The sequence below is a fragment of the Athene noctua genome, chromosome Z (assembly GCF_965140245.1).
Source record: "Athene noctua chromosome Z, bAthNoc1.hap1.1, whole genome shotgun sequence".
Lineage (NCBI taxonomy): Eukaryota > Metazoa > Chordata > Aves > Strigiformes > Strigidae > Athene > Athene noctua.
The window spans coordinates 44,977,264-45,048,621 of NC_134077.1; the positions used below are offsets into that span (position 1 = coordinate 44,977,264).

Genomic DNA, 71,358 nt, shown 5'->3' on the forward strand with positions numbered 1-71,358 from the left:
CCTCAATTTTGCTTAGTCTTCAGCCCTTATAAATTTTGGGGGAAGGGAAAGTGAGGAGGTCAGTCAAAAGATTGTTAGATCATGCCGAATCCTAAATCCACTTCACATTTTTAAAGGAATCTCACCAGCTGTTTATGTAGTATAAGAGGAGATATTGTTTGCTAATAGATTGTCACAAATAAGGTGGAGAGTTCTATTCCAAGATACTCTGTTTTTAAAAATGAAGGTTAAAAGATATTTTCTTCAGAAAGCTAAATATTTGCACAGGCATATTTTCTATACATCTTGGTAAATAAAAGTATGAAGAATGGAAGTATTTCTCATCTCGTCTCTAAAATATTTCTGATTAGTCATTTTTAGTCTCTTGTTTCCTTGGAGAGCTGGTTTCTAAACCTTACAAGTCTGGTTTTATGTTTTACATTTTCATGTACACAATCACTTCCTCAACATTGCGGACACAAGCAAGCATGTACATCCTCCTTATCTTATCTTGGAGTTAAAGCAATTGAGTCCTATTTGTTTACAAAGTTAATTCTGGACTGTTGCATTCTTTAGCTGATAAGTATTTACAAAAGCTGAATCTGGGAATCAAATCTGTACTGTATGCTTTAATTCTTAAAATGAGCTAATTCTGTAGGTCTTAACATAGAGGACTTTGCGTAAGTGAAAAATCTTCTCAGTACTTTTATGTCTGAAGATTGATGGGACTGAAATTGAAAGAAAAAATTATGAGCAGTCTGTATGCACATGAGTATGTAGCCTTATCCTAGCCACTTGAAATGAGCTAACAATGAGGAAGGATTCCAGTAGTGTGAAGCATCACTGAAAGCTACATTTTTTCATCAATGAATGTCAACATTTGATTTTAATAATAGTTAAATAATTATTTTGGTAAAATTTCCAATTGGCGTTTCAATTTGCAGATTAGTTTATTTAAATTACCCATTTGTTCCCCTTAGAATTATTCAGAGTTCACACTGGAATATATATTATTTCAGTGGTTTGCTGTTAGCTTTTGCATATGCACGCCCACTGCAATTCTGAGGTGAATGATTTCCTGGGTTAGTAACAGCTAAACAGCTGTTTCATGATTATAGATCTGCTAATAAAGCTTGTTTACCTTGTTTTCTCTTTGGTAGCTGGTGGTTTTTTGCTTTCTGATTTAGAGTTAATGAGTAGTCTCTGGATATACATCCAAAAGTCCTTGGTCACTTTTTTCTCTCCCTCCATTTAAGGCATAAAAAAGCAAGGTTGTTTTATTTTCTGACAGTTTGCTCAGCACTTAGAAATGAAATTAACTGTATGCTTAGAGGAACACTTGGGGTTTTTAATTCATGCAAATGGATGAATCTTTTAACATTCTTTCTCAAAAGATCTAAGTGCTTATCGTTTCATTTTAATGTGTGAAAAGGAATTATAAGATTACTGTCTTCTGTGGAAGACTTCGCAGTGTCCGAAGTGTGTGTGGCCCTCTGCAGGAATAGTGCATAGGCTTTGATATTTCCTTGTTTAACACATCGACTTGGCACTGTGTTCCTATGGGATGTCATTCTGATCAAACTGAAATTCACCTGTGAACTTCCACTGGTGTAAACATATTTATAGGTGCAGCTTATGTTGGCCCTTCTACAGAAAACAACAGGTGCAGAACAAGGTCAGTTTGGTAGAATAAATTATTTTTAAAATTTGAATAGGCCAAGAAGATTCAGAAAGTACAGGGTGGCAGCTGTATCTTAATTCTTCACATCTGCTCCAAGTCTGGCACGATGTTTAAAATGGATAACTGAGGGAGAATTGCATGCTTTGTTTGATAAGATTGAAGAAAGGTAAACATTGTTTTTAAAAAAGGCCTGACTCATAATAAAGTATTCAATGCTACTTTGATCAAAATCTCCCCTACCAAATAACATGTATCATCCTCTTGACACCATTCTAAATGAGGTAACTGTTAAATTCAGTTTGTAAGTAGGAAAGTAGAGACAGGGACTAAGTGATTTCCTATAGGTAGCAGAGTGATACAGGAATAAGCAGCAAAATTATTAGAATTACGCCTTCATAAGAATGTGTGATAAATATTGACTGGTTACTGCTAATAACAACACCCTTGTCAAGTATGTAAATAATATTTCATAGATAGGAAGTTATTAGAAAAAAAATTACTGTAAATATAACATGGCCACTTGCTACCGTTGCTTACTTTCTCCAAGAATTTATTATTTAGAGGTGTATTTCAGTCTTCTGCCAGTGACTGTGTTCTTTTGTTATGACACAGGTATCTATTTCCAAAGTTTACTCTCTGTTGGACTGAGTTTGTAGAACTCAAAGTACACGTGCCCTGTGAATCACTTCAGTATGTTGAAGCCAACTATGGTCCAGGCTGGAAGGTTCCTGTGAAGATCTGGGACTGGAAGAGCTCACCATCCAATGTGCAATACAATGGTGTCTGGCCTGTTGATGAATGGGATGATGTTATTCAAATCTACTGACCACCTGACTACTAATAGAGTGTGCCTGCTATCCTTAAAACTGTCAGTTTGTGATTTCCTATTTTCCAAAGGCATCAAGATCTGTACCTTTTGTTAACTTCTGTTTAGTAAGGAGACGTTTATTTTTTTTTGCTTAACAGGTATTTTGTCATGCATTTTCCACGGAGTTAAAGGAAAAGATTAAAGGCAGTTGAAGAGAAAGGAAGCTGAAAGAAAAGCTGCACAAAGGGAAGAGAGAAGAAATGTTGCAGTAAACTTATGGGCAGTTGACTATTTAAATGCAAACAGGGGCCAGGTAGCTTAGGCTTTCCTGGGATCATCAAAACTTTAGGACTGTTCACTTCTCAGGCTTAACAGAGGTATCGGATGGAAGAATCCCAGAGAAGTTCCTCTTTTTTCAGGAGATCCTGTGAATAACTTTTAAACACCAGTTATGAGTACCTCAAAGGTGCCTGATTTGAGACTGATATATCCCTACAAGATGCAACAGGTTGCTCCTGGGAGTGGAATGTTTCTATTACACAGAACGCATGCAACCCACATGTAGCTTCTATTACACAGCACACATGCTATACATGTAGGAGGTATTGGATAGCGGTGTAATGTGGAATGAATGGAAGGAGAAACTATCTACATCGTACATCTCCCAATAACAGTTGGGGGTTTTTGTGAACCAACCACTGCAGGCAGTTACGACAGGGAATGTTACTTGGGTTTTTTTGTTTTCCTTCCTTTTCCTTTTAAAGAACATGAAGGTGTATGCCACAGGGATGTCTTTCCCATGAAAAAATAAATATTCTGGTTTTGATGTCTCAATGTGTTCTCCATGTAAAAGTTTTGACTAGATCTTAGAAAAATAGAACTATCCCTGCTTTCTTATAAGTGAATAGAAAAGGGGGTATTGGTAGTTTTCTGTTTAACATGGGCTCACAGAACAGAGATCTCAGAATCATAGATCTTTTCTCTAAGTGTAAGCAGAAGTGTGTACAAATACTAACATTCCATCAGATTCGCAGTAGCATGATTGTAAGTGAAGTGTTAGTGTAACATTAGGCTTTGGCTGGGGAGACAGTGGAAGACTCGCAACTCTCCTCCTGCTTTTGTTGGTGCTTTTGATCAATGAAGTAAGCTTTCTTCTTCAGTATTTTGGAGAGGGATAATAGCTTTCGTATAAGCATGTGTGTCCGAATTTGATCCAGTGTTGCTGTGCAAGGAAGACAAGGGCACTAGAGCTGCTAGTGAATTATGACTGTAATACATGTTACAGACAGGAGTCCTTGTGAACCAGTGTCAAGTTACTGAATGAAGCTCATGTTTTACTTGCAACAAACCTGTATCCATTCTTTCCTTGCTAATGCAGAAAGGCTATCTACAGGTCGCAGCTTTTCCACCTTTCACTGGGTAGAGGTAAATTAACTCTGTGGTTTGCATTCTGTTGATTGGTGGTTTTCAGCTGTGTATTCAAGTGTGTACAGTTCTGGAGAGATGAAGTAGCTACTGCTTTGTGGTGGTTTTACTACTGCATTATTTCAGGTGCACTCTGGGGCTTCTCTGCTGTTTTCATCCTGGGATGCACTGTATGCTTTTTCCTGCCAGTCCTCTTAGTTCCAGTGGTGTCTTGCCACTGAAGTAAATTACTCAGCTTCTGGCAACAACTTGTCACACTGGCTCTTCAGTTGGTATGGTAACTTTGTTAGCTTTGCCTAATTAAGGAGAGATGTAAAATCCTGCTAATGCCATTACATTACATCATAAACATTACATCATAAGGGAGAATTTCTCAGGTAGAATTATTTGTATTTTTTCCTTCTAGCTGACTGGTTTTCAAATGTGAGAGGTGTTTAAGAGTGAAAGAAAAGACTCTCAGAATATCACCCTGTCAAATTTTTGACTTTGTAGATGCAAAGACTAATGAATGGGAGGATGTCTTTAGTTGATTATACCTTTAAGTTATTCTTCAGGTGAAAATATTTTCTCTTCAGAAGATACAAGTGTATATTTAACACTGATTAAAAGAAGAAGAGTAATTTGCAACTCAGGATGTTGTTTCATCCTTTGTTTTGTCATCTTGGGCAGTATTTAACACACTTCATTGTAGTTACCATAACACATAGAGAAAAATTTTGAACTGTTTCTTACACTGCTTATTGACTGTCTCGCTTGAGCTTTTATTTTTTAGTAAAGATACTTGGACACAACAAAGATACTTGGAATGGAGCGCTGCCGATGTGTAGAAAAAAGGATCCTTCAATTGAACAAACACATCACAATTCGACATGTCTCCTGTCATGCTTTGTGCAGTGCCCTGACTGCAGATTTCCTGCTTGTAGGATTGTGTCCCAAGGAGCAGTGTAAACATTGTAGAACTAGTGCTCCTCAAAGGTACACGGCAAGACTGAAGCCTTACTGTTCCCCACAGAAACACACAGATGTAGGCATTTGTTTCCTGTTAGGTTGTCCTGAATTGCTTCATCTGAAATGGATTCTTAATTCTGAGTTACCTCCCTAACTTACTAACTACTTTCACTTTGAAAGTGCTCTGGAGAGGAAAACAATTTCTACAGTCTCTTAATGACACACATTTAAGGTCTTAAGCAACAATATGCAAAGTAACTTGACTCTCATGTAGCAAACAAAACATGTTACATGTGTGTAACCATTAAAGATAGCAGAGCCTACTCAAGGAATGCCCATGAGCTGAGAAGAAGGTAGCAAGATGTTCAGAGCTCCGTTTTCAAAAGCTGTAAAATATGGTTACAAAAAGGAATGTATGTGCTACCTTTCAATGATTGTTAGGAAATAGAAGTGAATGGGAAGAATGTCTGAGTGGAATACTGGAGTATTTTACATGTGGAAATGTGTGAAGCCTTTGACTTTGAGGGTCTCTGAGAACACATCAGACAAATGTCAGCCAAGACTGTAGTTAAGCGTTAACTGTAGTTAATCCTGTCGTCCGGTTGGAAGCTGTTCCTATTTTCCAGTATTCTGTAGAAGTTTTCAATAACTTTCTGCTTTTACAAAATGCAAAATGGAATAATCATTTGTATATGAGCTTAAGAAAGGTTTTATTTCTAGAATCAGACACTAGAGCTCATACTGGGAGTGATGGTGAATCACTTCCACTGTGGAAATGATAAGAAACCACAGCGTCTTGAGTGCTTGAAAAATGTGATGGTTCACAAGAGTGCAACGCAGCTCTTCCGAAGGATCTGTCTGAGCCAGACTCAGACTGTAGAACAATCTTGTAAGTCCTGCATAGAACGGGCGATGCTTGACTGCACAGAGCAGTGAGCATCTGAGGGAGATGCCAGTGTTTTTGATCTGTCCGGAAGGAATCTTCTGATAGAAGGAGGGCCTGTCTGTGTTCCACCCCACTCTCTTTTAAAGTCAGAAATAGGAGTGTAATGATACAGATAGGAGAGAGTCATGAAAATATGGTTGACACTTTCTCTGCTATCCAGATGAAGAAGTAGCTGTTTTTGTTATGCCCTTTCCCTTGAAACAGAGTCTGGGAGCTGCTGGTTTCTGGTGTTAAACAATTTGCATCCTTTGCTCCTTTAGAATTCTCTCCCCTCATCATAAGCCTTAAAGTGTGTCAACTCAAGAGAAAAACCATCTCTGCTTTCAACTGTCAGTTGGAATTATTTGCTTTGCACATATGAATGTTAAAAAAGTAACATCTGTGTAGTAATGTGTAGCAATACAGATACTTCATTCCAAGGACTGGCTTGTCATAGTGCAGTAACTTTCAGGAACTCTGTCCATTATTATTTATTGGAGACGTTCTCTGAGTTCACATAAGTAGTTCATGAAATTCAGGGACAGCGACTTCTCTTTTTCTTCATGCATTCTATTTATGTATTGCAGAACAAAATGTGAGAAGTTGGGAAACTGCATGCAAGCACATAAAAGACTTATCTAGCACTTGTATTTCATGATCTGCATTCTCTGTTTTCATAAATAGGCATCGTCAGCTGATTTACATCAGCTGATAATCTTGCTTAATAGCATTAGATTGCTTCATGGTGAGTTCTCTACTGAGGCTAGTTTTATAGGTGTCCTACTGACTGAGACTGCAGCAAAGCACATGAGTTATGAGCTGAATAAGTCTTACCAAATTCAAGTCACTGCTGTAGTTAAAGGGCATGTGTGAGAGCTTTCACCTTGAAAGAAGGGACAATGAAAGTTGTTCTTAAAGAAGGGAAACTAACACAGTTTTGGTTGTGCCTCTTTTTCTAAAATAAATCTTTCCTGCAGCTTAAAAAGAGAAGTCACATATTTTGTCCAGAATTTACCAGGTGAAATGTCATGCCAGGTGCTTTGCAGATCATACTGAATTCTCATAACATTCCTCTTCCAGCCCTAGAACTTCTGAATACTTACTTAATCATCAGTCAGCTCTAATGCTAGTGGGTACAATGTACCTGTATTTCAGACTGCATAGAACATTGGTATCACTCAAGGCAGTAATGTCTGACACAGTACTACACTGTGCAAAGATACTCAGGTTAGTTCTGAAACAAAGCAATTTAGAGCTGTGGCTGATAACAAGATGAATCCGTAGTAACATAGGGTGATGTGACCAAAGAAAATCAAGTGGGATGTAGAAGAGGTGCTAGCATCTGCAGGAACAGTGAATGAAACTTCACTTACTATGTTCAGCCCTTGAGCTAGTGTATAGAGTTCAGTGCAGGCCCTCACCTGCTAAGGTGGTGGACCAGTTGGTGACTGTTGAGAAGAAAGTAGTAGGCTATAGGAAACCACCTACAAGGAAATATTGAAAGAACTGCAGTTGTTTAGGCTGGGAAGGGTGTGGAAGGTACTCCATCCTGTTTACTTTGTTGATAATGCAAGAATGAGGAAGCCTAAATTTTACCAAGGAAGATCAGACTGGACTGTAGGAAAAGTTTTTGGAATTTAAGGAGAGGGTAATAGTTTGGGGAAGGGTGTAATATCTCTACCCCTGGCTGCCTTCAGGAATGTGATTGGTTGATAAGTGTCTGGAAGGAACAATGTGACTGCATGTCTTCTTGCCATTACCTGGAAGAGGGCCAACTGAGTTTAGGATATTCTTATTTTTTGTTTTCTTTTGATTTCTTTCTTACTTTTTGGTGGTCTTTTGTGGCATCTAAACAATATTTGACCTGCACAATTCAGCTTTCTGAAAGACCTGGTGGAACTTCTTTATCTCATGAGATATGGGTAGTCTTAGCAGGCTAGGGGTGCTATTCTCAGAAGTTTAGTTTGCTGTCCTGAGTGATTAATAGTGCTTATTTTAAGAAGTCCAGGTTTGCCAGGTAGCACTGAGGTAAAAGGTTATATATAGGTATGGATGTCTTAACTTGAGACAATATCCCAGAGTCACAGAGTGGTGTAGGTTGGATGGGACCTATGGATATCATCTAGTCCACCCCTGACATGTAGCTGGTTGTGCCAGACTGTGTCCAGATGCCTTTTGAATATTTCCTAGGATGGAGACTCCATAGCTTCTCTGGGATACCTGTCTCAATGCTCTTGTCACCCTCACAATGAAAAAGTGTTTCCTGATGTCAGGAGGAATTTCCTGTGTTTCAGCTTTTGCCCATTGCCTCTTGTCCTGTCAGTGGGCACCACGGGAAAGAGCCTGGCTCCTTCCTCTTTGCAGTCTTCCTTCAAGTGTGTATATACATTGATGAGATCCCCCCTGAGCCTTTGATCAGAAGAGGAAAATTAAAGAAAATGTACCCACCCAATAAAACATATAATCATAGAACCACAGAATGGTTTTTATTGGAATGGACCTTAAAAATCCCCCTGCTATGGGCAGGGACACCTTCTGCTAGACCAGGTTGCTCAAAGCCCCGTCCAACCTGGCCTTGAACACTGCCAGGGAGGGGGCAGCCACAGCTTCTCTGAGCAACCTGTTCTAGTGTCTCACCACCCCCACCCTAAAGAATTTCTTCCTTAAATCTATCTTCTTTCAGTGTAAAACTGTTACCCCTAAGCTTATAACTACACTCCTGGATAAAGACTTCCTCTCCATCTTTCCTGTAGTCCCCCTTAAGTACTGTAACCACTATAAGGCCTCCCTGGAGCCTTCTCTTTTCCAGGCTGAAAAATCCCAGCCCTCTCAGCCTGTCCTCATAAGACATGTGCTCCAGCACCCTCATCATCTTCATGGCCCTCCTCTGGACTGTCTCAAGCAGGTCCACGTCCTTCTTATGTTGGGGACCCCAGAGCTGAACACAGTGCTCCAGGTGGGGTCTCATGAGAGTAGAGTAGAGGGGTAGAATCACCTCCCTTGACCTGCTGGCCACACTTCTTTCGACGCAACCCAGGATATGGCTGGCTTTCTGAACTGCAAGTGCACATTGCTGGCTCATAGTCAGTTTTCCATCCACTAATTCCCCCAAGTCCTCCTCTGCAGGGCTGCTCTCAATCCACTCATCATGCAGCCTGTATTTGTGCTTGGCATCACCTTGACCCATGTGCAGGACCTTATTGAATTTCGTGAGTTTTGCAGAGTCCCATCTCTCAAGCCTGTCCAGGTCCCTCTGGATGGCACATCCCTTCCCTCCAGTGTATCAGCCACACCACTCAGCTGGGTGTCATTGGCAAACTTGCTGATGGCATGCTCAATCCCACTGTCCATGTCCCCAACAAAGATGTTAAATAATATTGGTCCCAGTACAGAACCCTGAAGGACACCACTCATCACTGCTCTCCTCTTGGACATCGAGCCCTTGACTGCAACTCTTTGAGTGCAACCATCCAGCCAATTCCTTATCCACCAAGTGGTCCATCTGTCAGATCCAGGTCTCTCCAATTTAGAGACAAGGATGTGTGGAACCATATCAAATATTTTGCTCAGGTACATGATGTCAGTCACTCCTCTCTTATCCAGTATTGCTGTAACACCATCATAGAAGGCCACCAAATTTCTCAGACATGATTTTCCTTTAGTGAAACCATGTTGGCTGTCACCAATCACCTCCTTATTTTCCTTGTGCCCTAGCATAGTTTCCAGGAGGATTGGCTCCATGATCTTGCTGGGCATAGGGGTGAGACTGACTGGCCTGTAGTTCTCCAGGTCTTCCTTTTTACCTTTTTAAAAAACTGTGGTTATGTTTCCCCTTTTGCAATCAGGGGGAACTTCACTGGACTGTCATGACTTCTCAAATATGATTGCTTAGCACCTTCATCTGCTGGTTCCCCCAGGACCCTTGGATGCATCTCATCAGGTCCCATGGACTTGTGCACCTTCAGGTTCCTTAGATCGTCTTGAACCTCATCTCCTATGGTGGGTCATCCTTCATTCTCCCAGTCCCTGCCTTAGCCTTCTGTGTCTTGGGTGCTGTGGCTGAAGCATTTGCCAGTGAAGACTGAGGCAAAAAATTTATTGAATACCTCAGCCTTCTCCTCGTTGGTTGTAGCCAGGTCTCCTGTTTTGCTCATCAAGGTGGAGGCATAGTTTCTTTAATCTTCCTTTGTTTTCCTGTGTACCTGAAGAAATGTCTCTAGCCAAGTTCAGCTCCAGCTGTGCCCTGGCTTTTCTGATCCCCTGCCTGCACTCCCAGGCCATATCCCCACAGTCTCCCCGTGATGTGTATCCCTGCCTCCACTGCCTATGCATTTTGGTTTTGTGTTTTAGCTTGCCTAAGAAGTCTTGACTTAGACAAACTAGCCTCCTGTCTCCCTTCACAGCATCTTGCATGTTGGGATTAATAGCTCATGCACTAAGAAAAGTGTCTTTAAGTATCTCCTAGCTCTCATTCATTCCTTAATATCTGACAGCAGCTTCCCAAGGAATCCGAGGCCTAAACAGCTGAAAGTTTGCCTTTCTGAGGTTTAGGGTCCTGACTCTACTTTTTACCCATCCTGTACCCCTCAAGATTGAGAATTCTACCAGGGCATGATAGCTGCAGCCCAGAGTACCTCCAGTCTTGACCTCTCCAACAAGTTCTTCTGCATTAGTGAGCAACAGGACCAGCAGTGCCTCTCCTCAGGTCAGGCTCTCCATCACCTCTAATGGGAAGTTGTCCTCAGCACACTCCAGTAGTTTTTTGGACTGCTTTTTGCTGTGCGACTTTTCCAACAGATGACTGGATGGTTGAGGCCCCCTATCAGGATCAGGGCCTGCAAGCGTGTTGCTTCCTGCAGTTGAACAAAGAACTCTTCACTGACCTTCTCTCCCTGATCAGGTGGCCTGTAGTAGACACCAACCAAAAAGTTTTCTTTGTTGGCTTGGTCTCAAATGTTCTCCTATAAGTTCTCAACCTCAGCATTGCTGTTCTTCAAAGACAGTTGTGTGCAATCAATCCTGGTTTTGGCATAGAGGGCAACACCTCCACCTCTCCCTCCTTGCCTGTTCTTTCTGAATAGTTTATAGCTGTCAATTACAGCATTCCAACCATGTGATTCATGACTTCAGGTACATGTGTTTCTCACCAAGTTTCTATGGTAGCAATCAGGTCATAGTTTTTCATCTAGGCAGTGGCTACCAGCTCCTACTGTTTGTTTCCCATACTGCATGCATTTGTATAGCAGCATCTCAGTTGGGCTATTGGCCACATCATCTTTCTAGAGGAGTTTGTCCAAATTCCCTTGAGGCAATTCACAGGTGTTTCCCTGTTGCTTCCTAATGTCTTAGTAGCCCCTGGCTCTTCTCTAGTGCTTAGAACTCCATCCCCTTTCCCCACTAAATCTACTTCAAAGCTCCATTTATAACTCCAGCCAGCTTGTTGCCCAGGACATTCTTGCCCCAATTGGTCAGTTGAGACCAATTGTCAACAGGCTTGGTTTCTCAAAGGTATGCCCAAGACTGTAGAAGCTGAGACCTTGAGCATGGTACCAGCTAGGCAGCCACTCATTCATCTGTTAAATTCATTTTCTTTTTCTTGAACGTCCTCCAGTGGGGTGGGTAGAGGAGAACACCACCCATGCTCCTGATCCCTTTAACATTGTTCTGAGGAAGATAAGGTCTCCTGTTACTTCACTGCAGCATCATTCTACCCTACTTGGAACAGTAGGAACAGGTGATAGTCCACAGGCTTTACCAGAGGCTTGACAGCCTCTCTGTGACATCACAGATATGAGCTCCCTGCAGGGAGCAAACTTCTCTAGAGGCATTGTTGGAATGAATGTGCTTATGTGCCTCTCAGCAAGGAGTATCCAATTACTAACACTCTAAATATTTTTCTGATGGCACTGGTTCTAATGCAAGTGGGTGGTTGGACCAACTTTGCACAGTTGGCCTTTCCTGGGTCTTGCATCTTACTCATGCTCTCTTCATTCTCCATCCCCAGGGCATCATATCTGTTACACAGGCCACTTCAGGGAGAGGGGAAAGATTCCTCCTCCTGCCTTCAGCAGAGACAAGAGTCCAGTCTCCTCTGTCTTGTGAGTGAGTTCACTCTGTCAGCTCAGGGTTGGAAGGAATCTTACCTTCCCTTTGCAAAGACTTAAGGCAAGGCTGTTCCTCAGCTTGTGACAGCACATAATACCATGCATCAACTTCTCACTCAGACTCCTGGACACTGCACTGCTTGTTAAGCTCCTCTTGTAACATGACTAATTGCTTGAAGTGTTTATCCAGCTAGGCACACTTTCACCCATGACATCTACCTCTGGTTTTGGACCCTAAGAGGACTTTCAGGTTCTGGAGTTCCATGCAACTTTTGGTCTGGGCAGCTCTCAGTTTTGGGGAGGGCAGTCTGGGTATAGATGTTCACATAGGGGGATTTTATTACTACAGAGTTTCAGGTATAGCTATGTAATTGCAGCACGTGGGCACCATTTTGTTTCATCAGGAGGCTGCCTCTCCCAGAATAATAAATAAAACAGGACCTGGTGACAACTGACATGGAAAAGGATGAGGTATTCAAGAATTTTTTGGCCTCAGTTTTCAATGGTAATCTCTCCACATCTCTTGAGTCCCTGAACCTCAAGGCAGGTGCTGGGGGAACAAAGTTCCTCCATCGTAGGAAAAGACCAGGTCTAAGACTATCTGAGAAATGTGAATATACACAAGACCATGGGACCTGAAAAGATACATCCCAGGGTCCTGAGAGAACTCGCAGATGTAGTCTCTAAGCTGCTCTCCATCACATCTGAAAAGGCACAGCAGTCAGGCAAAGTCCCCAGTGACTGGAAAAAGGGAATCATCATGCTCATTTTTAAAAAGGGTAAAAAAGAGGATTCCAGAAACTACTGACCAGTCAGCCTCACCTCTGTGCCTGGTAAGATCATGGAGCAGATCCTCCTGGGTGCTACATTAAGGCATATGGAAGACAAGGAGGAGATTAGAGACAGCCAGTGTGGCTTCATCAAGAGCAAATCGTGTCTGACTAACCTGGTGGTATTCTATGCTGCAGTGACTGCTTTGATGGATGAGAGAAGAGTAACTGATGGCATCTGGACTTCTGTAAGGTCTTTGATACAGGCTGTACACAACATCCTTGTCACTAAATTGGAGAGCTATGTGTTTGATGGGTGGACTATGAGAATGGTAAAGAATTGACTGGATAGCCACATCCAGAGAGCTGCAGTCAACAGCTCAATGTCCAAACAGAGATCAGTTAGTGTCCCTCAAGGGTCTGTATTGGGACTGGTACTCTTCAGTATCTTAATTAAGGACTTTGACAGTGGGATTGAGTGCACCCTCAGCAAATTTGCAGATGACACCAAGCTGAGTGGTGCAGATGATATGCTTGAGGGAAGGGATGCCATCTAGAGGGACATTGACAGGTTTGAGAAGTGAGCCAAAGTGAACCTTATGAAGTTCAACAAGGCCAAGTACAAGGTTATGCACCTGAGTGGGAGCAATCCCCAATATCAATACAGACTGGGTGTCTGTAATTAAACTAAGAGAGTACAGATTTAGATTAGCTGTAAGGAAATTCTTTACTTTGAGGGTGGTGAGATACCCAGAGAAGTTGTGGATGCCTCATCCCTGGAAGTGTTCAAGGCCAGGCTGGATGAGGCTTTGAGCAACCTGATCTAGTAAAAGAGGTCCCTGCCCATGGGAGGGGTTTGGAACTAGAGGTCCCTTCCAACCAAACCTTGTTCTATGGTTCTGTGATTCTGTGATGATGTGGTTCTATGAATGCTGTACCAGAGTCTGCCCAAGTCTCTTGGAGTGATCCTGGACATAAGAGAATAGAAGGAAAGGGATTTTGCTGGCACCAGTGTCTTCCTAACAGCCAAACGCTAAGGTTCTGAAGCAGGTTTTCTATGGTGATGGATCTCATCAAAAACTTTACAACTGGAATATGGCTGACAGCAGTGACTTTTGGCAGACTCTGTAGAAGTCACTGCCAGACCTTGCAGGTCAGACTGAGAGTAAGCTGAGCCTTGCAGGTAAAGAAGAAAGCACAGTTAATATAAGATTTTGTTGGCCTTAGCAATAAGGTACTACAGGAGGACAACATACTTAAGAGGTATTTGGTACTGATCCCTTGGAGTACTGCCAGAGTGAAACAGGATTTGGCATGAAGGAAAATTTGGCTTCCTGGGCTGCCACGTATGAAGAAAATAGACCACTTAAGATGGCTTTACTGAGTAAGACAGCTGTCATCTTAGAGCAGGGCAAGGTGAAATGAATTCTAATGGGATGCTCTTGAAACTCACTTTTTGTTTTAGGGTTTCTTTAGAGTTTTCTTTTTTTGTTACCAAACTTTTCCTTCTTCCAGTAAGAAATAAAGCTGATAGAAATACTGCATATGAGCTTTTACTGTATAGATCTGTATGAAATCAACTTTAAATTTTTCTTTCCTGGAGGACTACTTGACTGTCATAGGATTAGTGCTATTTGCTGTATACTCCTTGCACCATGTTTTGTGTTGATGCACACAGCTGAGAAAAGCTTTATAAGGGGACTTGAGTTTTAGCTGGCATTGATAAAAAAGCCCCACAACCACACAACATTTTCCATGATGGAGGCTTGCAATGGGTATCAAGGCACTCTGAACTAGATGATGTCAAACTCAAGTGTTGGCCATTGCTTTACACATCACTTTACATGGTCTTCGTCTCTGTGTTAAACATTTGCTGCAGCAGCTGGAGGGAAGAGGCAGCAGATACAGCTGGGATCCCCTTAAATAATGAGTGCTCTTCTACACCTATACACTCTTTTATCTAATGCATAGGTCCCTTAGCCTTTGCTATAACCATTTCCAGGACATTTTCTTCTGCTCTTGGATACTTGACACTACAGCACTGTCCTGAGGACTAGGCTCTACACTCCTTGAACATCGAAGTCAGGGCCCCAAGTCCACCAGCAGCCTCTAATTGCCATGCTTAGCCTCCAGCCACCCTTTTCTACAGTCCTCCTATCTTTTACATGAAAGTTGGCTACCTGCTGTTTGTCACTGTCAGTGTGAACTGTTAGGGAGCAACTGGGAAAAATCAGTTATTCCTGAACTTGCAGGAATAAATGATGTGTAAATGAACCTGCCTGTAATGTGTCTAGGACAGGGACATTTGTTGAAAGACCTCTGAAGACAGACTAAAGAATTGGTCTGTTTGGACCCAAAAGAAAAGCCAGAGGTTTCCAAGAAAGCTGAAGCCTTGTTGTGGTAAATAAGCAATAGGTTTAAAATGCAGTGAAGAGGATCCAATGTTGCATTGGGGAAAATTGGGCAGGCTGGTGGAGTACTGTTTAGAGCAACAGCCTGTAAACGAATTTTCATGCCTTGGGAAGAGCAGATCCTGCCCAGCTTTGGGGCAAATTGGTAAACACTGGGAAGGGACAGATGACATCTCCATATAGCCCTCCAGGCAGCAGCCCTCTATGTGCAGCAGCTGGGATGCCAGAACTGAAAGGATGCACTGCAAATTTCCAGTAAAAGGGCCTGGAGCATATGTCAGCAGTGTCATACTTCTATACTTGGGTGAGGGGTATGACCTTGTCACTGTTCACTGTCATCTTGCACAAGCAGAGATGTTACTGTGCAGCAAAGAGAGTCCAGGCTCCTGAGGCATGCAGCATGCTGAAAAATGTGCAAAAATGTCACAGAAATTAAGTTGCGTGAATGCTAATCAAATTTAATCTCAATTCTGAAGAAAAAAGGTAATTAATATTTTCTCCTGTCAATAAGTCGGCACTAAAACCTTAGGTCCAACTGGAAGCATTGAAAGAGAAAATGTGTGGGTGGCATGTATGTCAGCTGAGTGGTGTTGTATAATAAATGTGGTAATCAGAAACTTTTTCTTAATGAAGCCTGCTGTGAAAATGTCAAAGCAGCAGTGCAAGGTAAGGTATTTCTCAGGTGAAAGTAATTGGAAGCTTGTTCAAATTCCTTAGTGGAGTACATCCCTGGGTTTAAGCCCATTGAGATGAATTGGGTCACACCTACACACCTCTGCAAATGCATGTGCATCCTCAGATTTTTGCCGTGTCCTCAATCCCAAAGATAGAAACAGCAGCAGAGATAATGGCCTGCAGCTGGGCAAAACATACTTTTGAGGGGGAACAAAAGGAATGTGGAAATAATACCTGGCATATGCAGAAGAGACACGCAGTATTGTCCAGAGGAACTGGGGAGTAACAGATCAAAGGGAAAAGGGCAAGAACTGAACACATGTTAACAAACCATACCAAGATGCAGGGGCATCCTAAAGTGTGCAAGTAGAAACCACCACCAAGTCACCAGTTAGTAAAGCTGAGGAGTTTTTTCTTCTAGTCTTCAATCCTTTTTCTTGTAGTGTCTAAGAATTAGACCTGGACTGCTACTGAGACCCTAGTGATCTCCTTGCTGGCTGTCAACTGTACAGCTTTTCCCCTGCCAGGTCAGAACGAGCACCCCAGCGCGTGTTTTATGGCTGCAGGCATTGGTTTTCTAAACAACAGACAAGAACAAACCGCATATTTCTTCCCAGGAAAGCCCCCCCCTCCCTGCCCCCACTTTGAAAGAGTCGTGACCCCGTTCCTCTGCCCCGCGGTGTAACAGGACCCACAGTGGGTGCACCCCGTCTCTTGAGCCCCACAGCCCCGGAACACGGCACGGCCGTCGCTGGTACCAGACCGCAGGCTCAGTACCAAGTTTTCAAGGCTTCTGGGCAGAGGCGGTATTAGGACCCAGCGGACACCAGGAGAAGGCGGAGAAAGCAGTACGGGTGGGGAGAGCAGCGCCGCCGAGGTTGGTAGTAATCGTGAAACCTTTACTGCAGTTTGCATGCCTTTATTTTCTTTTACTTCATAATAATTTAGGGAGGCGGGATCTCTTGGGGACCAGCATGAGTACCAGCTGCCGGCCCGGATGTGCTTTGGCGGGCTGCCGAGGCACCCCCACTCTCACTGATGGCAGGGTGGCTTCCTGGGGCGCTGGGAGGGGTCCTCAGGGCTGCCGGCCCTCCTCTTTGGGGCTCGCCGGGGCTCCCCAGAGGAGTGCTGGCTGCCCCGGCCAGGATGGAGGGCCCAGGCACAGCCTCCTCTGGATGCTCCTGTGGCTCTTCCTGCTCCCCACGGCCAGGAACGGGGGCAGAGGGACCACCACGAAGGGCTGACCTGGGGGCAGGAGAACGACTGTGGGAGGCAGTGAGCCCGGAGGCAGCTGCGTGGCTGCCCTCCTGCTCCTGGGCAGCAGGGGCGTCCTGCAGGCCCATCTGACTGCACTGCTGCATGATGTTGTCAATTAGCCCCTGCAGAAAGGTCCTCGTGTGCTGGTCCAGGATGTACAGCATCACCTGGAATATGGCTTCCTCGTGCAGGCCAAAGACTTGCAGGCTGGGTAGGATGACCCTCAGCACCAGCTCTGCTGCTTGCGGGGTGTCCTTGCGGATCGGCTCCAGCTGGTGCTGCAGCCAGAGCACCACAGGCTGGAGCAGAGCTGGGCTCTCTCAGAAGAGGAATGCCCAGATGTCAGTACAGAGGCCGCTCACAGGAACTCTGGGCACCAGCCCCACAGCTGATGGCTGGGATGCTGCAGGGTGATGGGGATCGTAGGCAGCTGCATGGCCACTCCTCTTGCCGGATGGATGACGACTGATAGTACTGCGCGTGTTGTGGTAACATGCCCCTCGACATAGTTGTTATCCTGCGCCAAGTGCAAGATGGAGGTCACATTTCTCTTGCAGAAGGAGCACTCAGGCTTGTCTCAGCCCACTGCAGAATGCAGTTGTAACAGTTATTAGTGGAGGCATGGCATTACATAGCTGGGCTTCTTGCAGTTGTCCAGGCAGATGGAGCAGCGGCTGTCCAGCTCCATGGCCACACTTGTCACGTGCTGCAGTGGGCTGGGCGGAGCTGGGGATGTTGAGTTTCTCCCTCTCACCAGTGCTGCAGCAGCTGGTGTCATGCCAGAAAATGAAGAGAGGCCAGTCATTGGCTGTCACAGGGCAGGGTGAGAGAAATACCGAGGTTTTTCAAGAAGGAAACGCTTCCAGCTCCCCATGCCACTTTGAGGTTTCCCATTCCAGCTCATCTCTGTTGCTGCAAGTGTGCCTCCTGGGTGTTCTGGTGTTGTCTGGGATGATTTTCTTCCCAGTAGCTGGTACAGTGCTATGTTCTGGATTTAGTGTAAAAACAGTGTTGATAACACACTGATGTTTTTGTTGTTGCTAAGTAGCACTTAATTTAAGGAGTTTTCAGTTTCCCATGCTCTGCCAGCAAGGAGATGCACAAGAAGCTGGGAGGGAGCATGGCCAGGACAACTAAATCAAACAAGCCAAAAGGATATTCTATACCATAGGGTATCATGCTCAGTTTAATAAACTGGGTGGAGTTGGCTGGGGGGCATATTGCTGCACGGGCATTGGTGCGTGTTGAGCAATTGCATTGTTTATCACTTGCCTTTTCTTGGATTTCAATTTTTTTAAATTATATTTTTAATTACAATTTTAAAATTGTGATTATATTTTCTTTATTACATCATTCTTAACACATGAGTTTTACTTTTTTGTTCCCCTTTACAGTTTTGTTCCCCATCCCACTGCAAGGGGGGAAGAGTGAGGGAGCAGCTGTGTGGTGCTTAGTTGCTGGCTGGGGTTAAACCATGACACCTGACTGCCAGAACCTGGTAGGGCCCGGGAAAAATCCCCCAATGGTTCTGTGGTCAGGCACCAAGAGCTGCAGTGAACAACTTCCTGAGCACACCACCAGCACGACAACAGCCTTGCATGACACTCCAGACCTTGCAAACTTGCTCAGCTGGAGTGCAGGCATGAGCTACCTGGGTGAGACCTGGTGCCTGTCAGCAAGGGATGCGTGGTCACATTCCATCACACAGGGACATCACAGTCTATCACTTGAAGATGCCTATCCCTCAGTGACACCAGAACCCACTGCTCAGTGATGTCACTGTCTATCACTCAGAGATGTCACAACAGGCTGTCCTCGCCCATGGCACTCAGTGCGTCTGGTGTTACTGCAGTGCCACTGCCCACTCCATCCCCTCATCTTGTCTTGTGTTTAGCATCAGTGTTTCACACCCATCACCAAGGTCTCAGCCATGTCTTCTCAGGACCCCGCCAGCTCGCTCTGGCCCTGGCAGACGTCCCCAGACACATATGGTGAGAGGGTTCACTCGGTAACACCTCATGCCTCCCTGGGAGGCCGCAGGACAAAGTCCCTCAGGCGCTCCCCATAGCCCAGCACTGGTGGCCAGCCCTCAGGGCTCACTTGTTTCCTTCCGTGGGGATTACATGCAGCTCTCAGGGACTTTCTCATAGGACCAGTATTTGGTGTCCACCAGGATTCTCAGGTCCTTTTCTGCCAAGGTGCTTTCCAGCCAGGCAGTGCCCAGCATGTGCTGGTGTCTGGGGTTGTTCCTCCCCAGGTGCCAGACTCTGCACGTCTCCTTGTTGAACTTCATGAGGTTACTGTCAGGCCATTTCTCCAGCCTGCTCAGGTTCCTCCAGAGGGCAACACTCCCACTTGGCAGGGCATGTCCCATCGGTTTTCATCCTGTTCCAAACTCAGTTCAAGGAAGTTTTATGATGACTTTGTTGCAATTTGGTTTTAGACCCTCAGAGTGGACTCAAAACCTGGAGTGCCAAAATTACACCCTTTGAACAGTTGTGGTGCTTCAGTCTCTTTGCTTTTCACTGGCTCAGCCATCTCTGTTCATACCACTTCAGAACCATGATAAACTAAGTGGCCCTCCTTGATATAAAGCAACTAATTATGGCGCCTTTTACCCAGTCACCTGCTGTCAGAAAAGTTAAAACTGTTGAGTATACAGCAGCTTCCACACAGAGCTACTGTTAAACTTTGTGGCCTCTCCTACTAAGATGACACTAGCCATTGTTTATCACCACCACTGTCCAGAGTGGTATCTCAGAAGCCCATTGGGGCAGCAGGAGCATCTTCTGTTGACAAATCTACATGTTTGCTCTTTGGGTGCTTGTGATCATCTCACATTGTCAGCTTGGTCGCTGGTTAGTAACAACCTTTTCAGCTGCACTGAACAACAGTTTTCTGAACAAACATGGAAAGGAAGATAAGTTTAAATAGGTGACAGCCAGTAAAGACAGGAACCAGGCTAGAGCTGGTTTTTGAGATTAATTATTTTATTTTGGGAAACCAAGATACATTTGTGGCATGGGGGAGGGGGCCCTCCATGGCTGACCACATATATGGTGCCTTATGCCCTGGGGAAACTTTTTATCTTTGTTTATACACATGGAGGCCTCACAAACTTATTTTTACAAGATCCTTTCCAGCCATATTCACAGAGGAAATGCACAGAAATCTCAAGATCTTGTCTATGCATGAAAAGACACTGCTTGAAATAAGCAGGCGTATTCCCAAGAGCACCCATTATGACTGTAGTTATACTGATACGCAGGCATTTGTTCCAGAGCAGATACACTTCATCAGGAGAGGGAGTAAGCTGAGGACATACCTGCAATCACAATTTGCATTCTGGCCCACAAAGGAGGAGTTATACCAGTACAGATTATACTCCTGTATCCCCCCATGTAAAGGGATGCCATGGGTTCTGGTGCATTACTTGGAAGAAAAGGAAGCATTTTTCTTGTTGCATGCCTTCTCAGCCCCAGGAGCTGGCTTGCAGCAGTGTACTGTAGCCTCTACTTCTCTACAGCCAAAGGACATGGCTTCCTGCTCCACACTTGGAAAGAAAAGGCACATTTCTGTGATTCATAGTCCTAGCACAGGCAGGGAGAAGGATGTCAATCAGGGCTTTTGACTGGGAGTTGGAGGTGACTTTGCAGTGTTCTTTGTGGTGCTGGCATTTTGCTCTGTGAGACTAACAAAGACATATAGCATACCTTAAAGCCCAGGAACACCACCAGTGAAGGAGCCTAGGGCCCACCTCCAGCAGAGACCTTGGCATGTGCTTTTCTGTAGTCATCTGTGATGACTTACCTGCACTGCTGATGCTTTTAGCACCCTGCAGCTGTGGCGACTTCTCTGGGTTAACAACGTCTCTGCAATTCACCCATTGTTTGTTCAGAAAAAGTACCTGTTTTTTCCTGCTGAGATCAAACTTTTGCTAAGGAACAATGTGCTGAGACCATTGTTAGCCTGTTCGTTACTGGTCTTTTACAGCCACTTCGTAACAAGCAGCTAATGAAGTCACCCAATCAATCTGCTGTCCTTCAGTCCTCCTCAGACCTGCCTTTCCCTGTTGTACAGTAAAGCGCTTCTAACCTAGGAGTAATGGTCCACAATAGGAGTCTAGTAGTGGGATTCTACTACAGGCCACCCAAGCAGGACAGGGAGATGGATCAAACATTCTATAGGCACCTAGGAAAAATATCACACTTGCTTGCCCTTGTTCTTGTAGGAGACTTTTAACTTCCCAGACATCTGCTGGAAATACAACAAGAGCAGAACCAGTCCCAGAGATTCCTGGAATGTGTGGAGACAACTTCCTGACACAGCCGGTGAGTGAACCGACCAGAGAAGGTGCCCTGCTGGATCTCCTCTTTGTGAACAGAGAAGGGCTGGTGGATGATGTGGCAATTGGAGGCCGACTAGGGCACAGAGATCATGAAATTCTCAATTCTTAGAGAGGCCAGGAGAGGGGGCAGCAGAACTGACATCCTGGACTTCCAAAGGGCTGACTTTGTCTTGTTTAGGCAAGTGCTTGACAGAATCCCCTGGGAGACGGTCCTGAAGGGTACAGGGGCCCAGGAAGGCTGGGCACTCTTTAAGAAGGAAGTGTTAATGGCTCAGCAGCAGGCTGTCCCCAGGTGCTCTAAGAGAAGCCAGAGCCAGAGAAGACCACCCTGGCTGAACAGGGAGCTTTGGCTGCAACTCAGGGAGAAAAGGAGAGTTTACAGCCTTTGGAAGAAGGGGCTAGCCACACACAGTGATTACAGAGAGGCTGTGAGGCTATGCAGGGTGGAAATCAGGAAATCAGAAAAGCAGGAAATCAGCTGGAAATTAATTTGGCCTCTGCAATCAAGGACAAGAAGAAATGTTTCTGTAAGTATGTGAGCAGCGAAAGAAAGACCAGGGAGAGCCTCCATCCCCTGCTAGATGCAGGAGGAAACATGGTAACAAGTGACGAGGAAAAGGCTGAGGTGCTTAATGCCTTCTTTGCCTCAGCCTTTAATAACAAGACTGGTTGTACTGAGGGAATCCAGCCTCCTCAGCCAGAAGACAGAGACTGGGACAATGACCCCCCCGCAATCCAGGAGGAGACAGTCAGTGACCTGCTGCATCACACAGACACACACAAGTCTATGGGACCAGATGGGATACACCCGAGGGTGCTGAAGGAGCTGGCTGGGGTGCTCGCCAGGCCACTTTCTATCATTTACCAGCAGTCCTGGCTGACCAGGGAGGTCCCGACTGATTGGAAATTGGTCAGTGGAACGCCCATATATAAGCAGGGTTGGAAGGATGATCTGGGAAATGACAGGCCTGTCAGCTTGACGTCAGTGCCTGGGACATTGATGGAGCAGCTCATCCTGAGTACAATCACACAACACATGAGGGACAACCAGATGCTCAGGCCCAGTCAGCATGGGGTTATGAAAGGCAGGTCCTGCCTGACAAACCTGATCTCCTTCTACGACAGGGCAACCTGCTTATTGGATGAGGGAGAGGCTGTGGATGTTGTCTACCTTGACTTCAGTAAGGCCTTTGACACCATTTCCCACAGCATTCTCCTGGTGAAACTGGCTGCTCATGACTTGGATGGGCACAAGCTTCGCTGGGTAAAAAACTGTCTGGATGGCCGGGCCCAAAGAGTTGTGGTGAATGGAGTTAAATCCAGTTGGCGGCCGGTCACGAGTGGTGTCCCCCAGGGCTTGGTTTTGGGGCCACTCCTGTTTAACATCTTTATTGATGATCTAGAAAAGGGGATCGAGTGCACCCTCAGTCAGTTTGCAGATGACACCCAGTTGGGTGGGAGTGTTGATGTGCTCGAGGGTAGGGAGGCTCTGCAGAGAGACCTGGACAGGCTGGAGCCATGGGCTGAGGCCAACTGGAGGAGTTTCCATAAGGCCAAATGCCGGGGGCTGCCCTTGGGCCACAACAACCCCCAGCAGCGCTACAGGCTTGGGGAGGAGTGGCTGGAGAGCTGCCAGTCAGAGAGGGACCTGGGGTTGCTGATTGACAGCCGGCTGAACAGGAGCCAGCAGTGTGCCCAGGTGGCCAAGAAGGCCAATGGCATCCTGGCTTGTGTCAGCAATAGCGTGGCCAGCAGGGACAGGGAAGGGATCTGACCCCTGTACTCGGCACTGGGGAGGCCGCACCTCGATGCCTGTGTTCAGTTTTGGGCCCCTCACTACAAAAAGGACATTGAATGACTCGAGCGTGTCCAGAGAAGGGCAAAGGAGCTGGTGAAGGGTCTGGAGCACAGGTCGTACAGGGAGCGGCTGAGGGAACTGGGGGTGTTTAGTCTGGAGAAGAGGAGGCTGAGGGGAGACCTCATCGCCCTCTACAGCTACCTGAAAGGAGGTTGCAGAGAGCTGGGAATGAGCCTCTTTACCCAAGTAACAATCAATAGGACAAGAGGGAATGGCCTCAAGTTGCACCAGGGAAAGTTTAGACTAGATGTCAGGAAGTATTTCTTTCCAGAATGGGTTGTTAGGCATTGGAATGGGCTGCCCAGGGCAGTGATGGAATCCCCATCCCGGGAGGTGTTTAAGGGTTGGGTTGACTTAGTGCTGAGGGATCTGGTGTAGTTGGGAATGGTCAGTGTTATGTTAAAGGTTGGACTAGGTGATCACCAATGTCTTTTCCAGCCTAGATGATTCTGTGATTCTGTGATATGTCCTGTGAGAAAGCCCAGGAAGGGCCCAGAAGATAGCATTATGTGTTATTTTGACTGTCCCAATTCCTCCCTAGTATCACTTCTGAGGTTCTCAGAGTGTTAACTAGTCCTTATTAATATCTTATCTGTCAGACTGACATGAAGCCGTTTGAATCCTGGAGCTGGATGCTTTTGTTTTCCAGAGTGGTGATCAGACTGTCACATCTTCCATTTCACTTCTTGAAATAAAGTGTTTCAGCAGACCTTGCACTCAAGAGATACAGGGCTTTGTCACTGGGGTCACACAAGCCCAGATTTCATTTACATACAGATCTGAAATGGAGGAACCTGTGTCTGAAATGGGACTAATGCAACTTTTGTGCATGGTCACTGGTGCTCGTACAGAGGGTTGAAGTCCTTAAACAGCAGGTGTGATTAAGTGTCACTACTCATAGTATTAATTGGTGTGTTTACTCTTCGATGTTATCAAGTACAAAGGTAGAATGCTAAGCCCTATCAGAGTACTTTCTGTCTTACTAACGTCTTTCTGCCAACAAGCCCTAATAAAAGAGCATGCAGCAATGGCAGCTGGAAACAAGGTTACACACATTAAGAGACTTCATAATTGAACTGGCTTTCAAAATGCAGAAGAGCTTGTGTTTTTAATAGTTTGTATTTGTGCAGCTGTCTTTACTGTGGGACTCCAAGGTAGACTGGAGAGGGACTTAATCTGAATTGCTGTGTGAGACTTGAATAATGCCCAGGGTCTGTGCAGAAATGGTCACCTGCCTCCTGGAAAGGCAGCACTGTCTGAAGAGAACAATCTTGGGTCTAGTATATTCCCTGCTAATGCCGAAGATGATGAGAAGAAAAGGAGAAAAGAGGGAGCACAGGGGGTTGTTCTAGTAGTTTTCCTTTATTCAGCAAGGCTAGTTTACAGCAAAACTCCTGACTAAGTCTAGATTGTAGAGGGAAGAGAGAAGACTGCTAGGGGTTTGAAAGTCCCTAGTACTTTGCATATTAGGGGACATTGTTTTAGTATGTGAGGAAAGGGGACAACATGAAGTAGAGGGATACATGTATAAACACCTTCTTCCTGATCTGAGCCTTAGCTGGTACAAAGAGGGAAGCCTGCTGATGCCAGCCCAGCTGCTCTGGTTTACACCAGAAGGGGCAGATTCAAACCACCCACCAGGTGTGCATCGCTGCCCTCCCACATAATGTGGATCAGGACCACAGCTCTAACAGTGACCAGTCGCAGCTGGGAGGTTTCATGCTATTCTTCCTTGTCTTCCCCAGCCCTCCCCCACTGCTTCTCATGCTCAGTCTGTACACCATCTCAGAGAGCTGGGACATAAGCAGGGAGCTTTATTTATAGGGGAAAAAAGTGTTAGTGTGGGTGAGTAGAGGGGTGTGAGTGGAAATGAGCTGTGCTGATAAGCCTTATGACTGTATTTTACTTTACTGAGGTTCTTACCAAATAATCTTTATGAAATGCAAACCTGGCTTATCAGGCTAATGCAAATTGTCTGAAATCCTTATCTCCATGGGCCAGTTAGCTGGAGTGATCCCCTTTTCACAATGAATAGAGAATGAAGAGCTGCACAGAAGCCTACCCCTCCCTCCTTCCAATCATTGCCATTTACTGGCAGTGAACCGAAGAGCTTTGATTTCCAAACTCATAAATAACGCAGGGGCTTGAGAGCTGAGCTGTCATGTGTTTTGAAACGGTTGTTCAGCTGTGCAGGGAGCTTGAGTTGGCTGGGAGGGGCATGGGGGCAGGGCTGGGAAAGGAGAAAAGGAACAAGTCCCTGGCTTGTTGCACCTTTCTGAGAAGAACAGTCTATGTTTAAGATGACTTCTAATGCTAGAGATAGCACAGTCTTCTCACATACACAGAGGCATCCCTTCCTCAAACCATTGTCTCCTGACATCTGAATGTGTTTCCTTAGCATGTTTTTTCTCAATAGGTTTGCCTGCTACGGGCTGGGAAGAAGCTGCTGTTATTTGTAAGTTGAAAATTTATTGTGAGGAACAGACCCGCTTGTCCTGGTTTTGGCTGGGATAATTTCTTCTCAGTATCTAGAGTAGTGCTGTGCTTTGGATTCACTATGGGCTTTGGTATAAGAAGAATGTGGATAATACACTGATATTGTCAGTTGTTGATAAGAGATCAAGGACTTTATAACTCCTCATGTCCTGCTCATGTGCAGGTGTACAAGAAGCTAGGATGGAGCACAGCCAGAGCACCAGACCCAAACTGGCCAATGAAATATTCCATATCACATAACATCATGCTCAGTATACAAATGAGGGTTGGCCGGAAAGGGGGAGTGGGGGGTTCTCTCTTCTGGGATTGTGATTGCAGGATCTTGGTATTTTGGGATCACTAGCCAGGAATGGGCCAGGTATCAGCAGGTGGTGAGCAGTTGCATTGTGTATTACCTGTTCGTGCTTTCTATTATTCTTAGAATTTTATTCCATTTCACTTACTAAACTGTTTTTATCTCAACCTTTGAGTGTCCCTTTACCCCTCCAATTCAAACCCTCATCCCCAGGGGTGATAGGTGAGTGAGTGGCTCTGTGGTGCTTGACTGACAGCCAGATTTAAACCACAACACTGCTGCTCAGGAGAAGGGGTTTTTTTCTTCATTCTGTTCATACTGTATTATGTATCTCCTGTCCCGCCTGTGGGTCAATTTTGTGTACCTGGGGAATGGATGGCAGCTAAATAGCTCGACTTCCTTTTCTGTGGACAGAAGCATGGAAAAAAGTAATAGCAGCTGTGATTGTTCTGGCTGCTGAGCTCTGGGAAATATATCAAAAAGTTCATCTCAGGGAACATACAATGGAGCAAACTGATTCTGCTGTTGTCTCTGTGTGTCTGTGATCAGTGGCAATGTTTTCCCTTCCTGGGACACCAGGCGATGTGAGATGATCTGCACTTGGTCCTAGCCCTTTCATTCCAAGAAAAGGCCTTTACTAAAGTGACATGACCTAGTGAAGAAGGGGCCTGACTTTTATCCACCAACATGTACAAGTTTGCTCATCTTTATTTTGCCTCTTTTCCTTTTGAATATTTTTCTGCTCAAGAGGCAAAGGTCTAGATTCAGCATTTGGTGCAAGGGGACTTCACAAAGCTATAGTTGTACAGAGAATTAAGGCTCTGTCGGAAACAGGTTTACACAGCATGCGACACAGAGAAATGCTAGTGGAGTTGCTGTCAGTTCCTTATTCCTCTTGGTGTCTGGGTAGATGCCAGTGTGAAGGATTAGTTTAGCAACAGAGATGAACTTCCTCAAAGCAGGAGAGCTTTTGTACCCCGGGATGCAGTTTACCCCTTTGTATTGATCCTAGTCAACTGCTAAATCCAGGAATATGAATTACACAAAATCGTGGAAATAGCTTGGTGATACCTCTACTGTGCAGCATGGAGATACTGCTATCCTACGGTACACCGGGCACAACAGGCTGCAATTGCACAGGTGGAATTGCTGTCCAGTGTTGCACATTATGCAAGCCAAATCACATCAGTCAGCAGCTGGGAGGAATTATTGTTTCCACATAGAACTAAATTTTAATCCCTGGTCTCAGTGCAACATGTAGCTAAAGGGCAGCGCTCTCTCTGTCACAACTCCTCGAAAAAAACCACTCAGTGGAGATGACTGTGTATGTGCTGTCAGCACACAGTCTCATCCAGTGGCTGCTTCCCAGCTTTTGTTCTTGTGCTTTTAGCCCAAAAGTCAGAAGTGGTTTCCCCTTCTAGCTTCAGAAGAGGAGAAATTGGAGAAACTAGTGGGCAGAGTTATATCATGATACTCTGCAATGACCCTATTTAACTAGACCACTATGTAGCATTCTGCTGTTGGTAGGAGTAAGAAAGACATATTGCACCGCCAATCTGTCTAGGTGGTATCTGTGAATGGCAGCTGTGATGCAGGTCTTCAGACACCCCCAGAGAAATACAGCAGGCATGAGTGAGTATGTAAAGCAAAGCCAGCATTTCCAGACCTAGACGTCAGGGTGGAGGGTGCTTTTGGAAACAAAGACTCACAATTAGTCTTGGGTGATTATATTGGAGCATTTCTACTGGAGGATTAAATTTGTGTCTCTTTTCTTCAAGAAAGTCCAGGTTTTGTTTCCTTCAAAGGCTCAAAAATGTCTTATAGTTGCCTGGCCTTACAAATGTCCCCCTGTACAATAGAAAAATGTCCAACTTATTCCTCTTTCTCTGGCTTTGATGTGAATGTGTGGGAAGGTCCAGCTCATGTTACCTGCAATTTGTCCTAATCTGGAGATCTGTATCCCCAGTTTCTTCAATTCTACAGTTAACGTGTTTCTCAGCTTGGAGTTTCACCTTCACCCCTTCATTGTGGGTGGACATTTGGGGTACAGATGTTGAAACCAGTGGCTGAACTTGTCTTGCCAGGACCTGAAATTCATCCATCTCCCCCCTCCTTCAGGGAGAGCTTGATTCAGCCCCAGTTGATGCCCTTATGTGCTGCTGAATTTTATAATATGTCAAAGGAACGGTGGTATTCACCTTCTCTTTTCTTTTTTTTTTTTTTTTTAGCCTCCCTGCTGAGTTGCTACAGGAGAGTGAACTGGTCTCCTGTATAGGAGGTCTTGGACTGTGCTGTGGGATAGCTGTTTTGCAGGCTTATTCCTTCTTCCCTGAGCACACAGCTGGGTTGCTGTGATGGGTCCTGCTGCCCTTCCCACAGTTGTCACCTCAACCAAGTCCCTCTATAACTGGATCATGTGGCAGCTCATGGGTGATAAAAAGATAACATGTTAGGTGTGAGGCTTCGCAAGCCCTGAGCATACTCATCCCTATGTCACTACATTGTTCCTGGGGGGAGAGGTGTGGGCTACAGCCTGAGAAGCTCTCTGGTGATGTTAGAGCAAGGGTTTGCTCCCAGATGAGTGGAGTACTGGTGAGCACAGGAGAAGCCATGCTTTTGGTTCTTGTGTGTGAAGAACCCTTCTACATAGCTCCTTTTTGCAGTGGGTCTGGATAGGCCGCACTGAACTACCCATGGAGAAACCAGGAAGCGCCACACAAGCTGGCCCTTTTCAAAGGTGATGGCTGTTCCTGATAATGCCAACTGGCTCAGCTTTCATTTCAGCTTCCTGAAGAGTAATGCAGACAGATCAATTAGGGATTGCACACAAGAAGCTACAGCTCCTCAACCCTCCCCTGGATAATAATAAAAATATGCCCTCTCTTTTTTGCTTCCTTGAAGTCCCCAGGAGAGAATTAGCTGGTGCTGCAGGTGCAGCTGTCCTGCAGGGTGGTGAGAGCAATGAATAGTAAGGTTTTTAGCTCAAGCACACTAAGGCTGTTCAGCAGCCATTGGATAATCCTCTGTTAATCAGATTATGTAAATTACTACTTCAGCATCCCTATCCCATCTCTCATCCCCCTGCTCTCCAAAATGGAAATAAAAGGCACTCTAAAAAAGAAACATTTAAACTGCAAAAAGGCTGTGCTGCTGAAAGGGGTGGGCAGAGGGTGCTGAGACAAGGAGCAGTGAAGCAGGGCTTTGTTTCCATGCAGACGGGAGTGCCTGCTTGGCAAAGCAGCGGCAAACACCAGCAAATCAAAGGTCATGAGTGGGCATTGCCTGTGTATTAAGGGTGTCTCAGTACTGCCTTGAGGAGGGCAGTGCCGGTGCATTTCTGGAGGCCAGCACTTTGCCCCGGGGATGTTACTTTGGTGCACTGCTTTCCTGACCTCCTTGGAGCAAAATGACTTCCTGCCCTTTCTTTTGCATTCGTGATGTCTTATGGGTTTGTTCATTCAAAGTGTAAAGCCCAGCACCTCAAACAAGGTTTGGGTTGAGAGGTACTGTCAACAGTCTGGAATTAGTCATTTAGGAACATGGTGACCAAAATGAATGAAGGGACAGATTATCAAAAATGGCCATTGAACCTATGTCTGCAAAGCCTGCACATGCAGGCACTGTAATCACCTAAAACCTGCACTTGCGGTTTAGTTCATGGAAGGCAATCACATCCTCTAGCTCTGGGCTTCGTATAGGACTATGGCTTCCTGAAACACTTGTTGGGAGCCCAGGCAATCAGAACAGCATCTTACTCAAGTTTCATCAGTGCTCAAAACATGGTTTATGGCACTTACTTTGTGTCTGAACTGTCACATTTTCATCCAGGTAGGAGTGGTGGTGTTCTTTTTACAAACTGGAGTAGAAAGCTGAAGCAGGCAAGAGAAGTCAGTTACAAGTAAAACAGAGAAGATGAGAGTTTATTTACCCTTTGTGCCACCACTGAAAGCCACCCAGGAGGCTCAGCTGACCTCCATTTGCTGTATAATACTTCTGGCTGAAAGCAATTCCTTTTGTTTGTGACAAAGATAAGGCTGCCTCTTTCATGGCAGATGCAACACACTGGAGACAAGGTTTTCCACCCCAGACAGGGGTTTCTACTGGGCTTTTTGGTACTCACAGATATCAAGAGAATTTGTTCCCCAGTCTTTCTCCACACTGCTGAACACTCGTCTTGATGTTGTTCACAGTGGGTTCACAGTCAAAGCTGTCTGAAGGGCTACTCATGGGCTATTAAAAATATTGCACATAGGGAGTTAGACCCTGATGGTTTGATGTGTCCAACTAATCACAGGACACATCTTGGTTTCATGGGCTCAGGTGTCACAGTTGGGGTGGAAACATGCTAATGTGTACATGAAGGATTTTATTGGTGTTAATGGAACTGCTTCACTGCACTGTGATGTGAGAGGCTGGGATGCCAGCTCTGCAGGAATGATACTCATGATCAGGTGGGGAATGGACATCCTGGTCCAAATTATTAGGAGCTTCTGGCTGGCCTTGCAAAATGATTTTGAAAATGCAGGTGGTCAGATATGCAGATTAGACAGTTCTCACCTTGAGGAATTTTGCCAAACATTTGTCCTCCTTCACTGGCTGATGGTGGCTTTTGTAGAGCCAGTGGAAAGTAGATGTACAGCACAGTCATACGATGGAATACAGGTGAATTGAAAGAGTAATGGAGTGATTCCTGCATGCTGTGGGTCAGTGCTGTTGTAACTGATGAAAGTACATCTGTTTACACCAGCTGAGCATCTGAAATATAGAGATGTATTTAAAAACAATGGAAATAAAGCAATTGAAGATTACATTTGAAATTGGACCATCTCTCCATCATCAAGGCAGCAGTAAGGGCATACATTCATAACTCAGACAAAATAGGATAGCAAAACTTTAAAAGCAAAGAAAGAAAGATACCTTTCAGAGTCAGCAGAGTGAGCAGGTCTGGTTTTATTATATGAAAAAGATTGTATAATCATAATTATAGTCTCCTGGGAGACCGGGTTTCTTGGAGTTTCCCTTTGCACACACATGCACTGCTGGTCCTGCAAGAGGAGCAGTCTCAAGCCCCAAATATGAGATCTCTCCTTCAAGGATTTCAACCTCAGTCATTCCCAAGCAGCAACCTGCACTAAGAGATGTTAGGAATATTCAGAGCAAATTCCCTTGTTCCTTGCAAGAGCTCACCTCAAAGAGAAAGCCACATGATTTCAAAGACTTGCACATGAAGAAAAACAACTTGCCAGACTGCAAAAGCCTGGCAGCTCCTAACACATCAGATAGACATGGCTTGAGTGTTTTGCTTGAAGTCATATTGGAAATTAAATCTCTTGGTCTCTACTTTTTGTCATTAGTTGAAAGACTGCTGTAGAAGACGCAAACACATATATGGCAAAGACCTTTCAGAGTTTATAATCTGACCAGGAGGTTTTTCTTATATCCAACTCCACATCTTTTTGAATCCCTGCTTTGAGTGATGCTTATGTGGTGACCTTATTGCTGCATGCAGCCTGGCTGAACTCAGCATTGTGTGCCAGTGAAAGTAGCAGCTGATGATTCTCTGAGATGGCTGCCTTGTTTTTCTCTATTTTACATGATTTTCACAGAACTTTTAAAGTCTAGATACATCTGTGTCAAAGGGACAATGAGCTGTTTGTCTTTTCTCTCTTGCTCCCAGTGGAAGTTTTAGAGAAACATTAAGTTTTCAGTCTCTTTCTTCTGTGGCTAAACATTTTCTTGAAGTCTATCAGCAAGTTTCAGCATTAAAAAAGAGGAGATTTTTGGCTTCTGGAATTAAGCTGAACAGTGTGGCCAGAATTTAAAGCACCCCCTGATGTGAGTGTTTTGTTAACACTAATAAGAGATTCAGAATGTTACAAAAAGCTTCAGATGATGGAAATTTAATATTTCAGCAGTCTGTATGCAGCTGCTGCTCTTAACCTCAAGCAGCCTCCTCCAGCCCACTATATTAAAAATGTATTGATCTAAATTTTGATTTTAAAGGGCAGGAGCCCAGATGTGTATAATTGCTTCTTGCTGTTGCCATCTGTAGAGCGTGGCTCTGAACTCATAGAGATAACGTGGCTGTGTGTTTTCAGCCTCTTGCTGTCCTTTTTCTGTCGATCACTTTTTGTGTGCTGCTTTCATCCAACTGAAAGGGGTCACCTCACAAAGGGGGAAAGATAATTTCAACCCACATCCATCTTCTGAAATCTCTGCCCATATTTAGGGAGGATTCTCTTTGATTTCCTGCTCCTCTGCAGTAAGATTTTTGCTGAAGAAAGACATGTTTTGAGGTCTGGCTGGCATGAAACAGAAACTTTTTTTTTTTTTTTCCATCTGACCATTACTCTATCTTGGAGAGGCTTCTTTTGGTCCTGGAAGGTGCATAGCAGCAGGATAAAGCTTTTTGCTCCAGCCTGCATACGACACATTCACATATGCCAGGAACAGCTTTTCTTCCCTTTAGGAAGAGGAATTACTAGGATTACTCCCCTAGGATGTTTCAGGAGTTGGAATTTAAATGCTGGCATGCTGAATTTCCAAAAGGAACACGAGAAACCCAGTTTTGAGGATGTTCACACTTTGCAACCACCCACATGTTCCTGGCTTCTTCCAAGTGGCCAACTCTCACATCTTCTGCTTTGCAGAGCCATATGTGTAAATGCTGTTGCATAAATGGCTGATAACTTAGGCAGTCTGTTGCTTCATCCAGATCTGTTACTGATACCTGTGGTACTAAGACAAGGTAATGAGGTGACTGAAGTGTGGCTCTTCAGAAAGTGGGTGCACTAAATGTGAGTTCGGCATTGCCTCTGGTGGGATGATATGCTGGGCATGATAGCAGAAATGGAGAAGGACAGTGTCCTCTGGAAGGGGTCCGTACCTGTTCTCCTCTTCAGCCTCGGTTCTTACACATGAGAGGGCAGAGACTACGTTTTCTTTTCTCTCCCTGCTTTTGTTGGATCAAACTTGCTGAGGAATGTCTCTCTGCTAGGAGGAATGAATACCTACCTGGCAGAGTGGGTCTGCATTTCAGCAGGGGCCTGCCAACACTGCTGCAATAAAACAGTGGTTTCTGCATCTGCAGACACAACAGCTGTATGTCCCTAGTAACCCTGTTTGCACATGCAGTATTTCCCACCCTCCTCTTCTTCTGAGTGCTGTAAGGGCACTGAGATTCTATTTTCTGAGAGAAGTATCTGAGGAGGGAAAATATGGCCATTACACCAGCAAACATGATAATAATATCAACTGCAGTCTGGAGGCAGAGTGCAAATTACAAAATGTATTCTGTTTCCCCTTGACTTTTCATGACGGGTGGCTGTTAAAAAACAGACCTGATGCAGATAAAGAATTGCCCCAGACTCTAAGGAAACTATCAGGATGGATCGTGACAGAAATTTTGTGAGGACAAGCATGCCAAGGGTGCAATATTGCTTTTACTGTTCTTGTTCCCCTGGCTGAGCTATACTATCCTGGCAGCTATGGATTGCTCTAGGGAGAAGTAATCCCAGGACTGCAGGGAAGTATTGATAATGTATTCCCCCTGCTGCCATGTCACTGCCAAGTATGAAGAGGAAGCTGAATGAGAGTGGTGTGGTTCATTGGTGCCAAGTAATCACAGTTCAATAGGAAGCTTAATAGAGAGACAGTGAAGCAGACCCTCATGTTTGACAGGGTGGAAAAGAGCCTTAAAGCTGGTAGAAAAGTCAGCATCCCTATGCCATTTCATCAGCATTCCTAATGACTTGACAGCAGTGATTGCTAAGCACCTGGGACCTCCTGCCCAGGGCCTGATGGTGGGTCACAACTGTCCCAGAAGTGCAGGAGAAAGTGCTGCTGTGCTTGCAGCAGATGCAGAGCTTTGCTGTGGTGGCCTCTCAGAGAAGGAAAGAAGTCAGGGCCACAGGGTGCCAGGGTACAGTGGGGAAGCAGGACAGCAAGGGGAAGGTGAGGACCTCCCAGGTGCTGGGGTTGCACACTCAGCTGGGCTGTCGCAGAGTTTCTACAACAGGAGGAAGATGAGAAGTCCATGGGATGTGACTGAAGCACTCAACAGATGTGATTGAAACACTAAACAGATGTGGTGGTGGCTTTACTGAAGTACATGGGAGGGAGCTACATTGTCTCTTTTTCTCCTTATGTTTCCCCAGTGAGGCAGTTTTTTTGCCATTAAGCCTGCCTCTGGAGAGGGCATGTACCTAACAGCAACAGGAGCAGGATCCAGCTCTCTTGCATGGATACATGAGGGAGAATGAATAGCAGCCCATACAGCCCCTCTCCCTGCAAGGACAGACACTTTAATGGCTGTATATTTTATAGTGTTTTGTCCAACCAGCTTTTGAAAGCCCTAAGCAGTGAAGCATCCACGCGGTTACAGATAAAGAGCTTCAGCTCCCTCCCCTTTCTGGCCTGGCAAGCCCCCTTCCTTACCATTGCATACTGACTGGAGCATCTCAGAGCAGATTTTGGGTAAATAATGGATTGGAGGAAGTAACAGAGAGGAGGGAAACCCTGCAACTTTCCAATGTAAATTACATGGAAATTAGGCTTCTGTGAGGCCAAAGGCCCCTCTGGAATAGGGCCTTTAGTTAACATAACACTTGTGCTAAATGAAGCAGTTGACAAAGCTTTCAGGCTGTAGTGCCACTGTTAATTTACCGTGTGAAAGGGCTGAACCGAGCTGTGTGAGGAACAACTTGCCCTGGCGGGACCTGGAGCTCATTGTCTCCGGAGAGCAACTACATCATTCCACTGCTGGGTTGTTAATATTTATGGAGGCAATCCTGTTAACTGAAACATTTGCAGTGCTTTTAAAATTTAAAAAAAAAAAAAAAAAAAAGGTAGCTGAGCCCTACCTAGTCAGCTTGCTGATTTGGGTGAGGTGGTCTGCGTAAGGACTGGGCTTTCTTGGAGTTTGCAGAGGAAAGTGGTGGAGTGTGCTGAAAGCTGCCTTATCCTGGATGCAGGCATTTTCCTGCCCCATGACTGTAGTGGAGTGATTAGCTGGAGCTTCTCCTTCTCCATCACTTGTTCCCCTTTAGTATCCTGTTACTCTCAGTGCATAAATAGGTATCTTGCTCTTGTTCTCCCTATTTACTCTTACCTCCACCCAAAGCAAATCCCCAGCACCTAATGGACAACTGGGTGATGGTGCAGATGAGGTTGTATGAATCCCAAAGGCCATATATGTTTGTAACAAGGCCATGCCCTTGTTGGCTTACACCTGGGGTGATTTTGTGACTGTTTTCATAAAAACATAGAATCATAGAATAGTTTGTGTTGAGGGGACCTCCAAAGATCATCTAGTCCAACCATCCTGCAATGAGCAGGGACATATTCAACTAGATCAGGTTGCTCGGGGCCCTATTCAACCTGACCTTGAATGTTCCAGGGATGGGGCATCCACCACAGTTCCAGTGTTGCACCTATGGAGTTGTTACCCAGGGACAGGGTGAGTCTGGGTGGACCGATCTCTGTCATGGACACAGAAGCGTGTGCTCCAGTGGTGGAGATGATGTTAATCTGCAATTTTTGGGTTTTGCAGTCAGATGTCAGCTTGCTTGCCTATTGTTCCTGAGCTGAGAGGAAATTCTGGGGCCACCCCAGCAGCAGAGAAAGAAGTCTCTGTTTCACCAACCCTGCATCCTAGCCACAGGGGTAGGGAGCTGACTCATCTTTGCTGTAGAATCATGAATTAAACTTACCCTTAGTGCACTACATGGTCCCTGAAGTGAAGGGCAAGCTGGTAGATGTGTGAGTTCACACCTGCAGCCTCTTGTTGTTACATGGACTCAGTCAAAGGGCCAGTGCAAGGCTTGGGGCAGGGCTGGGACTGCAGGAGTTGTAGCTATCCTCCAGCCTGCAGAAGCTGCTAGCTGTGAGTCTAAGTGAAAGGGAGCTTTCACCAAAAAAGGCAGTGCAGCATCGATTTGCCTGCACAAGGTCACCCCCACACCTACACTGCACTTACTGTCTGAGCAGAGGCTATCTCCTGCTAAGGAAAACACCAGACTGTTTCTCAGTACTGAGTGATATTTAAAACTGACTTTTGAATGAACACTGCATCTCTGTCTCTGGAAACATTTACCAGCTCAGAGCTGACTAAATAAATTTTTTTAAAAATCCTCCCAAAAAAAGAAAAAAAGAAAAATTCTATTCTTGCCATGAGCAGCTTCCATGGTTTCCTGCAAAGTGCACCTCACCTAGGTGGAGCAGCTCTAAGGCTAGTAAGCATGGTCTCAGCTACCACCCCGTACCAGCCTCAGAAAAGGGCAGAGGGCATGTGGTGATAAAAGAAAAGGCAGGATAGAGAGAATCTCCTGGGAGATGCAAAACAAGCTCCCTGGATTGCCAGGACTAGTGGTGACACGCGCCAGACAAAGGACCTGCTACTATATAAATGAGCAGCCAGGACCAGCGCTAGGCTGACTCCAGCAAGAGCAAGCTCTGTGGCCAGGCACTGCGAAAACAGCGAGGAAAGAAAAATAGCAATCATCTGATTTTGCTGTCTGTTCGCTCGCTGACGAGGTTTCAAGAAACAGAAGCACTTGTGACCAGAAAAGTAAGTGACAATGGCCTCTTCTCTTTACAGCGTTGCCTCTTTTGGGCTTATCTTGCAACTGTCTTAGGACTGCCAAAGTTTCCTCTTGGAGCAGGGAATATCCTTAAAGGAAGGAATTTCTGCAATAGCCTTCAACAATCCACTGGATTTTTATTTCTTGCTATGGCACTCCTGGATCTTGTCATCAAAAAGAGTAAGACACCTGATCTGACAAACAGAATAGTTATAGAAACAGTCGCTTACAGGTGGCTGCGTGTAATCAAGCAAAGTAACCACGTTGCCCTACTTTTGTTCCTGGACTTTATTTCTTAGCATCTGCAGAGACTCATTGAATCAGACCTCATGTTGGGAGAAATTATTCATTGGTTTGACTACTTTTTAAAGAAATGTTGATGCTTATATGTGGGGCAAGCTAATGTGATTTTAAAATCACTGTTCCAACTATTCCTAGATTTTCTTACATCATAACTGTGTAATTACACATTAGTCAAACTCACTTATACCACTGCACCAAAGTGCAGTATATCAGTTATTGCACTGGTGCAAAATGATTACACAGAGCATCATCAACTTTCTGAGTTTAGAACTAAAACTTAACAGAATTCTTCAATGGTGTTTGATATTTAAAACAAATTATTTGCAAAATACGCAAAATTATGCGTACGTTAGACTTTACCGAATGCTTATGCACTAGACTGTGTGGAAATCCTGTGACAGTGTCAACAGGTAAAGATATAAAGTTTTAAATTACAAACCTCACATATATAAAAATATCCCCACTACTTTACTGGTGGTCTGTCTTACATCTGATGCATATGTAAAATACATAGGTATTTGAATTTTGCTCAGTTCCATAATTCACTTAGGAGAAAAAGCTTAGCAATTTTATTAATTTCAGTTCTGTCAGGAAATAATTGTCTCAGATTTTTAAAAAGACTTTTGAAACTGCCAATCTATAACATGTTTATATTTCCAATAATATATGCCTTCTGCATAAAGCTGGATTTGCTTGAGAAAGTTAAGCAATAAAACAAGGATTTGTCTGAAGTAGCTCTATCCTTCCTGATTTCTATATAACAGTATAGGATAATATTTGATTTTAGAACCTTTTTCCACCATGCATTTCTATATTGTTTCACAAAAAATAACTAAAATAAACGCAGCTTGGTATTACTGCCTGCTTACATAAATCATTAAAGTAGTTGTGATCTGAGCAGCTAAGAAATGAATTGCTCACAGAGTCAGTATGCCAGGTGACTTGGGGATGACATGCAAGTGCCCAAGAAACTGTGATTGAAGCAAGGATGACCTTCATGCTGATCTTTCTATCAAGTGTAGCCCCACGGTGGTTAGTGGCATGACATTTTTAGGGGAAACTAGGATTGTGGTCCTTGTCTTGCAGTGGTTTATATCACACTTTTGGAAGTTACAGTTTCCTGTGGTGGAGTGGTGGATATGTTTCTCCATGCTTATGGTGACCTCTAGTCTTACTCACAGCAGACCCAATTAATTCCTGGGGTGATGCTATTGTGGTCAGTAGACTGGTTTTAAATTGTGTTTGGTAGGAAGACAGGGCACTACATACCACTATTAGGATACTGTCAGACTTTCAGTCTTGCTTTTCCTGAAGTCACAGAGAGATTTTCTATCAGCCTCAGAGCAGACCTGGATAAAATGCAAAAGCAAGTATTGTCTGAGGGTCATATTCAAACATAATAAAAAATCTGCCCTTCCCTCTGATGCAAATACAAATGCTGCAAGCACTGGATTTTCCCTTCTTTGCCCCCTACAACTCCTGTAACAGCGTGAGCTGCTGCAGACCGGTCTTTGCCGAGTTGTAAGACAGCGTCTATTCCTGCCTCCTTACAGATTTCCAGCTACATATGCTGGCACGGCAAGGAAGTTGAAGCAAACGGACGCGTTTCTGCTATTAACAGCTACCTTACTGCCTCATAGTGGCAGGTGCAGAGAGAGGCACGTAGGAATGAGTGCTTTGACGAGGTGGGAGCAAGAATCTGTGTGGAACAGGGTTTTGCACACTGCGTCTGGAAGAAAGGAGTCCCTGAAGAACTCCTGGAAGACCACCGTGAAGCCCCAGAATAGTGTCTGTATGTAGTATTTGAGAAGTTAATTTGTCAGAGACTGGTTTTAAAGGAAACCCACTGAAGTGTAGTTCAGACTTTTGACACAAAAAGGCCTTACTGAAGGAAGGACCAGGAGAGAGAAACACTTTTCCAAGAAAGACTCTCAGATCTTGAACAGAAAATAACACTAGTGCAAGTTTAGTGAATAAAGGCTAAACCTCCTGGCAGAGTGTTCTTTTCCCAGCTTTGCAAGTTGTCACGTCCATATCAATACACTAGACCTCCATTTGGCAAAAGCTGTTGTAGCCCTTGAGTGGGTTCTTTGTTTTGTGCAGAGTTGTGGTATAATTCAACTTTACTGCAAATGAACATAAAAAGCATTGACGAGGGGAGCCACAGGGGAAAAAAAAAAAAAAAAACAAACCAAAAAACCATACAAAACTCCTGACATGTGCAGAGTAAACCTTTCTTTGAGTAAACCTTGTCATCACTATTGTTAAGTTCTTAAACATGCATTTTGTGCTCTCCCAAATACCTGCTGGGTGGCAGCCCATTGCTTTACAGACCTACATTTCCTGAGGCAGCCTCAGGGGACATGATGCCAGGGTGTCCGGGATGTGAAGTCTGCAGGCTTGACTGATTTCTCAGAAAGCAGCTAGCTCTCTGTCCCACTGAAGATCTGCACCCTCTAGCAGGGCAACCAGATTACAAAGCTAAGCAACCCAGGGGCAACACTGGGTCAAGTGAAAAACTTGTCATCGCATATAGACTAGTATTGCTAAACATGAAGGCTGACTTGAGCTTGAGACCTATACACAGTTGCTTTTGAAGGCTCCAGCAATTTCCTTTTTCTAAAGGTTCCATGAGAGCACAGCATAGCTGTGAGAGTTTCTGTAAATTCTGCCCTTAGACAGGAGGGCTCCCAGTGCAGACATTCCACTATGCGCATTTTGTCCCAGATTTACAGATTCTAAAAAAAAGTAATTCAGTCTGTCAATGCTGGCTGCTTTTTATAGCTCTTTTGCTGCTCTGCTATACTTTGTACTGTGGTATGATTGTCAGGTAACACTCCTAGCAGAGGCATGAGGCAGTGAAAGGAGCCCTTGTTTACTCCTGAAGCAGCTCCTCTCCCCACATCTTATCAGACATAAAATGAAGTTCACTGCTGGTGTTAGGAATCACCCTGTAAGTGTTGGGAGAAGCTCTTCTCTTTCATTACACAAGCATGGCATCTATCAATGTCAAGCAAGGCTGGGCCATTCTGTGTTGGTGGCTGCTCTGTCACATACACACAAAAATGCTTTCCATTTCACAAACCTTTCAGCTGAGACAAACTAATTACAGGGAGGAGGAACATGGAGAAAAAACAAAAAAGCAAAAAAACAGAAAAGAAATTTGCCTGAGACAAACAGCAGAAATGAGGACAGTCCCATTCTCTGATTGCCAGCCCAGCATTCAGCTCACTGCACTGCACTTGCTCTCTGTGTCCTTGTCCACCAGTGAGCCTGTGGGATTTCAGCTGGGAGGCACTTAGGGAGGGGTATAGCACCAAGATAGAGGAAGGTGTTGATGGAGCAAGGGGGCTGAGGAAAGCTGGGAAGTAAGAGCACATGCCTAGAGGTGTGTTGCTCCTCTTGCAAGCTGTCAAGCTGGGATGCATTGTCCCCTCTCCTGTTCCTTATCCTCCCAACCTAAAGGAACCTAAAGGAAGTCCTTGCAATCCAAGCAACCATGCAGCAAACAGCACATGGTTCAGCTGCAAAGAGATTGAGTTTATTCCCTCAAGGTGGGGGGGGGGGGAATTCACGTTATGGATAGGCAGCGTAATGTCTTGTGACATCCATGCTCAGTCTTTCCCTTTGCATGGATCTGAGTCCCATGCTCTGAGGCTCGCATGAAACCAGAGAGGTAAACAATGAACTTCCTCTTTCTCCTCTTTTCCAGATCACACTGATGCAAAGTGAACAAAACACAGCAGCAAGGAGTGATAGATGTGGAATCTTTGCTCCCTGTGATAGATCAGGCTCACCAGCACCTGCCAGATACAGAAAACAGGCACCATCTGCTCTTCTGTTGCCATTTACTGAAGGGCTGAATGGACTCACAAAATCCAATGCAATGTGTTAAATAACCAGTTTTACCAGGCACTGGGTTTCCCCCACAGAGTAATGGCAGAGCACTGCAGGTTTACTAGAAGCACTCAAATTCTTGCTAGCAGCAGGCATCTGCTCTCTGATTAAGATTTGCAGAAGTAGGTCTCCAGTGGCCAGTTTCAACATGGATTTAACTTCACCCAGGTCAGAGGTATAACTTGAGGGAGGAACTTTCTCATCCAAGATCTTTATTTAATAGCAACCTGCTAATTATGACTGAGTGCTGGGCTCCTGGTGAGTCCCCTGCTAGCCCTCACACATTAACCGCTGGTTTAGGGGCCTTTTGCTGGGGAATGTCCTAGCAGAGATGGTGCTTTGTGCCTAAACTGCTCTGCTGCTGCTGCCTGCATTGCCTGAATGCCTCTTGTATAGAGAGGCTGTGAGAACTGCTGCTACCAGATCTTCGTATTGTCTATTGTTTAGTCTTTTCTCTGGTGACACTTGTGGCTGCATTAACCACAGCCAGTATTTTCCACCTCCTGGTTTTTTATTTTTCAAAGGGATAGGCAGTTCAGTTATAGCTTCAGTTATCTGTTTGGTGGGTGGTGGTATTTTGTTTTTTCTTCTTCTGTCTGTTGGAACAGATTCACTGCTGGGCTGGGGTTATTTCTTTGCTCAACTCTTCTCACACACACTATGGATGGATCTTAGCTCATGAAACTGCACTTACCTAGTAGTTCTGGACGTGTCTTCTTGATGTGAGCTAAATCCTGTCTTCAGTGGCAACATTTTGCCCTTCAAAGTAATTCTTCCACTGAAAATAGTGTAACTCTCCAGATTTACATTCCTGAGACCAGAAGTGATCCTCTTGAATTGAAGCTGCTGTCTTCCTGGGCTTCTTTATTGTCAGCTAAATGTGAGACTGTAAACCTGTGGGTAGGGAAGGTGACCAGACAGCACAGAATTCAGGCGTGCAGGTTAATACAATTTAACTGTTCATGATATGTACAAACGGGTGATTTCTGCACTGATTTAAAATGGACCATCAGGATACAAGCTGCACACTGCCACTAGACAATACATATTTTATACAGTGCACCAGAGAAAGCTAAAGAATACACTGCTCAGATGTGCAACATTAGCAAAGACCTGAAGCTGCAAGTAATATATCAAAAGCAAAGCTTGCTGGGGAGAGTTGGGAAGAAGGAGGGAAGAGGAGGAAGAGAATGATACAAAAGGAATGGAAATCAGATCTCCTGTCAGTAAACTGGCTGTATTTTAACTAGAAGGTGCTGTGGTTACAGAGAACTTCAGGGATCTGTAGGTGACAATACAAGAAAAGAAGCTGTGCTGAAACATTACTGCAGGATTGGACCAGGCTCATTTTTATGTTATGTTTCGAGCTGAAACTGTGAGCACAACAACAGGAAACCCAGACCAGTAAAGGGGAAAAGGAGAGAGAAATTTAAGGTGGAGAGATTAGGAGGTGGATTACACTTGAAACGATGTTCCCAGTAGAGCTATCAGCACAAGAGGAGACACTGGGAGAGGGAAGGAACTGTCTGTTGTTTGCTGATCTTGAATAAATGTCAGAAATACAAACACATGTTTTTGAAGTATAAAGCAGAAGATGGTTTCATAAAGGCGTCTGTTTGCTGACAAGGCTTGTGGCCACAAATGTATTATTGTCCTTTCCAGAGGTGAGAGAAGAGGGACAAAGAAAGCATGGTGTGAAGGAGTAGGCTGGGGTTATTTTTCCACCAATAATACCACTAACAGGACAAGACAACGTGTTCACAGATCCCGGGCTGGATACTAACCTGCTTTCCTGGAGTGCTGCACTGGGGACTGTCTGCAGCAGTAGGAACAGAAGGAGGAGACCCTCTGTTGGTTATTTGTAGCTGAGATGTAGACAGGCATCCAGCAAACCCAGACCCACATACCAGAATTAGAGTGCAGAGACTGAAAGGCCTGACAAAATACTATCCCCCTGACCTATTAGAAGAAACAAGGAAGCCCAAATAACTTTCCCTGTGTTATGAAAAATCCCTCCTTTTGTACACTGTTAAATTTGTCTTAACCCCCACAAACACCAAAAACAGAAGAGAGAGAGAGAGAAGCAGGTGCCACGCTGAATTTCACATGGATCCAAGCAGCTTCTTGGAAGAATCAAAATGTAAAGGCAAAAGTTTTGCCTTGGGGAGTGAATATGCTGCAGTACAGAGGAGCTCTGGAACTCAGTGTTTAAAGTCTGTATTACTCATGTGACAGTGTTCTTGCCAAAAATTTACATGGGAGCGTTTCAAGTAGGTGCAAAGTACCAAGCAGATTTGTTCCCATAGCACAAAACAAAACGAAGACATTGAGTAGGAGAATAATAATAAAAAAAAGAGCAATACAATCCCCATTCAGATCAAGCAATGGGTCTCAAAATAAGTCTACAAAAATTATGAAAAATTCTCAGTAACCTGAAATATGAGGGTTTGCTTTTTAAATGAGCCTCTCATGAAGCAAGAACATTGTGATGAGATAATTTTCTCATCCCCTAAAGGCAGGGTAGACAACTGGATCTTTACAAGAATACAGAAATTACAACAGTATTTTCAGAGTTTTACCAAAATAGAAGTGTGTTAGCTCTGTAAGGGCCACAGCTGTGAGGAGCCTGCAAGGTATGGATAGCATGAGCACAGCCATATATAGCATACATGGGCGCATCTGTATTAGCTGTTTCTCTGACCAAGGTCTCTGAACATGGCTCTGACAATTTACAATGCTGTAACTGTGTTTCCCTGGTGATTTGTCCTCAGTGCTGGACTGGGACATGAAGGAGCTAGAAGGGAACTTCCCCTGCCTGCCATGCATGTCTGGTCTCCCTGCCAGGGCACCCCAATTAGCCTCTGAGTCACAGAGGCATTTCTTTATTCACCAAGACTATTACCATGTGCTTTGGTGAACCCCAAGTGTCTTGCACAGTATGACGATGCTTCACATGGACATGGGATCATAGCTGGGCTGTCACCTCAAAGTTTCCTCTTTCTGGAGTTGAAGGGTGCTGTTCCCCTTGCTCCCCAGTCCCCTGTGGGACTGCTGTAAAGATAGGCTTGCCAATGAATATAAAAAGCTGAGGTTTTCACATGCATAAGAGGGTAAGTGGAAACATTTGTCATTTAGTCTCTTGGCTGTGGATAGTTTTTCCCGTGATCCAACTGTTGGTGTGCCACTGGCAAAAAAAGCAGCTTCAGAAATAAGAGATGTGACTGTCTCCTGCAGGGCTGTGGGAGAGAAGGGAAGACTTTCCAGTGGTGGTGGGAGCAGCGTTAGGGAAATCCCAAGAGCTTCTGACAACCTTTCTGGCAAATGGCCTTTAAAATTACTGTGCACCCCTTGCAGAATCCTCTTCTATTGTCAAGTCTGCTCTGGGCACTGGGTTCCCTTTGCTGCTCAGCTCTGTGAGGCAGAGTGGGCAGGTAACACATATAGACATTGTGGCTGGGATACCTGCACATTTTGTAGGCATCGCACAATCACACTTACCCTCTGCAGCCTGCACTCATGGTACTTTGTGACTAGTCTTGGCAGCTCTCAGAGGCTAAAGCAGAAGCCTTAATCAGACTGAAGAGTCTCCACCACCAGCAGTGGGCAGTCACGGTGGGCTGGGCAGGGAACGAGACTGTTACATCCCTGGAGAAATCTCCTGAAATAACCATAATCACATGTGTCTCTAGTGTCACCTGTCTGCTCACTGAAGGCCCATGATGAAGGTCCACCTGGCTTAGCTCCAGCTGTGGGTCGCCAAGCTTGGGCCAGCTGGGAGCAGCCCCAAAGAAGGTGTGAACTGGGTCTGGGAAAGCATGGATTTGTTCCACCCTGGGCCTGCCTGCCTTTGCCTATTAAAAGTGACCAGGTGTCCCTCACACAGCCTGGTAGGATGTCTAATGTTTTGGCTATTGGGAATTCTGCTGCAGGGGAACTCTCAGGAGCCTGGAGAAGCTGGGCTCATAGGAGCATCAAATGGTTATATGAGGAAATTAAACTCCATTTACTCCTTTGTGAAGTCCTTACTGGACTCTGGCATCTGGTTGCAGCTGCAGTGTTTATCATCGTGGCTGCAAATGGGGACATGACTTTAGGGATTATGGTGAATCTGTACAGGACATGCAGGACAAGGGCATCAGCCACAGAGGGCAAAAATTGGAAATGCCTGGCACTACCACTGCTTGCTTGTTGCTGGCCCAGAAGTTACAGTGCCTCAGAGCAGCAGCCTGTGTGAAAGCCAGGGCTGTCTAGCATTCACTCACCATCTCCTTTGCTTTGCAGCACCTTGAGAATGACAAGGAAGATCTTCACCAACACCAGGGAGCGATGGAGGCAGCAAAATGTCAACAGTGCCTTTGCCAAGCTGAGAAAACTCATTCCCACGCACCCACCAGACAAGAAACTGAGCAAGAATGAGACACTCCGGTTAGCTATGAGATATATCAACTTCCTTGTCAAGGTCCTGGGAGAGCCAGGCCTGCAGCATACAGCAGTGGCAGCACGGGGCAGCATCCTGGGGTTCTTCCAGCAAGACCCAAGCTTGCAAAGCATGGAGGAGCTGACACTGATTGAAAACTGTGGTGTTTCCTCTCCTGGCATGAGCAGCAATATAGTAGAGTGTTGGTCTGAGACGTCATCTCCCTAGCAGACTCATAATGAGACATGTCGTCTTGGTGTTAGTTTGATAATCCCCCACTTTTTGCAGAATCTATGGGTTGGTCCTCTATGTATTGTGATTATTTATTTATATTTATTATTGTTTTATATGGTATACATTTAACAACAAAGGAAATTCTTTGTCAGCCAAGAACCTGGAAGAATAGACAGAGAGCTTGCAGTCCTTGTGAACTGGGAAGAACTCACTGCTGCCATGGCAGAGTTAAAGCCAGAAGGGCCTTTTGCCCTCATCTCCTCCATAAGTCAGGCCATGGAAATTCATCTAGTGTTTCTGGCGGGGAAAGAGATTATTCTCACATGTTATTTTAAGAAAACAATACTGAGCTCAAGAAAAGGAAACGCTACTGAGCTCACCACAAAATTTGTCCAAGACGGATGTCAGTAGTGCAAGATTTTGAGAGAAGTGGTATTTGCCACAGTCCTCCACCAGTGGTTCCAGGAGCTAATTGCACTCACTCTTGAGCCTATTAATCTTATATCCAGCATGATTCTTTTTCTTGAAAATACAGGTCCTAGTCCTTGAACCTAGCTACACTTTTCTCCATCAGACTGGAGGGATCCTTAGTGCCAGGGATTATGAAATGCTATTAAGCAAAATTAAACATTAGGTGAAAGCAAAAATACTTTAAAATAAAAGAATACATAGTCATAGACGAGTTTCAGTGGTTTCAATATGCAGAACAAACCTCTGTAGTAGTGACAGTGTGCATGTGAATGAAGGTGGTCAGCCAGGTTCCAGCTGCCTTAAAAGCCCATCAAAGAGGTTGGTCCCTAAACGTCTTTGTTCCTGTAGCTGTAGCAATGGGGGAGGTCTTGTTTTGGGAGGGAGGTCCCAGGAGAAAGTCCTTAATGATGCAGTGTGAACACCTTCATGGAAACACCAGTGAGCAGTTCCCCTTCCCGTGCCAGTGTGCAGAAGCAGCTGGAGCATGTCTGATCCTGGCAGAAGGTGCTGGACATGCACCACTGGTGCACTGCAGTGCCCCTTTGGCACAGGGCTGTGTGCCACTGGTCTTAGGCATTGAGTTCCTGAACCAGCCCTGCTTTTGCTACCGTGGGAGGCAGAACTGAGCTGCACACATACTTGCTGTCATCTGTAAGACCCTAGTGCTGTGATGCTGGGCTGCTTGAAATTGGATTGATGTCTGCCCCAGATAGGATACCAAGACCATGAACAAGACTAGAGGCATGCTGCCTGTGTATCCAGCTGACTGCCTCTAAAGGCCCTGCGTTCACTTGCTGTCATTGAAGTTCGTCCATCTGGACACTATCCCAAATGGGCTGATGGAGCAAGGACAAAGCAATGGGTGTAAATGTCTTCTCCTTGATTCACTGGGTTCTTTGTAGGGAATGCCAACCACCATGCTGTAGGTGTTTAGATTATAAGCAGGATGAAAAGAGGTTTCATGAAGGTGACCCTTGTCAATTTGATTTCCTGACTGAGTTATAATCTGTGCCAGCAAATGTCTGGACTGCTCATGCAAGTTCTAAAGCTGCCTAGAGCAAAAGAAAAAAATGACACCAGGCTCAAGTAGAGCTGCTTTCTGGTCAGATCCTCCTCCCACTTTGGATTTCCATGTGGACCAAGGTACATGTCAATGCTTAGAAAAGACAGCTATTCACCACTGCTAAAGAAATGGAGCTCCCATGTGCCAAGGCATGTCCCTGGGCTGTTTCTGTTTATTCATGTAGCAATGAGCTATTTCAGAAAGCAGAGATAGGGTTTGTGCATGTAACATGTACAGGCATGAGAGGATTTGGCATCCAAAGCTAAGCTGCCTTTTAAAGCCTCATCAACCACCAGGTGCACCAAGGAAGCCAGGGCTGGCTTCTACTAAGTGTGTATTGGGCTGTCCTGTGATTGACAAAGACCAAGGTCTGACAGGAACACAGCAGACCCTGTCCAGGGCTGGTGCTGTAAGGTACAGGTATGCCAGTGGATAGATTTAAAAAAACCCTGAAAGAATTCATGGTGATTTAATTTTGTTTCTGAACACTGCTAATCTTAAGTTTGCTTATCCCTGCATTTCTGAGCTGTCAGGGCTGAGGATTGCACTGGAGAGCAGCTGAGTGGAAATGCACTAAGCATCTTTTGCGTGGTTCATGAAATCAGTACTGCTTTCTCCTCATCTCTACCCACTTTAGTGTTACTGAATGCAGTCACAGCCTCTTCTGGACAGCTTCTCAAAGGTGAAGTGCCAAGTACTCCTCCCAGCTTTCTGTTGACTTGCTGGAGTTACAGCAGGATAAATTAGTCCAAGTAAATCAGGGCAATTGTGGGCAAGGTATGGTGGTGCTATCTGGTCTATCAGTCACTTGCTATTCTAGGGAACACGTGTCACCAAGGCGAGCCAAAACATCTTGCGAGCAGAGTTATTGTACAGGGAAGGGGAAAGAAAACTGGCAGTTTTGTAACCTGTTACGTTTTCTATCTTAAAAAACTTCGCTTCCTGTTACTGCTTTGATTCATATCAATGCTTTCTTTGTTCTCCTTTTCATATAGGAGCTTCCTACTCTGATTTTCAGCATGTATTTTACTAGATCTATCTACCAAAGAGTTTTTTGTGGGGATCAAGTTTCTTTTGAATTTTGTGGATTTCTTATCTGTATGATCATGAAGAAATACAGTGTAACCAATCACATTCTGTGCTATATGATGTTATTTAACTTCTAATATATTCCAAATAAATTATTCAAGAAACTAATCTTTGTCTTTTTAAAACTTCTCTAAAATTTCATTTTACATTTGCATACCACTTGGTAGAGGTGCCAAAAACATTACAATGTTATTTCCAGTAGAGTGTCGCCCTACTGTTCAGCACTTACACGTGTGAGTCTTGACGTTAGAAACAACATTGTCAGATGATGAAAAATGATGGGAATTCTTTGTTTATTATGATTTCCTCTACTTTTTGGTTGAATTGTATTTCAGTCTATGTGTTAAGAAGATTTTAACCAGCTCTTGAAAAAGACAGATAAATAAAATTTCATTGTGCAACACTATTGTGTTTGTCTTTCAGATATTCACAATTCAAAAGATTTTAACCAACTCCGTTTTAAAAAGCAGAAGTCACCCTAAAGTATTAGTTTGGACTCTGATTTGAGTCTATTGTTATCTGGAGATGTTCAGATAGGCAGAACCTACAGATTTTGACTGCAGTCTAGGTTCAAAATTAAAAAATTATCGAAGGGAGCTTAGGATGTAAAGCTGCTCTTTCTGGTGGGAACAACCTAATCCCCAATTGAATATGAGACCGGGAGAGGCAGAGGAAGAACCAGGATGACAGGTGTAGAAGTGGGGAGGAAAGGATGGGAAACAGCTGGGACACAGGGCCAGTTTCAGTTTCATGCTTAACTGGATGTGTCACAACCTTGACATTGCTCCACCATACACCAAGAAATGTATTTCTTCACAAGATGTGGCTGAGAAAGGTATCATCTCAAGAGATTATATATAAAAGCCATGAAATCAGCAAATGTGAGGTTCAAAATATATATTTATACTAAGCAAGTCAATGCCACCTTAGAGAGGACCTTCTGCTTACAGCAGGTAATGCCAAATTAGTTAGTATGCTGAGGATCATGTAGCAATGCCTCTTCTAGAAGTGAACACAGTACAGTCATGTTAATGTGGTGCTGTGACATAACAGGACCTGTGGCATGTAGATGTACCGAGTAATTTAGAGCTGGCTGAAAATGTCTCACAGATGTTGCAACAGCAGCAAAACCTTAGTATAAATGACAAAAATGTCCCTAGTCTTAAGGCCCTTATTGAGTCTCCTAGTTGTAATTAGCAGTGCTAAATAGAGTTGTGTGAAGATCACGGTTTTTTTCCTTTTATAAATTTCTGGTGAGGATATGGATGTCCATATTGCAAGGAAGACCAGCTAAAGTGGTATCTTCTAGAAGCATCTTTGGTATCTCCTGATACAAAAAGGCATGATGCAAAGTTAAAAGAGTCATAGTTTCCTCCAACCCGTGGTACTCCTAACCTGTGCAGAGGGTGTGAGGTGTCCTCCCATGCCTTTGTGATGCAGAAATCCCAGTGAGACATTCCCTTATTTGCAATTTCCAACACGAACCATAGAAGAATATAGCTCCACAATTCAAGTCAAATGAGGATTACTTTCTTCAGAGGCTGGGTGCTAGGACACAAGTGCCACTCTTCAGCTATCACAGAATCTGAGAGAACTGATGCCAGGAGATGTGCCATGTCCACTGTCCTTAAAAGTAACCCACACATCAGCAGTAACAAGCTGTGCAGACTGCTGTTCATCATGTCCACTTTTTCAGCATCTCCTTTGTGGCTATGGATATAATTGATGTTGGATATTTGGGTTGGGTAAGGAAAGAAATATGTTGCAACTTGTGATGGTTTGACTCTGGCTAAATGCCAGGTATCCACCAAGTCGCTCTATCACTTCCCCCCCCCCCCCCCCCCCCCCTTCCCTTTGTTTTCTCAACAGGGTAAAGAGGGGAAAGAAGATAAACTAATCCTTGTGGGTGAAACAAAAGCAGTTTTAATATAAGCAAAGCAAAGCAAAAGTCCGCGCGCGGAAGCAAAAGCAAACAGATTTATTCTCTACTTCCCATGAAGAGGCGATGTCGGGCCTTCTCAGGAAGCAGGGCTCCAATACGCGTAGTGGTTGCCTCGGAGGACCAAGGGTGACCCCACCCCCTTCCTCCTTTCTCCCAGCTTTATACTGAGCAGACGTCATATGGTCTGGAATGTCCCTTTGGTCGGTTTGGGTCAGCTGTCCTGGCTGTGTCCCCTCCCAAGATCTTGCCCACCCCATCCCACTGGGGGAAATATCAGAAAGAGCCTCGGTGCTGTGTAAGCACTGCTCAGCAGCAGCCACAACACCAGGGTGCTATCAACACCCTGCCAGCTCCCAGCATAAAACACAGCACCGTGAGGGCTGCTGTAGGGGAAAACCAATTCCAGTTCAGCCAGACCCAGTACAGTCTCCACCCCTTATTCCATACCATTTACGTTATGCCCAGGTCCCACATAATATTAATTTATCTATTCCATAAGCTTTCTTCACTCCTTCAGATGTTCAGTGTCTTGGCTTCCATCTGTCAAGATAGATGCTCAGGACAGAAGTATGCTTCTCTGTTGGACTCCAGCACCAGCTAGGTTTGGGTCGTCATTGCACGTATCTGGTTCACTCTTCATCGTTCCTACTTCCTCCATCACTTCCTGCAACATACAACTCATCCCACAGATTACTTTCCCCCCAAGGTTAAATGTTCTTGAGGCACACACTGAGTAGTCCCATCCTCCTTCATTACCCACCAAGTACATCCAGGTCCCTGAGCAAAGACAATCCCACGAGTGGGCTTGCCTTTTCCCAAGGGAGGAACAATCCACACTGCCTTCCCCAGCCACCTCCCTGTGTGTACTACGGGGACCTTATCTCCTCCCACAGTATGAAGGGGGTTTGTTTGGGCAGGCCCAGGACGGTTAACAGATCCTCTGGTATTAATTAACCAAGTGGCTTCTGCTAAATTTATATCCCAGTGCTTCCATCCCCCATTGTCCAATGCTCTCAACATAGTCTTCAACAGCCCATTATATCTTTCAATCTTTCCAGATGCTTGTGGGTAATAAGGGATGTGATACACCCACTCAATGCCATGTTTCTTTGCCCAGGAGTTTATAAGATTATTTCGAAAATGGGTCCCGCTTTATGATTCGATTCTTTCAGGAGTACCATGTCGCCATAAAATTTGCCTTTCAAGACCCAAGATGGTATTTCGGGCAGTGGCATGATTTACAGGGTACGCTTCTAGCCAACCCGTAGTTGCTTCTACCATGGTGAGTATGTAGTGCTTGCCTTGGCGTGTCCGTGGCAGTGGTCCAATATAGTCAATCTGCCAGGCCTCACCGTATTGAAAACTCAGCCATCGCCCTCTGTTCCAGGGAGACTTTACTCGTGTGGCTCGCTTGATTGCAGCACATGTTTCACATTCGTGAGTGACCTGTGAGATGGCCTCCATGGTCAGGTCCACCCCTCGATCACGAGCCCATCTGTACGTTGCATCTCTGCCAAGATGCCCTGATATTTCATGGGCCCATCGAGCTACAAACAGCTCACCCTTACGCTCCCAGTCCAGGTCCAGCCGAGCTACTTCAATTTTGGCAGCTTTGTCTGCTTGCTCATTGTTTTGATGTTCTTCAGTGGCACGCCTTTTGGGCACATGAGCATCTACATGATGTACCTTTAGAGCCACGTTTTCCACTCGGGCAGCGATGTCCTGCCACAATGCAGCAACCCAGATGGGTTTACCTCTGCGCTGCCAATTGGTCTTCTTCCACTCCTGTAGCCACCCCCACAGGGCGTTAGCCACCATCCAGGAGTCCGTGTAGAGATATAGTACTGGCCACTTTTCCCGTTCAGCAATCTTCAGGGCAAGTTGGATCGCTTTTACTTCTGCGAACTGACTTGACTCTCCTTCTCCTTCAGTGGCCTCAACGACTTGTCTTGTGGGACTCCACACAGCAGCTTTCCACTTCCGATGGCTTCCTACCACACGACAGGATCCATCAGTAAAGAGAGCATAACGCCTCTCATCTTCTGGTAACTCGTTATATGGCGGTGCCTCTTGGGCACGAGCCACCTCCTCAGGCAACGCTCCAAAATCTCTACCTTCTGGCCAGTCCATGATCTCTTCCAGGATCCCTGGATGGTTGGGTTTCCCCAGTCGAGCCCGTTGCGTGATTAACGCGACCCATTTACTCCAGGTAGCACGGGTTGCATGGTGTGTGGAAGGGATGTTTCCTTTGAACATCCAATGTAATACAGGCAGCCGTGGTGCCAAGAGGAGCTGTGCTTCTGTACCAACAACTTCTGAAGCAGCTCGAATCCCCTCATATGCTGCCAGTATCTCCTTTTCAGTCGGAGTGTAGTGGGCTTCTGATCCTCGATATCCCCGGCTCCAAAATCCTAATGGTCGGCCTCGAGTTTCACCTGGTATCTTCTGCCAGAGGCTCCATGTGAGTCCGTGCTCCCCAGTTGATTTGTAAAGTATATTTTGCACAGCTGGTCCTGTCCGAACAGGCCCAAGAGCTACCGCCCGAGCTATCTCTTGTCTGATGTGCTCAAAGGCCCATTGCTGCTCAGGACCCCACTGAAAATTGTTCTTCTTTCGGGTCACTTGATAGAGAGGGCTCACAAGCTGACTGTAACCTGGAATATGCATCCTCCAAAATCCCACAAGTCCTAGGAAAGCTTGTGTTTCCTTCTTGTTGGTCGGTGGAGACATAGTTGCTATCTTGTTGACAACATCCAATGGCACATGACGGCGTCCATCTTGCCATTTTATTCCCAAGAACTGAATTTCTCGTGCTGGTCCCTTGACCTTGCTTTTCTTTATGGCAAACCCAGCTCTCAGAAGAATCTCAATTACTCTTTGTCCTTTCTTGAACACTTCTTCTGCCTCATTGCCCCACACAATGATGTCATCAATGTATTGTAGATGTTCAGGGGCATCACCCTTTTCCAGTGCAGTTTGAATTAGTCCATGACAAATAGTGGGGCTGTGCTTCCACCCCTGGGGCAGTCGATTCCAGGTATACTGGACACCCCTCCACGTGAAAGCAAACTGTGGCCTGCACTCTTCTGCTAAAGGAATTGAAAAGAATGCATTGGCAATGTCAATTGTGGCATACCACTTGGCTGCCTTTGACTCCAGTTCATATTGGAGCTCTAATATATCTGGTACAGCAGCACTCAGTGGTGGCGTCACTTCATTCAGGCCACGATAGTCTACTGTTAACCTCCACCCTCCGTCAGACTTTCGCACCGGCCATATTGGGCTATTAAAAGGCGAATGTGTCTTAATGATGACACCTTGGTTCTCCAGTTGACGAATCAATTCTTGGATGGGAGCCAGAGAGTCTCGGTTTGTACGATACTGCCATCGGTGCACGGTCCTCATAGCAATTGGCACCTGTTGTTCTTCAACTTGCAACAGTCCCACAACAAAAGGATCTTCTGAGAGGCCAGGCAGATTAGACAACTGTTTTACCTTTTCTGTATTCACACTGGCCACACCAAAAGCCCATCGGTATCCTTTTGGGTCTTTGAAGTATCCCCTCTTGAGATAGTCAATGCCCAAGATGCAAGGGGCTTCTGGGCCAGTTACAATGGGATGTTTTTCCCACTTGTCCCCAGTCAAGCTAACCTCGGCCTCCAATACTGATAGTTCTTGACAGCCCCCTGTCACTCCTGAGATCCAGATAGGTTCTGCCCCTCTATAACTTGACGGCATTAGTGTACATTGTGCCCCGGTGTCAATTAAAGCCTGGTACTTCTGTGGATTTGATGTGCCAGGCCATCGAATCCACACTGTCCAATACACCCGATCATCCCTTTCCTCCTCCTGGCTGGAGGCAGGGGCCCTCTATTCCCGTTCTTGGTCGGAGTACTCACTGTCTGACTCTTGCCGTGCCAGGCCGGAGGTTCCTTCTTCAGGGTCAAGGGAGGTGATCTCAGTCTTTCTGCATCTGGGAGATTGCTGGTTTCCTCCTTGTGGTTTTACACCAGCTACATTAACAACCTTCTTGGATGTCTTCTTGTTGGCAGGGGTCTTTCCTCGCAATTCATGTACACGTGCTTCCAACTTAAAGGTGGGTTGACCATCCCACTTCCTCATGTCCTCCCCCTGGTCGCGCAGGAAGAACCAGAGTTCGCCACGTGTCATGCGCCTTGGCTTTCCTTTCCCCCTGACTGGGACAGAAGAGAAATGATTTCTTGGGGAGCTCCTAACATCCAGGGCACTCGCCCGTAGAGATGAGGAGGTACCAAGACTCTCTTCAAAGTTCTGAAGCCAGGAAGAGACTGCCTCCACAGTTGGCGTACATCTTAGTCCTTCTCCTGCATCCATTTCTGGGTAGTACATTGCGGCCAAGCCGGCAGAATACGAGGATGACGCACCTTTAATCACCTTCCTCCACATGGCCCATGTGCATGGGACATCCTCTGGATTTTTAGGGGCTTCATCATTATCTGGATCACCATAGATGACTTCCATCACTGCTAATTCTCTCAGGTACTGGACACCTTCATCTGCAGTAGCCCATTTCCCTGGGGTGTTGTCCATAAGATCTTCCTTGAAAGGATACCTTGCTTTAACACTTGAAAGGAGTCATCTCCACAGACTGCAAATTGCTGTCTCTTTTCCAATTCCCCTTTCAATTCCTCGATTTCTAGCAAGGGAACCCAGCTGTTGGGCTTCCTTACCTTCCAGCTGTTGAGCATCTGCCCCATTATCCCAGCATCGCAGCAGCCAGGCAGCGATCCGCTCACCGGGCTGGCGGCAATAGTCTTTCCGCAGATCTCGCAGTTCTGATGACGTCAGGGACCGGGTAGTTTCTGCCTCCTGTTCCAGTTCTGTTATTCCCTCTTCTGATACCTTTGCTGAAGGACCAGCTTCTTCCTCCTCTTTCTCCTCCCTTATTAATCGAGGGTATGGGCCTGTTGTTCTCCTTGTCCATTGTTTCTTTTTTACTACTGGGGCAATCTCTGTTGTTGTTATTGTTTGAGTTCCCATGTCAACCACAGTCCTTTGAGAGTGCTGAACTGCAGCTCGATGAGCACAGGCCAGGCCCCAGTAAAGTGCTAGAAGTTGCTGATTCTCATTGGGATAGGCAAGACACCCCTCTATCAGGTGATGTGTCAATTTTGTGGGGTTGCTTGCCTGTTCAGGGGTGAGATCCCAGGCTACAGGAGGTGATAACCGTCCTAGGAAGCTGCCCAACTCCTTCCACTCTCCCTGCCACCCAGGAACAAGCCGCCTCAGAGCACATTTTGGCACGAATTCACTCAAAATTTGCGTTCTCTTACACCAAGAGCATACCGAGCTCCACACAACCCACAACAGGCGAACAGCATTAATAAAGAGTATCAATGAACTAACATAAGGATGACTAAGTACCTCGGGAGCCTGCAAAATAAAACCACTCATGATGTTCCCGATTCCTTGCAGCATGTTCCCGAGCTTAACAAAATAAAGATAAGCAGTGCAATAAACAAGCCCGTGACCAGCACAAGAGCTTGTTGCTTAATAATTACTATAGCTACAGCACATTTAATATAAAACTGCCGTTGTTTTGCCCCACGTTGGGCGCCAGAATAGACTGTGATGGTTTGACTCTGGCTAAATGCCAGGTATCCACCAAGTCGCTCTATCACTTCCCCCCCCCCCCCTTCCCTTTGTTTTCTCAACAGGGTAAAGAGGGGAAAGAAGATAAACTAATCCTTGTGGGTGAAACAAAAGCAGTTTTAATATAAGCAAAGCAAAGCAAAAGTCCGCGCGCGGAAGCAAAAGCAAACAGATTTATTCTCTACTTCCCATGAAGAGGCGATGTCGGGCCTTCTCAGGAAGCAGGGCTCCAATACGCGTAGTGGTTGCCTCGGAGGACCAAGGGTGACCCCACCCCCTTCCTCCTTTCTCCCAGCTTTATACTGAGCAGACGTCATACGGTATGGAATATCCCTTTGGTCGGTTTGGGTCAGCTGTCCTGGCTGTGTCCCCTCCCAAGATCTTGCCCACCCCATCCCATTGGGGGAAATATCAGAAAGAGCCTTGGTGCTGTGTAAGCACTGCTCAGCAGCAGCCACAACACCAGGTTGCTACCAACACCCTGCCAGCTCCCAGCATAAACCACAGCACCGTGAGGGCTGCTATAGGGGAAAACCAATTCCAGTTCAGCCAGACCCAATACACAACTGTATTTTGCAAGGACTCGGTAGTCTTATGCATGAATCCTAGGGATGTCCAGCCTGTGGTTAGGGGAAGGGCAGGTCCACAAGCAGGGTTTTGGTCTGAGATGCAGTGGATTGAAATGCCGGCTGATGTGAACACACTGGGCCTAACACTGGACACTGCACAATGTAGTCCTAGATCTGCATAGTGCCTTGGTTTTTTCTGGAGTGTTGCCCATGCTGAGGAAGACTTTGTGGTGGGGCATGTACTCAGCAGCCTTGTTAGTTGTACTAAGTCTAAATCAGAGAGGAGGAAGGTACAATGAGCACAGGAGAGGGAGACTCACATGATTCCTGACCCAGCCAAATCAAATGCCAAAACAGAGTTGTTTTAGTATACTAAGATCTATCCTAGCATCTTGCTCTGAGCAAGAAGCAGAAGCTGCAGGACTGATGTGTTTCAGAAGCATACAATTCATGAACCATTTAGTAATTTAGTTTCCAGTATCTAACTGGCTCCCCCAAATTTCTTTGCTGCTAGGGAATGATATGCAGTGACCATGGTTAAAGTAGTGTAAGCAAGGCAGATCTGACTTCTGTTCTTTGAAGACTGAGTGATGAAAGGAGGTGGAGAGAATGGGCAACTTAACTACTGACCTGTGGGGCAGGGGTCATTTGGGAGCCAATCTTAAATCTAAAGGTCATTGACAAAGTGATAGAGTTTAAATCCATCACTTTTCAGGGCTATAACTGTATTTTTAACACAGCAGGTGCTGAGAGAAATAGGGGAGAAGGTGGGTGGAGGAAGAAGCTCAAACAAGTATTTGGGTTACAGAAGATAGAGACTGCCCTATATCTGGCCTGTAAATGTATCTGGTTGAATTTATTTATTGTTGTTCTGCCATAAGCCACGGGTAGCATTTTCATTGCACTCCGAGTTGGTCCAGCTCTTCTCTATAAGAAAGAGAATTTGTCTCATCCTATTGTATTTTCCTCCCACCCCCTTCCCATGTGTGCAAAGGCACATCCCATCCCTCCACAGTTTGTTTTGCTGCTATGCATTACTGAGCACCCTGCAATAAGACTCTTTTGGGACTGTCTTTGGAAAAGGGACCTCTCTGGCAATGAGAGCCAAAAAAAGAGGCAAAGAGCAACCAAGCTTTCTGTGGGTACATCTCCCCTGCTGACCATCAGTGCCACAAAATAGCACAGAACTCACTCAGAATGAAGGGCAGAAAGAAGTTGGTGACACTCCTGTGAATATCAGGATGGACTCACTGGGCGTCAAAGTCTCCAACTTTATGCTGGCAAGCAATGCAGAGCAGTCACAAGCACAGGCAGGAGAGGTTTCCCATGCCTTTCTATCCCATTACAGATGACTGGGTGCACAGTAAACAACACTGAATACATCACACCTGGGGAAGATTGTTGACTTTCTATGAAATTCCCTACTCTCCACTTTAAAGACAGATTCTTTCTTAGGTAGCTAAAACCTTAATGGAAAGCTAAAGGATGATGACCCACAGTCAGTAAGTCTCTAGGAAGGTGTTCTGCCTCCAACCCTGGGTGTAGACAATATTTAGCATTGATTTTCTCTTGGTGACTGTATTCGGCAAACCCTGGTAGACAGCAGTGCTCAGTCCTGGAGCTGAGAAAGGACTAAGAGCAGCTAATATTAAATCTCCCTTCAAATCACAGAAGAATTATTGTGCTCTGCTACATGGATGTACAACCAACCAAAACATAACCTAGAGATCCTCCTAGCTCAAGCCTACACAGTGTTACATTCAAGCTTTAAAAAGCTTCACACTTACTGGAAAGACCTGAAGGCTCTCAAGACAAAACTACAATGACTAAGAGCACCTTGAGCAGAGTCTATTAGACCTAGCTAACCATGGAAGATCAGGCCAGCTGACTGTGACCTGAAGTGTTTTGCTGCCTGTAGGTTACAATGTGTTTCAGAATGAAGTATCTGGCCTTGCCAAGAGGCTTTGCAGTGATCTTTTGGGACTGAATGGCAAAAAATCAGCTGAGACTTCCTAGCAGAGCAAGTGAGCCCAGCAGGTTTGACTTGCCAAAAGCCTTCAATGCTGGCACAATCTGCTCGGATGGGAAATGATCCCACCACTTGAATGGGAACTGAAAGAACTCAGTGTTGAGGGGGCTGCCTGCTCTGGTTCTTTCTCCTGAGCTGTGCTGCAAATGTTTTCCCTAAATTTTCAGGCACAGAAGAGTAGCCAGCTGCTGTCTGGTGAACATGCCCACCCACTGTGTTTGGCACAGGACAGCACAGTCTCAAAGGCCACATTTCTGCGTAGACATGTGGAATGCAAATGGCTGTTCCCCAGCTCTCACATTTGGAAGTGAGGGGAGAAATTCATGGCAGGTAATTTCAGCAGAATAATTTTACCTGTTGTTTTTGAACTGAATGGCTGAGCAGATTAGAAAACATATATGCATATATATGTATGTCTTTCTCTATATCTGTCTATCTTACCCTTATCATCTTCTTGAAGTCCATACTGAAGTTCACTTAAGGTCACACACAAAGGAAACCCCACAAATGTTGCCTTTAAAATCAAAATTATTTTTCTTTCAGACTAAGGAAAAATAAAAATGACAAGAATGAAAACAAAACAAATTGTCACTGAAAGTGGGAGAACGTGTGTAGGATGGTTCTTCCACGTCTGACTTACCTGGATGGACACTACTTTTTTTGTAGTTCTATATTACTTTTCTATATATCATCTACAGAAAACAGAACACCACCTTGTTTCTGTTACATCTACAGGTAAGTCAAACTGCTAGTTATGTAATTCTGAAAGCCCTGATATAGTGGCTTCTATTTATTTCAAACAATTCCCAAGAGTATAGGCTGCTTGAACCAATACAGACAAGCACGGATTATATGTGATTATCTATATACATTTTATATTTCCCTTAACAATACAGTTTTAAGTTAATTGCTTATTTCTAAAGTCAAATAAATTAAAATGCTGTTAAAATTACAGTAAAAAAGGTTTCTTCGTGTGTTAGCACAGCTTCATCATTTAGATACTTCCAATAGTTCTCTGCCATGTGCTGTTAATGTAAATCAAACCAAAGACAGTATTTCTTCTTGAAAACTGCAGGTTCAAGATAACCAGGGGCTTGTCACATATACTGCCTCAAAGCTTGACTTATCCTGACATTTTGTTGCTTTTATCTTGACTCTGTGAAGTACTGAAAAAGTCTAGGGCTAAAGCTGTCAGTAAGACTCTTGATCTTGAGGGTTCAACTTAAAACATTTTAAGGTTGTCATGACTGCCTTTTGGGGTGCTTTTCTTGTAATCTCTGTCCATGCATGCTTTTAAGATACCTCAGAAGGATGAGGGTGACTGGTCAGGGAATTCAGCTGGAAGAGCTGACAGTGTGGAAGCTGCCTTGGAAGGTATCCGAAGATTTTGTTAAAAACAGGCACCTTCAAGTAATTTCACCTTGTGTTCCTGAATACATAAGCATATAAAGCCCCCAGATGCTTTTAAAACCTATGGCTATGGATATGAGTCTTGAGTGATCTGGAAGGGCTCTGCAAGAGCAGAAAGGAGAAATTAGGGTAGGCACTAAAGCAATCAGGCAGACTGTTTACTACTTTCAGTGATGCAAGCCCACCACAGAAAATGCCCAGGAAAAAAACAAACAACCCACCCCCCCTGCCCCTAGGCAGTTTGCTTTTCTCCTACCATGTTTCTTATCAGTCTCCTGCAGACACTCTAAAACTCTTATCTTGATAGGCCAGATTACCAAGATGATCTCCTCTCCATGTTGAATAGGAAACAATGTTTTCCACTGTTGGCAAACCATACATTCTCCGTCCAGATAATTCAATTAATAGAATCTCTCCTTTCCTCTCCATCCCAGCTCTCCTGTCATCCCTCTCTGCCTTCTTACCTCCCCCCAATTAATTCCTATGCTTGAATACCATCTAAGAATCCTTAGTGAGAAGAGGACCTGCTTGCTATGCAGGTGCAAATTTTCAGCACCACAGCACAACAGCAATACCACCCCCTTCTGCCACCCTCAGGGCTTCTCTTTGTGAAACACTTTTTATTTTTCTTTCTTTTCAGCCCTCTGCTAAACAACCCCATGCAGCTAATCTGATTATGCTAATTTGTACTTCATGAACCCAAAGACTGCAAGGGGATCTGCGGAGGGTGTGCTAGGCTGGGGGTGACGGTGGTTGGGACAGGAGAGAGGGTATGGGAGCGGGAGGCACAGACAATGGGTTCAAGTCAGTTAACAAAAAAATTGTCTGTATTGCCAAACAAAGCACACTCCGGGTAACCCCTTGCTGCTCTTGAATTTAAAGTGTCCCAAACTGGCCTGTGCTACTGAACAGAAAAGGGAGCATGGAGAATATACAATGAAGGGGCACAATGAGAAGTCTGTTTCCTGTTAAACGTTGCTTTTCTTTCTCCTTGACTAATCTTTCCCAAAATCTACTTGAAGTTTGGTCCACAAATTGTTTCTTAGATGGCAGCTATGGCACTAGGTGGCTTCTGAGCACATACAACCTCATCTGTCCAACTAGACTGAAGCTGCACTTGAAATTTATTGAATAACGGGCAGTGACTTTGCAGACACACACTCAAGACTGTAAATATGGAAACCCCCCTCTACAGGAGTTGTCAGTGTCCCCAGTCTGGTTTTATCAACACTACCTTTGCCACAGCTGGAATTGATCAGGAAACAGTCCTGAGAGGAAACATATAAAAGGTATGGAAAAAATTGTTTTCAAGATTAAAGCAATCCTGTGGTAGAGTTTTGGCAAACACAGAATTATTTGTATTGGCAGGGACCTCCTGGGATCATCTGCTCCAACACCCCTGCTCAAGCCATGTCACCTAGAGCTGGCTGCCCAGTCAAATTTTGAATATCTCGACTGACAGTCTACAGCCTCACCGGGGAACTCATTCCCATGTTTCACCACCATCATATTAAAAAAGTTTTTTCTTGTGTTCAGATGGATTTTCATGGGTTTTGTGTCTACTGCATCTTGGCCAGTCAGTGGGCACCACTGAGAAGAGTCTGGTTCCCTATATGTCATTCCCTCCCAACACTTATTGGTACAGATTGAGAAGATTTCTTTCAACCATCTCTTCTCCAGGCTGAAGAGTTCCATCTCTCTCAGCCTCTCCTTCTATGAAAGATATTACAGTCCGTCAACCACCTTCACACCCTCCAATGGACTTGCTCCAGTAAGTCCATGTCTCTCTTGTACTGGGAAGTCCATGACAGGACACAGCACTCCAGATAAGGCCTCACCAGTGCTGAAGACAAGGGACAGATATCTCCCTTGACCTGCTTGCAGGACCCTGATTGCTTCTCACAGTACTGGTATTGGTGCAGGATCAAGGCTGAGTGTTGGTCTTAGCTGGTTCCAAGGATGGTGAGAGCAACTCTACCACTGCCTCTGCTGAGCATATTTGTCACAAACCAGAAGTATATTTTGTCTTTAAACTGGAAATCGTGGGAGGGAGGCACCTTGTTTCCACACATAATAAAGCACTATTTATATGTACACACCTGCAGAGATGTCAATAGAGAGAAGGGGGCATTACAACACTTCCAGAAAGAGATGGGACTGAACTGCTGTCTCTAAAACTCTGGTGAATATTACTGTCCAAAGGCATATGGGGAATATTAGCTATTTTCTTAATGTCTTTTTTGTTTTGTGCTCCTCTCAGGCAGAAATTCAGGTTAGTTTATGAGAGACGAATCCTGCCTCTGGTGAAGATAAATCATTTGCTATTGAGAGGTAAAAGGGGAGAGGGAAGGAAAACATTTGCTCTGCCCTCTAGCTTATATAGGAGAGCTCCCCTTTCTCATGCAGAGTCGACTATCTGTTCAGTCCTGCAGCCCTAAGCAGAATATTTAATGACACCATTTTATGAAAGCAAATGGAGGAGGAAAAATGACTGTCTTGAAGCTGTCATCTCAGGTCCAGTCTCCGGTTCAGCTGCATTTGTATTGTGTTTCAGGGAGGGGATTACATGTAGTTGATTTGAGATGGTAGAAAATATGCAATATCTTGCCACCATTGATCTTCTGTATCTGAAATCCCATTTGCTGAATGTGTAGTGCATTACAATGTACGTCAGCATTTAAAAAAAACTAGCTCTAAATAACTTTGTGAGTGAAGTAACTAAGCAAAGGAGAGAAGCAATATCAGAAATGTAAGATTAACAGGCTAAATTCACATATAAAGAGTATGCTCTTAGGAATTACCACATGCTGATTGGAGCCTCTATGTTCATGATATGCATGGAAATGCCCCTTAATTTTCTTTTTTTCCCTGGTAAGCAGGGAAGCTTATCAGATGTGAGCCAAACCAAACTATTTTTATGAACTGTGTTATATTATACATAAATACATTTAATTAAACAAACAGCTTGAAATCAGAGACAATCAGTAATTCCAGATCCTATGCTCCCTGAAGGCCAGATTCTTGAAGGCACTGGAACATCTAAAAGCCACTGATATCTAATGAACATTAAAGACCTTTTCCCTACTGATGCATCTATCAGAGAAAAGTCAGTGCATGCAGCAGGACTTTGTGCACAGGCATAGTTTGAGGCATGGTGATTTGTATTGTGTCAGGTCTTACTGCATCCTTTTCTTTCCTCTTACAGTAGATCTCAGGAGAGATCAGACTGGCGAGGATTTGGCAAAGGAGGTAAACAGAGTAAATAGCATAATCTAGAGAAGGTCTTGCCTCTGTCGCTTTGTCTTTCTCCTGACTGTGCCCAAACCACTACTTTTCTTAACGTTTTGTTTATAGAGATATTGAGTTAAACTAAGCAAGGGTCTTTCTCTTGCTGTATATATATAGGGATTTTAATGCAATGGGCTTTCTCCTCATATGAAACTCCTAAGTAATACTGTTAAATATAGTACTAATACAATAACAGTTATACTAACAGGAATATATAAGGAATGTTTGGCAATACCTTTGAAACTAGCTAGCAATGATTATTAATGACATTTTTCCAGAAAAAAACCTGAGAAGTTGGTTGAAGTAGGCCCACAACTTGCAAACCCAGAGCAGACTCTCATTTGGATAGAGTGGGTCTGGTCAATTAACTACGATGACAGTCCTGTAGAGATGAAAGGTACAGAAGGTGTATTAAGCACACGCTCAGGAATCATGTATGTAATGAGAGGAGAGAGGGGCTGCTCAGTGCTTGTTGAACCACAACTCAATACAATGGCTAAAATTTCAAGCAGGGAACATTATAGGAGAGTGACACTGTAACACTCCTGCATGCCATTGCCTCAGCCAATGGGTCTGCTGAAGGGGAGCTACAACTGTAAGGAAAGACATCTTTAACCTTGACTGAGTCAACAGAGTGCTGAAAACCATTTCAATCCTGTCAACTAAGCATCTAGTGATACATCTAAAAATGCAATAGGGAGATAAAGAAGGTAAGAGTTCAAGCCCACTCTAGGAATCAGCTCTGTTCAGAAAGTATACTGTTAAGGAACAAGATGTGCTAAGAAGAGGCTTAACCCAACACTGAAACCTAAGCAGAGAAGAAAAGAACTGAGCACTCAAGGAGTCTAGTGACCATTTCTAGAAGAGCTACATCCCTGCAGCCAAGATCATCTTTTGTACAAGAAAGAACTTTTGTACTCTAGCACCTCTAGTCATGACTGAGTTTACTGCTGCAATAAAAATACAAAATACATGAAGTATGTAACTCAAGAGCCTGAAGCACATGCTTTGCCTAATTGTGTGGACAAAACCTAAGGGTGTACGCTAAGGAGCTCCTGGATAGATCCATTAGCACTGGCTGCAAATTGCTCCAATCCTCAGTCCCAGGCTTTACCTACAAATCAACACAATACTGCTGCTTTAAAGGTTGTAGGAGAAGAGAAAATTTAAATATTTGTGAGAATCTAAACTGATGTGAGGGAGGAGGGATCTGAGGCAGATGTAAGTCTAAGCCACACTACTGCTCAGATCAAGAAACACTTCTATTTCTCCACTTTGCAAGCTAGATCGGTGTCAACCAGCACCTAAGGAAAATAAACCAAAATAATGTTATGTTAGGAGATAAATGGTCAAGTGAACTTCCTATGATTTATTTTCTCAGCTAATTTTTTCAAAGCATCTTAGCAAACAAGGTCAGGGAAAAAAATGAAAGGAGACAGAAGGTGACCTACTGGAGGAATATTGCAGAAAAAAAGGAAGGTAACAGTAGTGAAACACAAAGCTGGAAGGTATGCAGAGGTAAAGGTGAGGCCTGAATATCTGAGTGCTCATTGAAAGCATGCATGAGTAAGGTGATAAAGATGGGGTGAATAGGCAGAGTGAGAGACAGGAGACCGAGAGGTGTACTATGCCATGACAAGATGGTGAGGATGGCATGGAAAAAGCAAAAAAATATCAGGGAAACGGGAATGCGGTAATAACTGTGAGGAGTGACACTGAAAGAAATAGGCAAGGTTAATAAATATATGGTGCTATAGAGAGAAGAAACAGAAGAAAATGTACTAGAAGATCAAAGTAAGCAGCCTGAGGAGGATGAGAGATTGTTGGAAAATGGGGAAACATGAATGAGGCAAAAAACTACAGAACAGAGTGGGAACTGGACTGGAAGAAGACAATGTGGCAGATGACTTTAAATCACAACCATGGCAGGAAGAGAACAGACAATAGGAATGTCCGTTTTCCTATCTGGCAAAGATTACTATTTTCATCTGACTTGATTCTAATGCATAGACTTAAGTTTGAGAGATCTTCTAAGAAAGGGAAATAAATTTAATCTAATAATCCATACAATAGGAATATTTCCAAATTTGGGGAAGCAGAGTGACAGTCTGAATAATTTTCACTTTCTAGCAATGAACCTGATGCCACTCAGTGGGAACAAAACAGTACTGCAAGGAGTAGAAACTAGTATTTCTACAGCCTATGAGTAGAGGATCACTACAGTGTATAAAACTCTTGTCAGCAACTCCTCTATTGCTGCAGCTGCATAGACACACATCACTGTTCAGTGGGAAACAAAATGATGCTGAACTGATTTTTGTATTGAAATGTATTTCATGTATTGAGAATACAGCTTACTTATTTATTATGTATCAACTGGGGCAAGGCAACATTCTCCAGAAAACAAACTGTGGCTTCTATGTCTGCACATAAGCACAACAGAAAATAAGAATTAGAAATATTAATAATGACACTAGTAAGAGTGTCTTTGCCTAAGTCTTGAGCTCTTCACGTAGATGAAACACAGGATGGAAATATCCAGAAAATAGAAACCAGGTACAAGCATAAGGCACAAACATTAGGAGAAAACAAGTCACTGGACAAACTGAAAGGAAGATATGTTGAGAATGTTATAAGCAGACAAAGCCAATTTTTATAAAAATATATATAGTTTTATTTGGGTTCAATCGATTTAGGGTGGGAAGCAACAGGCAAAGCAGCACTGGGTGCACCGAGTTCCAAATCGAGCGTTTTTTATACTGTTGTGCCATCGTCTTTGACCAATCTCCTCCCGTCAGATAGTTGTCCTGCTCTTTTCCATTGGGTCATTTGAGTTGCTGGGGTGGGGTGCATGTCCTCCTCCTATGGGGTCTTTTGAAAGTCTCGAAGCCTTGGTCTCCTGGCGCGCTTTTCTCCTATTGGATCTTTTAAAAGCCCCATGATCCCATCCTTTTGGCGGGCTTTTCTTCCAACAGCAGTTACATGTCAGCTCTAGGTGGGGTTTCTGAGACACGGTTACAGTGTTCCAACCGAATGGCACACTTTACATTTTTATGGTTTAACATTTACAGATCATTCAAATGTATCGTACCCGCCCTGCCCAACCTAACAAATTAGTTACAATAGTTTGTTACAGTACCCGCCTTGCTTAACTTAGCACATTAGTTACAATATTTTATTACAAGAATAAGAACTTACTCCATGAAGATGGTATCAATAAGAGGAAAATCAATGAAAAGAATTACTTACTATTCATGGCAAGGTAAAATTATTCTGGGAAAAGTTCAGGTGTTTGCTGTCTTTCCTTGTATAAACCTGGATCCAGTTTATATAACCCAGTTATCCTTGTATAAACCTGTAGGATCCAGAAATTATCCTACAGTTATTCCAGTTATTTCCTGAAATTGGTTCTTGGTAGGCAAAGAACAAATTTAAGACCAACTGAGGAAATTTTATGTTTTTAGACTGCTTAGCTTGATTAACTTCAGCACAGAGCATGCAAGTCTTGCAGCCATTAACAGTTCTTTTCATCAGCTTGTGGAAATTTAACGGAAAAGGCAAAAATGGTGCCCTTCTTTAGTAGGAAAAACAGCTAAAGACTCACAAAAAGTAAACTTAACTTCTCTGGCGGAAAAAATCCAAAAGATAACAGGCAGAAAACCCAAGACCAACAACCCCTAACATGGGTCCTTCAAGAACAGCGTCAACATCACAGTAATTTCCTTCTATCACAAGTTAGTCAGTCTGGTGGACAAAGATAACGCAGATGTTGTCTATCTTGGAGTTGTAGATCTTTGACTTGGGAAGCTCATGAGCAAACTAGTTCTGTTGAAAATACTGTAGGACTGATGCAAAACTGGTTAGAGATCCACCTTTCAAAGTTAAAACAGTCAATAATGGTCTTCACTATCAAAATGGATGTAAAGATGTATTAAAAGGGTTTCTGCTGAGTTCTGACCAGGATCTGGTACGGTATTAACACTCTCAGTAATTATTAAGCAGGTGATAAAGACATGACATCAATCTGGAAAAAACCCACATGTTGGAGCATCCACGTTAGTAATCCTAACTACTCTTGATGAATTGAAGAAATATTCTACGGGGAGGGGGCGCTCCAGAGAAATTACCACTTTCCTTGTAAATTATTTACTTATAGCAACATATGATGATGTCTGAGCGTTGCCTAAGAATCCGGCTTGCCCAGACTGTTCTGTGGATTCAGTGTAGCTTACCCAGAGAGTTTGGGGATTGGCTATGATAGCAGGTAGCCCTGGGATATGAATTAAAAAGAGAACTCACTGATAGAGACTCAAAACCCTCAATGGGCACTTAGGCAAACTTAAACTTGAACGAAAGGACTCTCAGATGTTATCTAGGGAGGATGATATCGACGATTTAGGAAGAAGACACCTGGACTTTGCTTCACAGCGCATGCTCTGGAAAGAGCAAACACCACGAAGAAGAGCACGTACTTCTGCCCTTGACCACCAAAGACCCTCAACCTATTCCTACTACGCATGTTCAGACGATGCAAATGAGTTCCGAGAAATAATTATAATAATCACACCTATCCCCCAAACTAATTGTAATAACCCGGCCTTTCCTAATCAATATGTATACTTTAGTGTAATAAATATTTGGCTACTTGCCAGAGACGGGGTGCAAGCTTTGTGGAGAAATCCCCTTGCACACCGGCCGGAATAAACACACCTGCATTAGAACTCTCGCCGAGTTGTAGAGTTTGTTTCCTCGCGTCGGGGGGGGGCGGGAATAAAAGGGATGAAGGTAAGGTATCATACTTACACCTGGATGGTGACCTGTGCATAACAACAGCCAGATGCAGCAACGTATGACACAGAAGAAGCACAAGTGCAGAAAAGGCTCTGGGAACCACAACCGATCTCAAGTTGACTGTGCACCACGACTATCAGGATTTTGTAACAAAAGGCAAACAGAAGTCCCTGTAGAGATGTCAAGTGTTCAGATAGGCAAAATACGGTTATAAAGGTGAGGGGCATCGAACATCTGCCACGTCCAAGGCTGCCAGGACGAGGGGAAGGGAAACACATTTCAGGGTGAACAACCGTAGCAGCCGGCGCCGAGCTGGGCCCGCCGGGAGGGCGTCGATCCTCCCTCCCGCGGGCCTGCAAACACAGTCTGCCCACCGGGAACTGCACGGCTGGGCCCAAGGCGGTTTGGACAAAGAGCTGAAGGCGAAGCTTTTACAAGCCCCCTCCGGTCTTTTGCAGAGGTTACCCAGAACTGTCCGCGAGTAGGGAAGGTAGCGTGAACGGCCTGGGGAGGGCCTGACGGGGCTCAGCCGCACTAGCGGAGCCAGGCAGCGCACAAGGTCAAGCACACCGAGCCCCGCGAGCTGCAGCCGCCAGGAAGAACAGCCACAAGCCGCCACCTGAAGAGGGGCTGAGGCGCTGCCACACCGCCGCCTTCACCAGCCCCCGGCAGCCTCAGCGGAGCCGAGCGCCCCGCCGCGCCCCGCCCCGCCGCTGACGGCGGCCGCCAGGGGCCAAACCTCCGCTGGGGCGGCCGCTGTCGCCGCGCCGGGCAGAAGTCCTCCGGTCCTCTGTCCCGCCGCCGCCCGGCCATGGAGCTGTGGCAGGTGCCGCTGCTCTTCTCGCGCCTGCCCATGTTCCCCTTCTTCGACCTGGCGCACTACGTGGCCTCCGTCATGGCTCTAAAGGAGCAGCGGGGTGAGCGGGGCCGGCTGGCGGGGCGGGACGGAGCCCCTCCCCTTGTTCCCCCGTCGCCCCCCGTGTTTCCCCGTCCCCCTCACCGTGTCCCCCGGCCGGGCCGGGCCGGGCCAGGCCACAGGTGGGAGGCGGGGAGCTGTCTGGCGCCGGCCACCCCCGCCTTATGGGGTGGCTGCCGGGCAAGATGGCCGGGGGTGCCTGAGGGGAGCCGGAGTCCCCGGGAGCGGGGCTGCCCGCGGCAGCGCGGCCGGGCCGGGGGTGCCGGGCGATGCCGGGGTGATCGGCATTTGCACGGGGTTTGCCGTTGGGTCTCTGCAGGAGCAGCAGGTGCCTCGCCCAGGGTGAGGTGTTAGAGCACCTCGGGGGTCCTTTGCCTCGAGGCCTGCCCAGCCTGCAAAATGCTAGAAAGTGGTGTTTTGATGTTGGTTTTTGTCCCCCCCCCGCTACTTTTTGTTTTTAATGACAGTGAGTGGCTAAACCTCAGTTCTAGTGCGTACTCCCACTAAAGCTCAAGTTGCATGTGTTTCCTTTGGTGTAGCGAGACGTTTGCCAGCGCTCCTCGTGGCTTCTAAAGCGAGAGCCCGCTGAGCAGAAGTTCCAGCTTTTACACCGAAGCATTGCACGGGCCTGCTGTTGGGGGCTCCGCTGGCATCTCCAGCCCTGCCGGGTGCTGTTCTCTCATCAAAATCCAGATGTTCTCTGTTAGTCCATAAGCATGCAAGTAAATTTGTCTCCAGTTTTCATTAGTCCGTCTGTCAGTAAATAATGTGTAATTGACTGCAGAAACCACATAGGAAGCACCCAGCCGAACTTTTTTTGCTTTCTTAGAACTAGAGGCACTGGTGAAATCAACCAGGAGTCTTGTTGAAAACCTTTCAGTAGTTTAAGATTTTAAAAGTCCCAAGAATAAAAGGCCTGAAACCCCTGAAGTTGGGTTTATGCATGCAAAGAATGAATGCAGATTACAGGCTGATGACTTGCCATTGGGTATTACAGCTGAGAGGTGAGAGGAGAGCTGTTCAACTCATGGCTTTGTATCTTTCACACACCCTGCATATGCAGGAAGCTGTTAAGGCAGTTCTGTCTTCTACGAAACACAGCTTGGGAATCTAATGGGCAGGTTGTGTGCTAGTGACATTTCATGTTGTTCCCACAGATCGTAAAATTAAATTAGGAAAGTTTTTCACTCCCGGTAGCAGGATTCTGGATTTTGTATGAGTGCATTTAATGACACTTCAATCTCTGCGTGCGCTTTTCCGGAAAATCTTTTGCATTATGGTTGTTAACCCCGAGCCTAGCTTTCAGTTGTCGCAAATGTAGAGACTAGCCTTGTTTTAATGTTTAGAATAACTGCATGTGGTGTGGCTTTGGACTGTTACAGTAACTGTGCATCCCAGCTCATAACTGTGTAGGAAACTAAACTGACTTTCAGGATTATCATGCAGACTTGGGAGCTTCTACTTGCTTCAGACTTTTAAGGCTCTGTGCTGTTTGTTTTGTGAGAGCTTGTTCTTTGATCCTTTCATAGATGTGTCAAGGGGAATTTTTACTTCTTGCTGAGTAAGTGCACTTAGCAGACTCTGAACACTGATATAAAATGATTATGTGTGCTACTGTCTTCACCAAATTTTGTTACTACTGCTAAAATTGTTTTTGGGTGCTGACTTGAGGCATTGTGTAATATAACTGTTCCATTCAAAAAGGGACTTTCTCTCTAAAGGTATTTGACGTTATCATGCACTACCTTGATATGGAATGGACACACTTAAAGACAAGAGTTTTCGACAGTAGAAGTGTGCTGTCAGAAGTCTTGACAGATCCATGCTGATAATTTTTTTTTTTTTTCTTTTCGGCTTAATAACTGTAAAGTTCAGAACTTTTGAGTCTAATACTTTGAATTAGTAAGTGTAATTCAGATGACTGCATGCTGGTCTGTTGCTCACTTGCAAGTAGTTTGAACTGAATCTTAAATCATAACTGAAAAAGCAGTCATTATGAAATAGGATGGATATGCTATAATTGATTAATATTCTCTAGGCATTCATTTTGGAAACTTAGAACAGTAGCTATTTTTCACGGTGTGACTGAGTAACTTTAAGTGGCTGGTGGTATAAGAAGTATGTGGTCAAGCCAGAGCCATGTTTGGTTTATCCTGGCTTACTGTTTCATTAAAATACCAAAACCCCACTGCTTAAAATCAGATTCAGTGTGGGTATTTGTATCATGGATGAGTACACACTAACTGGGACTTTTCCAGTCCTTCTAGCTAGATTTTCTGGCTCCTTTGTAAGTGCTGGTGCACTACAGCAGTGACAACCAACTTGTTGCTTTCCAGTGTGTTAAACTAAGAGTTCTTGGTTAGTGTGTTTAGGATTGCTTAGGAGTTGCTCATTTGTAACTTCAGTCAGTTGTAGAACTGGCAATTTTCCTTTTTAGGGATGAAGGGACAGAAAAAGGTGTTGAGGGTTGAGGATGTGTCAAACTGGGAAGGAATATACTGGGTTTGTTCTTGCAAGTTTTCTGTGACATGATTCTGGTGATTTGAAGAAAATTAATTTTTTAGACATAGTTTTGCTAAATTAAATCTGACTCTAAATCCTTTAGCTTATTTGATATTATTATATATAGTTGAATAGGGGTGCTATAAAAACTTATACAAGTCCTTCTGGTTTGCTCTTTAGATGTTCATGTGGTATGGATTACTGATTGTCTATTTGGAACATGTTGGAAAGATTAAATCAGATTTA

At 44.8% G+C, this 71,358-nt stretch overlaps 3 protein-coding genes across 10 annotated transcripts in view; all 3 read left to right on the forward strand.

Moving 5' to 3' along the window:
• The window catches only part of FKTN (fukutin), an 18,188-nt gene extending 14,890 nt beyond the window's left edge, over positions 1–3,298 (forward strand). For 3 of the 6 annotated variants that reach the window (XM_074931253.1, XM_074931255.1, XM_074931259.1), the window contains one exon: positions 2,273–3,298. In XM_074931253.1, coding sequence (XP_074787354.1) covers positions 2,273–2,486 — 214 coding nt within the window. In that variant the 3' untranslated portion in view covers positions 2,487–3,298. Of the gene's footprint in view, positions 1–2,261 lie in introns of all 6 variants that reach the window. The other 3 variants (XM_074931254.1, XM_074931256.1, XM_074931258.1) reach the window with 3 other exon arrangements.
• Positions 3,299–16,589: 13,291 nt separating this feature from the next.
• TAL2 (TAL bHLH transcription factor 2) lies at positions 16,590–48,385 on the forward strand. 3 transcript variants are annotated; one of them, XM_074932189.1, is made up of 2 exons: positions 16,590–16,603; positions 45,042–48,385. In XM_074932189.1, the coding sequence occupies exon 2, from the start codon at positions 45,052–45,054 to the stop codon at positions 45,403–45,405; it is 354 nt and encodes a 117-aa protein (XP_074788290.1). In that variant the 5' UTR covers positions 16,590–16,603; positions 45,042–45,051; the 3' UTR covers positions 45,406–48,385. The 3 variants fall into 3 exon arrangements, with proteins under 3 accessions (XP_074788290.1, XP_074788291.1, XP_074788289.1); XM_074932190.1 differs by lacking the exon at positions 16,590–16,603 and adding an exon at positions 21,230–21,314; XM_074932188.1 differs by lacking the exon at positions 16,590–16,603 and adding an exon at positions 36,432–36,547.
• Positions 48,386–68,432: 20,047 nt separating this feature from the next.
• TMEM38B (transmembrane protein 38B) overlaps positions 68,433–71,358 on the forward strand; it is a 17,363-nt gene continuing 14,437 nt past the window's right edge. The window contains exon 1 of the mRNA XM_074932762.1: positions 68,433–68,611. Coding sequence (XP_074788863.1) covers positions 68,506–68,611 — 106 coding nt within the window. The 5' untranslated portion in view covers positions 68,433–68,505. The remainder of the gene's footprint in view (positions 68,612–71,358) is intronic.

Excerpts from the sequence above, each read along its gene's own strand:
- TAL2 (XM_074932189.1), top strand. The coding sequence starts at position 45,052 with ATGACAAGGAAGATCTTCACCAACACCAGGGAGCGATGGAGGCAGCAA.